At 35.9% G+C, this 71,403-nt stretch overlaps 7 protein-coding genes across 8 annotated transcripts; 1 reads left to right on the top strand and 6 right to left on the bottom strand.

Annotated features, from left to right (window-relative positions):
- Positions 1-450: 450 nt before the first annotated feature.
- Positions 451-4,756, bottom strand: LOC116287728 (C-type lectin 37Da). The gene is made up of 5 exons (XM_089038161.1): positions 4,021-4,756; positions 3,338-3,709; positions 2,537-2,677; positions 2,195-2,251; positions 451-1,246 (listed from the first exon to the last, which is right to left on the bottom strand). Exons 1-5 carry the CDS (start codon positions 4,100-4,102, stop codon positions 1,212-1,214), a joined length of 687 nt encoding a protein of 228 aa, XP_088894287.1. The 5' UTR covers positions 4,103-4,756; the 3' UTR covers positions 451-1,211.
- Positions 4,757-5,537: 781 nt separating this feature from the next.
- LOC148906619 (E-selectin-like) lies at positions 5,538-6,747 on the bottom strand. Its single transcript, XM_089038080.1, has 3 exons — positions 6,663-6,747; positions 5,900-6,289; positions 5,538-5,783 (listed from the first exon to the last, which is right to left on the bottom strand). Exons 1-3 carry the CDS (start codon positions 6,745-6,747, stop codon positions 5,620-5,622), a joined length of 639 nt encoding a protein of 212 aa, XP_088894206.1. The 3' UTR covers positions 5,538-5,619.
- Positions 6,748-7,286: 539 nt separating this feature from the next.
- On the bottom strand, positions 7,287-14,533 carry LOC116288494 (uncharacterized). The gene is made up of 7 exons (XM_089037430.1): positions 14,356-14,533; positions 12,846-13,226; positions 9,872-10,048; positions 9,219-9,383; positions 8,950-8,977; positions 8,054-8,547; positions 7,287-7,630 (listed from the first exon to the last, which is right to left on the bottom strand). The coding sequence occupies exons 1-7, from the start codon at positions 14,432-14,434 to the stop codon at positions 7,572-7,574; spliced, it is 1,383 nt and encodes a 460-aa protein (XP_088893556.1). The 5' UTR covers positions 14,435-14,533; the 3' UTR covers positions 7,287-7,571.
- Positions 14,534-17,567: 3,034 nt separating this feature from the next.
- On the bottom strand, positions 17,568-22,700 carry LOC148906620 (secretory phospholipase A2 receptor-like). The gene is made up of 3 exons (XM_089038082.1): positions 22,316-22,700; positions 21,230-21,343; positions 17,568-17,728 (listed from the first exon to the last, which is right to left on the bottom strand). The coding sequence occupies exons 1-3, from the start codon at positions 22,614-22,616 to the stop codon at positions 17,568-17,570; spliced, it is 576 nt and encodes a 191-aa protein (XP_088894208.1). The 5' UTR covers positions 22,617-22,700.
- An 11,702-nt stretch (positions 22,701-34,402) lies between these two features.
- LOC116296171 (uncharacterized) lies at positions 34,403-40,060 on the bottom strand. The gene has a single exon (XM_031704141.2). It carries the CDS (start codon positions 40,058-40,060, stop codon positions 34,403-34,405), a length of 5,658 nt encoding a protein of 1,885 aa, XP_031560001.2.
- A 1,330-nt stretch (positions 40,061-41,390) lies between these two features.
- Positions 41,391-46,109, top strand: LOC116303120 (cysteine repeat modular protein A-like). The gene is made up of 7 exons (XM_089037992.1): positions 41,391-41,407; positions 41,582-41,653; positions 42,045-42,116; positions 42,649-42,824; positions 43,373-43,513; positions 43,648-45,180; positions 45,468-46,109. Exons 4-7 carry the CDS (start codon positions 42,692-42,694, stop codon positions 45,728-45,730), a joined length of 2,070 nt encoding a protein of 689 aa, XP_088894118.1. The 5' UTR covers positions 41,391-41,407; positions 41,582-41,653; positions 42,045-42,116; positions 42,649-42,691; the 3' UTR covers positions 45,731-46,109.
- A 2,875-nt stretch (positions 46,110-48,984) lies between these two features.
- Positions 48,985-52,051, bottom strand: LOC116303114 (L-selectin-like). 2 transcript variants are annotated; one of them, XM_089038178.1, is made up of 7 exons: positions 51,982-52,051; positions 51,684-51,785; positions 51,111-51,482; positions 50,816-50,881; positions 50,594-50,707; positions 50,177-50,317; positions 48,985-49,590 (listed from the first exon to the last, which is right to left on the bottom strand). In XM_089038178.1, exons 2-7 carry the CDS (start codon positions 51,763-51,765, stop codon positions 49,556-49,558), a joined length of 810 nt encoding a protein of 269 aa, XP_088894304.1. In that variant the 5' UTR covers positions 51,766-51,785; positions 51,982-52,051; the 3' UTR covers positions 48,985-49,555. The 2 variants fall into 2 exon arrangements, with proteins under 2 accessions (XP_088894304.1, XP_088894303.1); XM_089038177.1 differs by having other exon boundaries at positions 51,865-52,004.
- Between the last annotated feature and the right edge of the window lie 19,352 nt (positions 52,052-71,403).

Below are 71,403 nucleotides of genomic sequence, written 5' to 3' on the forward strand. Positions count from 1 at the left end.
CTTAGGCCTAGGGCAAATGTCAAACTTTCCATGCACAGAACTCATTAAAAACAATGAGTTCAGGTGATAATGAGGCGGCATTCTTTGATGTAATTAAGTTCGGTGCATGGAAAGTTCGACGTTTGCCCTAGGCCTTAAGAATCAATATCTTCAAAGTGAGCTTAAAAGCTTAACGTTAAGGTTCGTTGCCACACTTTTTAAATAAAAATCCTCTAATAAAACGATATATGGGAAGATGCGGCTCTCAATTACAAAAACATGGTTGTCAGTATCGACGCAAGCAGACGTAACTTCAAGTTTACTATGAAAAGAAGAGACCCACTGACGCAATCTCAAGAAAGAAAGATTTTTTGCGTTGGTTTGTGCTTGTATTTATGCTCGCACCGCAAGTAGTAATAGTGAGAACTAAGCTTTAGTCCTTCTTCTAAATATGACATTTAAGTGGTAACTTTATTGTGAAAAACTCTTTAAAATGAGTTTATTTACCTAGATTTGTTACCTTCATTCTTTAGGCGGCTTTTATCAAGATGAGCTAGGTTATACAGGCAAGTTTCATTATGGCTATGGTTGCAAACAATGTCCTCCTGGTTCCTATGTAAAGCCTGAGCTTGCTCCTGGAAAATCGGAATCAGACTGCCAAACTTGTCCACAAGGTAACAGTCTTCAAAAACCTTCAATTACCAAGTTTACAAAATTATCTGATCTCTTGCATAGCTGCAAATGATTGCGCGATTTTAATTGCGATTATTCATAATATGTAATCTAGAATTTTTACTATTTCATTAGGCACTTACTCCAAAGACTTTGCTAAATTCCGTGCATGTAAATGTATGGACGGCTACTATCGTTTGGATCGATTTGGACCTTGTACGATCTGCACTAAGGGATATATATGCTCAAACGAAAGCATCACCCTAGATTTAGGTTTCTACTGGCTTTGGGAAAGCAAAGGAAATATGAAAGACTATGAAATCTTCACAAAAGATCTGAGCATTTCCAGTTCAAGTTATAAGATTCGAAAATTTCAGCACTCAATACCTAGTACCCATGCCTGCCTTATCGAGGGATCGTGTCTGGGTGGATATCTCTCAAAATGCGGTGACGGTTATACAGGACCTCTGTGTGCAGTATGTGATACAGGATACTATAACATGATTGCAAAATGTCAGAAGTACTCTTCTCTTCCTTGGATCATCGCACAGATGGTCTTCTTAATTCTTGTGGTTGTCTTCTTCATCCTGTTCATCTTATGGGGAAAAAAGAAGCAAGCAGTTCAGTCAAGTCGTACACTCACTGACATTTTTCTTGCAAGACTTAAAATCATTATTGGGTTCTATCAGATTTCTTCGTCTACTTTTGATTCGCTTTCCTATATCAATTGGCCAGGGTCGATTCGCACCCTGAAGTATGCTAAACTTCTTCTACTGAATCTCCTACAGATTGCTCCTCTGAACTTGTTTAGATTAAATTTATGCTAATTAATGAACATTGAACATTGATTGTGTGACTTATGTCACGTGGACTTTTATCACGTGTTATGATAACATTGATTTATGTAAATGAGTATCAAGTCACAGTTTTTTTGGTTTCACAAATGTATGACACGTATTTTGCTAACCTGGACTATCAAGACGTTATTGCTAACCTGTACTTTACATGATTGGAATTTTATGGAAGTGTAAGAAGTATGTCTTTATATAGTCGCCACAGAAGTAAGTTGTGTGATTTTTATGATTCATTATACACGATTGTAATCGTAAATATTAAGCTATGTGATCTGCATGTTTTAGATCGAATACACTACATTACTACACAATAAACAAGTGCTATACGGTTTGTGGTGACTCTGGTAACTTCTTCGCGGTACAGAACTGCATCGACAGTACCTTAAAGTCAGACGCTTATGAGACAGACAGTTCTTCACAGGGGACAACATTAACTTGATCAGTCCATGCAACAATATTTTATATAACAAAAAAGGGAGGGTGGAAATAAAAAGTCAAGTGGGCTTTTTATCACGCGGCCCCCATCGCATGTTTGCTTAAGAAAAGGATCGTCTTCGACCCGGGGCATCGCCTTGGGTCCATTACAAAAATGTTTTAGATGGAATGCTCAATTAGGCTTGATAGTTTTCATTTTGCGTGAAATTGAACATGATTTCCACGACGACTGGATTGTGCACATGTTTACTTACGTATTGATGCATTTCTTGAAGTCCATTCCGTTAAGGGCTCAGGAGTGGCCGGTGGATCTGGAGAGGGCGAAAAAAAAAAGCAGTAAAGGTCGATTGTATCATAAAAGTTTATCTAACTTAACTTAATATTTCCTGTGCGCAAATTGACTCAGTCAATTGATTCGTTTACGAATAAAACCTGATCCCAATAACATATATGGTTGTTAACCGGCTAACAAGGTTAAATATTGCAAACATTTTTAATGGCAGGACCTACAGGCAAGACCGGTCCTCCTTTGCTAATGGTCGTCTTGTATACGTATATGCCAACCTGATAGGACATCTATAAGCAAATATACGTACCAGCGTGTGACATAGATAGCGAGGTCAACTCATTAGACATAGTAGTTTTGATGTTGGTGCGACGAGAGCGGGTCACAGTAGGTCGTTGGGTTGTTGTTACAGTTGGACAGAATTTTAAAACACCTTGCGTATGGTTGACGTCTGTTGAAAAACAAGTCAACAAATTATGTCTTAATGAGTCGTTGTTCAATACCCGTCTATGGCAACTATAGGTTGAGTACTCAAGGTTGCCCTATATTGTCTTTGCTTCTTCCCTCTTGGCAAAACGTTCGCTCTATTAAAATATCTTTTTTAAAACTGTAATCACTGAATAAAGTTATGTTTCACAGCTAGTGTGCCTCTCAGAACGATCATTATAACCATTAAATCGGTAGGCATTAACGTTGCACTTGAGCCACAATGTTCAGCGATTAGTTTCCAAAAATAGAGATAAGCTGTGATGATGTGGAGTCTGAGACAGAACTAACAATATATCTAGTCTTACAATTTCCAAAGTTTACTTAAGTATGCCATTAAAATGCGAAGAATCATAGTGGATCTGAATCAACAAGGAATTACAGTAAGAAACATCTCGAATATTCTAAAAAGATAAACAGACTAAGATATAGCAAAACCGATTCAGGACAACTGTCATATAGCCTCCTTCGCAGCCGTTCTTAGGGTCGTCACGCAGGAAACGTTGCGTGACGACCCTAAGAACGGCTGCGAAGGAGGCTAACTGTCATATGTCATCAGTGAAAAATCATCTTTCAAAGAATAAAAATCTATAATATTAGTAATCTACACTGCCAACCAACTCACCGTTTTTGTATTCGCATATAAACATTCTGTAAATATTACAGTTAAGATCGTTGAATAGTCCATGAGTTCCCGGTGGCCAGTCTTTTGTCATAATAACGCAATATCCATGGCTGTCTCCGCTTGGTTCGTTTGGCTGCCATTTATCAATAGTCAAGCTATAACCACTAATCCACTTCCAAGATCCCGTTCTAGTTTTTGTTAAACCAATATGCCATTCATTATTTCCTTTATTTTGACTTTGTATTGTCTTATTGATGAATTGGTATTCTTTAACTGTTTCCATAGACAATAAATCGCCTCCATTTGCTTGACATCGTAATCGGGCTGTTCGCCAATTCGTGGCTATGTCGTGAAGAGTATAGAAGGAACAGTCTGGAAATATATATACAATTTATTTGTAGACTAAATATTCTACAAGTATTGCAAGCAGATAAGAACAAATAACGCTCATTTTTATGTCTTTTTTTCGCATACAAGAAATGGTACGTTTTTCGTGATATTCACAAATCAAACGCTGAACAAAAGAGATGCAACGTGCAAGACTTTTTTTATGTTGCAGCAAACTCTAGAGATTTACTGAATTTCTATGTATTCAAGCTTAATTTTTGATGCGAATAAAATATCCTTGGGGAACCGATTAAATGATTGTACAGTATTATAAGTTCTGTCAAACGTGCACTTACCGCTTGCATATGATGTCTTCCATAACATCCTGAACGCCATTAGCATCACAACAAACTGTACTCGAACCACAAATAATCCCATTCTGTGCAACCTAAATATCTATATATCTGTTCTTTTACAATCTAGAATCTCAAATAAATAATTTACTTTATACAAGAACATTAACTGATATCATCCTTTTGGCTGGTGATAGTGTCTCGGGTTGTAGACCTACTTTGCATGTTCAGATTCCCTCAATGGCACATTTGTCTTATGATTTCTAAATCATTGAAAAGTTAATTGATATTATGCAGTCACGCATGGTGTATGGTTACATGATTATGTCAGTCGGCAATGAAACGTAAATCATTCAGTAGAAGTTTGAGGTTAAGGCCCACATACCTTGAATATCTAGCTCTCTATATCAGGCCTCTCCCTTTAGTAAAACTTCAAAGGAGTGGTGGAACAACATATCAATTAAAAAATCAAAATTCATTTGCATGTTCGTATACCATAATTAAACAGCTGTTAATTTGTAGTTAGGGAAATAAGATTCTAATGTCCAGCTTAAGTATCGTAAAGTAACGGCGTAATCTTGGACTAAAAACTCATCAATAATGCAGATCCAAGATTTACTATGGTCTTGGAATGGCCCAACTACCCTCTACGTTGTTTTTGTACAATATACGTATCTTAGAATGCATAATATATAAATCGTTGAAATACTTTGTAAGAAATCGCGCAAATTTGCACTGATTCAGTAGAAAGTTCAATAGGCCTCAGTAAACCGTAGACCTACAAAACTTTGTACTGATTTTTACGATTTTGTTACGGTTAATTTTTTCACGAACATATGGTATATGCACTCTAGCAACTTGTTTGCTATACTTTCTAAAAGAACATCTTATTTTTCTAAATTTACCACAAGAACCAACTTTATTCATGGACCACTTTTCCAATGCATTTTCTGCCAAGTATCAGAATTTTGTTGTCCAGCTTACCTTATGCAAAGGTTAACAAATGGGTACAACCAAATGATCAATTGATTAAAATACTCTTGCCTACCTTTATCAACTGGACTCAGTCACATTGAAGGCACATTGAGCATGCTCAGTGTGCATGGAGAGGTCAGTGGGAAAGGAAGGGAGTAGTGGAGATAAACATTTTCTACTCTTTTCTACTACGTGTTGTACTTCTTCCTGGCCAGACTTGCAACTATCGATATTTACTACCTTGATTACACTATCCTATTTAACTTCTTATGAAACTGACCTATAAAATTTCCATTGCCATTTCCATTGGGGTTTTTAAGCTTCAGTTTTTGTAATAACTGCGATTTTATGTTGTTGGTAACATTCAATGATGAAATGGTTAAGCCTGCACAATGACTAAAATCACGCCACACGAGTACGAGAACAGCAGCTGCAGCAAAAACAAATACAATACAATAAAAAAACAAAAACGAAAAGAACAAAAACAAGAAAACAAACAAAAACAAACAAGCAAACAAACAAAAACAACAACAACAACAACAACAACACACCATCCACCTCAGTATAAGACAGCAACAGCCCCGCCGAAAGTAATCCAGAGTGTTGTTGGAATTGACACTTGCAATTTTATAACCTACCGAAATGAAATGGTGTAGTCTCTGCTATCCCTCGATGGACATTAGTAAATATTGTTTCAGTTGACAGGATTTTATCCCTTTGCTTTGGGGTTGGTCCAGGTCCTACTTCATAACAGAAACCACTTGGATAAGAGCCATTGCAGCTGGATATACCTTATAAATGAAAAAATGTTAGTCAGGAGAAGGACAAGGGCAAGGGCAAGGGCAAGGACAAGGACAAGGAGGAAAGGCTTGAGAAAATGGTACGAATATCCCACGCTGTAGCTTACCTCTTTCAGCTTTGTATTCACATATTGACATAAGTTGTTCATTTGAACATGTTATTTCTTTGAACAGCCCAAATGTTCCTTTAGGATAATTTTTCGACATAGCAGCGCACCTTCCAAACCCATCAGGCTCTTCTATAGATCCTCCTCTCTGCCATTTATCTATTGTTAGACTTTGGTTGTTGATCCAGGTCCATGTTTGCCCCACCTTCTCTAACCCAATATGCCATTCGTTTGGCGGGAAATCAATTTGTTGAACCTTGGAATTGATAAACGCCCACTTTTTCTCTGTTTCCGTAGATATGAGGTTTCCTCCCTCTGTCTTGCATATCTCCTCACTTTCTTTCCACTTTAGTTTAATAAAGTTGAGTTTGTAGCAGAAACAATATTGCTCTAATGATCGTGAAGAATAAGCAAACAAAATTATCGAAACAGATGTTTAAAGAGTTTGCTTGCAAGCTTGACCTCGGGAAAAATATTAAGACGATCGTTTTTAAGACTACTTTGTTAGAAACCCTGTGCAACAATAATAAATAATGAAGTATATGACACGAGATAAATGCAGGAAGATCACAAGGAAACGTACTGCGAGACTGACATCACATACAACAGCATTTGATACATCGCATCAACTTAGATTTAATATTTTCTTCGTACAAAGTATAAGGCAACCAGTACTAGAACATGTATAATTATTATATTTCAATAATATTATCAAGTAATTCAATAAAAAATATCGAGAAAATAAATATTGGGTTGTACTTACCCAAAGCCACTGTGCATGTTGAAAGATGAAATTCCTTGTACAGCAGTAGATAATAAAAAGCAAATCTTAAAAAGAATTTTTCCATTATGGTAATTTTTGGGAATCTTTTTTTGGAATATACCATGCACATTTACTGCCAATTCAAAGAGTTTCCAAAGTCGACCTTTATTTGATCTCCAGAACCTTCCACACAAAGTAAGGAAACCCTATAGGATGTCTACAACTAACGGAGGCTTTATATACTAAAATAGTGATAGTCTGTTGATTGAAATAAATTGCATTGTATAATTCTTCATGCGTCAGTAATACCAAGTTGTTTCATTTTCTAAAGTTTGTATTTTGTGGTTTCGTCTAAGTTCTGCGGTTCCTTTTCGCCCATACATATTTATGATGTGCATAACCTCGTTCCCAAGCACTATAACTTATCTATATTTCTATATCTTCATGTATTTCATTAGTGCCATGCGGTCCACATATTCTCATATTTTTGATGTATCAGTAAAGCGGTTTAGTATTAGCTACAACAAGATGTTGTCCATATTGTATAATTCTGCATGCGTCAGTAATGATACCAAGTTGTTTCATTTCAGTAAAGTATCGCGTATCTTTTACGACTCCTTTTTTTTTTTTTTTTTGGCAATATGTAGTTTTATGATATATCAATAACGCGGTTTACATTAGCTCACGACAAGATGTTATCCGTAAAGTCATTGTATGATTTCATTGTTACATATACCGTGTGTTAAAGTTTTTATTCCTTCACTTTCCATCGTGCACTGCTCTTCTCTACTCTAGATTTTAAAATCACTGAAACTAAATTTTTTTATTCTGAATAAGTCGTAAACATTGACGTAACATGACGTAACACTTTTTAAAAATCGATATCACATTAGTACGTAGAATATAGAATCAGCAGAGTTTGTTTGTTGTTATTACATACTGCAGTGAGGTTAGGTGGAGAAGTTGATCTGAAACGAATAGAAGATACTACGTGTAACTAAACACCATTCTAGCTGCCCTTAGGGTAGGTCCTATAGACCCTTCCATTCTCGATTGGTATTACGCCCGACAAACTAAGTACGGGTAGATGTAGCCCAAGCAATTGTTTTGTAAACAGTACTATCATACAGTTTGTGAGGAAATGTAAGACCAATCTAAACAATTTTTTAGCAAACTCTTAAAGTGGCTACTCTAGCTTTCTCTCTGTCAGGTTAGATCGAGGTTTAAGCCATTAGTGATGAAAAATGCCTAGTATTACTTAATCTGTGCATGTCTCATGCGTTCATCACTAAATATTGACGTGATGGAAAATACCCAATAATCAATGACTAACCTGACACGAGAGCAAAGCAGGTACCCCTACACCACGTGATGCTCAGGCGTAAACTAACCTTTGGTTTTTGCACTTTTGTCAACCTGTGCGTACACAGGGTCGATCTCCACTTGTTTATTCGCTGATTTTTTTTTCTTGGACTTGTCAACCGTGGCATAGATAGCATTAGTCACTGTTAGCTGTCCATCTGGGTCTATTTTAGAACCACCATCTACTGGCTGCTGGGTAGCACTATTGGGAGCATTTTCATACTGTGTATCATCAACATCATCTTCTCCAGTGTCTTTGTTATCAACGGATTGACATACTTGCCCCTCGTATTTTTCAGTAGCTTCATATGGTCCAGGATATGCTGGTACAGGGAGAGTACATGGTGACATGTAATCGTGTATCTCAGCATAGGTTGTTGTTTCAGGATTTTCAAAACGTGCATGGTCATCTTTTATATCAGCATATATAACGGCATCGGTCTCGGTTATTTGCTCGGGCATGGACGAGCTCCCTTCATTGATATTTATGCATCTAATGCTGGCCATCTCTGACGGTTGTCGTCTGTTAAAATTGTATTATATATACTTATTTCAATAAAGTTAGTCAACAAAAACCTAGAAAGCTATGATCGCTGAGAATCATGGGAAATATTTTATATCCAACAAGTAAAGCTTTTGACACAAACTGCAGTAGTTGAGCATGCTCGGAGGAGGTGAACTTGTAACTGGTAGAAGATCTCAAGTCCATCAACAGTTATCAAGCTGTTAAGACATTTAAAATGTATCTACCCATAATCCTTGTCGGTCTCAGCTTTGTAGCTTTTCAGGTGACTAACTTTATTGAAACAAGTGTATATACTGATTAAAACACCGATAGACAACTATTTGGGAAAAAGTTGAAATGAAGAATTGCTGCATGTAAGCAAACGAACTAAGAATCAATCCATATAATACTAGTACTTACTGGCTAACTTCGTCTCGTTCAGAAGTTCCTGGAATATTAAATAATATGTATGTATTCTTTAATTATATGACAAACATTAAAATCATGATGAACACACGACACACATGACACACATGACACACACACACGCACACGCACACACACACACACGCACACACACACACACAACACACACACACAGAGGCAAAGCAAAACAACCAACCAAACGACCAAACGAACACAATACAACAGACTGACAAACTATTTGAAACCAGAATTGCCTGTCATACCTGTTTTTCTTTTCCAAACGCATATAACAAGAAGTAAGCAAATGAAACTAGTCAATAGAATTCCCACAAGAACTACCACAAGAGTGATGGGAAATGGTTTTAACTTATTCTTATCATTGTGCGTCGTATATTTATATGCTGGTGTCGTCGAGCCAGAAAAGTTTCCTGGAAGTGATAAAATACAAATGTGGCTTAAAAAATTCACAAACTTCCTTGGTCCTAGTTCATTTGGTATTTGTCAACAAAGTAATTGATCTGGAGTTCAAATGCAACCGCCACTACATGTTTTCTGATTGACCAATATAATGATATCAAAACAAACAAGCAAACGAAAAAACAAACAAACAAACAAACGAAAGAACAGACAGACAGACAGACGGACAAACAGACAGACAGACAGACAGACAAACAAACAAACAAACAAACAAACAGACGGACAAACAGACAAAACGACAAACAAACAAACAAACAAACAAGAACAAACACGCAAACATACAAACAAAGAAACAAACAAAAAAACAAAGAAGCAAACAAACAAAAGTATAAACAAGAATAAACAAGAGAAAAACACACAAATATACTCTAAAAAACAAGCAAAAAACAGACAGAAAAACAATAACCATTGCACTGAAATAATTTCAAACACTGCTCACTTTTATCATTTGGCGTAGATATTGCACTTGCTGTCTGTGTTTTGTAAGTAGCTGTCGCTCCAAATTGAGTAGGTTGTGTTGTGGAGGCAGCCGATTGTGTAGGTTTTGCAGGAGTGGGTCCAATATTTGTTTCGTTACAGCGAGGAGGATAATAACCGTCCTTGCAACTTGGATTCCCTTTTGAGGCAAACAGTGATATTGACATAGATTGACCGCGGGCTCCTCGAGCATAAACTGTATGATAGCACATGTATCATATACTGCATGATAACTATACACATCATCATACTCAAGTCTATAATTTATCAGTAGGCTGTAAAGTGATCATAATGATAAGACATCTTGGTATAGCTATCGTCTCTTGTTGTGACAAGTAACAAAACTGGTTTTGAATTTGAGTTTGGGGTTCACCCAAGAAACAAGTCAAAGATGCTTTCTTCCACATTTAAAAAATCCTGTGTATTAGGCTGGATTCATGAACCTGGACCCAATAAATTCCCCCTTCCGCGCCTGTTGACCAGGCCTTTATTTATTTGAGCATTAGAAAGTTAGTAAAATATCAATATTTTGCCGAGAAACTTGTAAGCCTGGGGCCGGGCTCATAAGGGGGTGGAACGTGTAATATAACTATGCTCTAAACTTGTAAGAGGGTTGAAACGTGTAACCCTATAAAAACTATGATCCAGAATATACAGATATGCAAATAAGGAGTTTGATATTTTAAATAAATTTTGATACCGTATTTGGAATTAAGTTTGGTTTAAAGATGCACTCTAGTCTGACACTTTTCAACTCCCATATGAGTTTCTGCTACTCAAGCTGTAACTTAAATTAATTTTTTCATTAATTTTGATTTAACGGTTCTCGAAACATTAGTAGTATAGTCCGCACCGCACGATCCGTATTTTTGCGGTGGATTTACTAATTTTGCGGTGGATTCGAGTATATTTGCGGAGGATTTAATTATGTTCTAATACGTCACGCATTGTGTGTATCATATGCGGTGGATTTAATTATTTTTATTACTTATTACCATAAAATGACGGGTAGGTATGGTGAAGTTGCCATGACGACCAATTGACACCATGAGTTTATTGTTTGACAAGTTTGGACAAGTCTTTTGTTTACCAATCCAATTTATAGAGCGCGGGGATTTTGAATTTTTAACTCCAAAAACTCAACCAACCAACCAAGCAGGCAAGACCTAAAAATTTACTTTTGAGAAACGCAATGGCTACGTTATTCCAGTTAGGCTCTCGAGGATATTACGCTACCGGCAATGAATTCAAAAGACTAATGAAAATAAATGTTTTTTGAAACAATATTATGTGTTGAGCAAATTCATGATAACATCCTTCCATAATTCTTTTAAAAGCAAACACCAAAGTTCAGCAATCAACCAAGTGTAAATCTTCCAAACTCATCAAACTCAAGAAATACTTCGAGTATTTGCTGACTTTTGTATCCAACACAATGCACTTAATGACTCATAAACGATAAACAATAAGACCTACTAAGTTCTTCCTAATTATGCAAAAATCAGCTGAAAATGATTAGTTCTGTTATCTTGTTCTTTATTATATAAACAGCAATCGTTCTATTTCATACTGGACCATAGTACAATGATTCTGAGTTCCCTTGACATTCAAGCGTATTAATGCTGTCATATCTCTTTCCGTCAATCGTTTTTGTCACGTGATAAATAAGACACGGCATCAAAACAATTTTATGAATGCACAAATCTACAGGAAGCCCATACCCGATTTAGTTATTGAAAAACACAGGAAGCCCATGGCCAATTCGTATTTCCACAGGCAGCCCATCCGATTTAGTTATTGAAAACACAGGAAGCCCATGGCCGAGACCATTTGAAATACCAAAATTAATAACTGATGAATTAAAAATTTTATATTTGCTTATTTTTTCTATGATTGAGAGTCGATGAGAGGTCGATGAGAAGTCGATGTAAGATTACCTCATCTCCTCCTGCTATCAGGCTATCAATAGCTTAGCTTCTTGGCTATCAATAGCTATTAACCCCTCCTCCTCCTCCTCCTCCTCCTCCTCCTCCTCCTCCTCCTCCTCCTCCTCCTCCTCCTCCTCCTCCTCCTCCTCCTCTTCCTCCTCCTCCTCCTCCTCTCCTCCTCCTCCTCTGGATGAAATAATAAACTAGAACTATGAGTGAATGAAATTTTATAGCGTGTAGCCGGGTAGCTAAGCTATCGTTAGCCGGATACTTTGATAGCTAATAGTTCGAGGTTATTATTTCATCCAGAGGAGGAGGAGAGGAGGAGGAGGAGGAAGAGGAGGAGGAGGAGAGGAGGAGGGGGAAAATATCAATGTATCAATGTATCAAATATCAAAATATCAGCCAAATATCACGTAGCCATTGCGTTTCTCAAAAGTAAATTTTTAGGTCTTGCCGGCTTGGTTGGTTGGTTGAGTTTTTGGAGTTAAAAATTCAAAATCCCCGCGCTCTATAAATTGGATTGGTAAACAAAAGACTTGTCCAAACTTGTCAAACAATAAACTCATGGTGTCAATTGGTCGTCATGGCAACTTCACCATACCTACCCGTCATTTTATGGTAATAAGTAATAAAAATAATTAAATCCACCGCATATGATACACACAATGCGTGACGTATTAGAACATAATTAAATCCTCCGCAAATATACTCGAATCCACCGCAAAATTAGTAAATCCACCGCAAAAATACGGATCGTGCGGTGCGGACTATACTACTAACATTAGATTAAGAAAATCAGATTTCTTGATGTGGTGGCCTCTAGAAGTTTAGTGATCATAATAATAATATTCCACTGTAATTTGGGGTTTGCTCGTTTCATTAGAAACCTGCACACAAAAAAACAAAACAAAACAAACAAAACAAAAAAAAAAAACGTTTGCAGTTCGAATATTAATTGCTTAACTGATTATCTTTATTGACAAGAGCATGTAACTGGTCACGTACCTTTCCTGTACTCACACACATACATATATCGTTGTGAACAAGGGAGGTCTTTAAACAGTCCTTGTGTTCCGGCTGGATAGTTCTTAGCCATGGCCACACATTCCCCATCATCGTTTGGTTCATATATATTTTTCGTCTCATCTCTTTGCCACTTGTTTATTGAAAGTTTTTGGTCGTTCGCCCATTTCCATTCTCCTTCTTCCTTTATCAGGCCAATGCACCATTCATTAAGATACTTATCGATCCCTTGAATCTTTGAATTAACGAATTTCCATTTCTCTTCTGTTTCCATGGTTACCAAGTCACCTCCATCTTTTCTGCACTCACCTCGGCTCTCTCTGCAACCTAATATACGTGTATTAAATGTGTAGCAGAAGCAATCTGTGAAATATAATAAAATGAAAGAGTAAAAACGTTAGTAACGATTAAGAATTTTGTATTTCATCTACGCTTTTTGAAATGACGTCTTTGGTCTTTTGCTTTTGGACTGACCGCACCGAACTGACAATGCGCCGTAACTCTCTCGATTTGGGGAGGAACGCCCTTTTCTGGAAATAGACAGGATGTTTTGTTTATAATGGAAAGGTGGTTTAAGAGTCATTGAGGTAATGTTACATCGGAAGAATTTAAAGTTATATCTATATTTAATGTGTTACAGCTCACATTAATTATATACGAGTTGCACCACTGTTTTTATTGCTACGCGCTCATAGAGACCTTAAGACTTGTAAAATATTTTTTCTTTGGGATTCTATTCATTGGAGATTTCATTCAAAACATTGTCTGTAAAATCAACTCATCCACGTGGAAGAAACACTTTGAAGGCACGACACCAAAAAGTGAAGTTATTTACACTGAGTTTTTGCAAATCTTAAGGTTGCTAATAGTCTCGACATGGACATGAGAATCGGGAAATAGACTACCGTCAATGAATTTTAAATTAATCACTCGTTAGAGTAGTTTAAGTGGCTGTCGACTAGAAAGTATTTTACTCCTTCGACAACCACACACACTTTCTCTTATTCTTTTTTTTATTTTTTATTTTCAATTGTAAATCATTGGCTCTTATAATTTCCATAATTATATCCTTGTAATAATTCTTTTATTTCTATTAATGTGTGTTAATAAATAAAAAGTTCAAGTTCAAGTAGTTTGCCATGTACCTTCTTACGGCCCTATGTCCCTTTATGTACTCTAATGTTTGATTTTATTTACGATAGTGCATATTGGTTGCCGATTTCTAAGTCACGACTATTATCTTAAAGGAAAGTATAAGGAGCTGGAATATGTTTTACCTTTCTTTAGGATGTAAAAACATGTACTAAACCGAGTAAATAATACGAAAACTAATGTCAACATGTTAAATAGGGTATCACTTTTTTGATGCGAAACATCTATGTTAGTAAGCCCATACCGAATTTGAAATCATATTGATCTCTAACACAACGCCAGTGCGCAATAAACATCATAATTGACAGATAGCGTTGACAATTTTGAAGTATCTACTTACCTGTCGAACTAGAGGTAAGCCACAATATCCTAAAAAACATCAAAATCTGGAAAGACAGTTTTAGTAAAACGAATGCCATATCTCCTGGACTTGGATGGTGAGAACACCACAATGAAACAATAAGACAGGTTCTTCTTTTCTTTTCTTGTTGAAGCAATCTGCTGATAAGAATGGATTATGGGATTTTGCTTCGAAACAAACCTTTCGCTCTCGATTTTATGTTTTTTTATTTTCGAATAAGCTTTGAAAAGCAATCTGTGAATTACGAAATATCCTAAAAATATTCCTTTATTGTAGTTGATGATACAAAAGGAGGAAGTTTCTTTGAGTAAAAATTGTCGCATGAGAGTGGGGATCTTAGTGTGTGTGGTAATAGTGTGTTGTCGTTGATCGATGGTCCTAGTGCCCTTGACCATATTAACTCTGGACGGTTGAATATTACTGACGTAAGGAGCATCGCGCGGTCGCGTTGTGTCAAGTACGGAACGGCCGTTAAAGAAGTAACGCTCATAGGCTATTCAAACCGTTTGACCTTTGGAATGAAAACGTCTGCATTACAACAGCGAATGAAGGAACACGGACACAAGATAAGTAAACAAGTATAACGTTGATTTAATTCAAATAATCGAAAGGAAAAAAAAACTATAGAAATCCAACCACATTCGGTGTCCTAGTGCCCTTGGTAAGGATAACAGTGGTTTCCATAGCCAATCACTACCCAGGGAATTTCTCGACGGTATACATGTTTCTTTTCTGCCTATCTATCACTTTTTATGTGGAAATAAATTATTAGATGCTTTGCAAATCTACACGGTGTCTCGCGCTAAGTTACAAAAGTAGCTTTTGCTTATAGCGATATTCACCGCTGTTTAAAATCATTGACGTCAGGAATCTTTTCTCAGTCAAATTTGCCAAGCATTAAAATTAATTAAAGATCTCTTTGTTTCTGTAGCCAATAGCTCTCTGGTTGGCACATTAATATCAATAGGCGACGTCAGCGCAAAACTTAGCTATTTTCGTTTTACTTCTAAATTATGAAACAGCACTGTCTCCATGCATAACTAGAGACATATATGGAAAACACGACAATAAAATTTTGTTTCTTAAGTTGAAACCACTTTCGATCCAATGTATTGTGGTTATTGATCACCATTGTATATTATAATCATTTCATTCAATGATAGGTACTCTAGCAACTTCTTTGCTCTACTTACCACAAGAACTACCTTTATCCATAGAGCCATTTTCTACAATGCAAAGGATAGGAAATTATTTTCCAGCTTAATTTTGCAAAGGTTAATGGGTACCGTCAACGCTCCAGTTTCGAGTTCTCTATTTCTCAGGGTTAACCTCGATTTAGTGTAGAATATTCATGTGTTTCATTGAAGGTCCGTGGAATTTCAAAGTGTATTGTTGAAGTTGTGCAAATATTACTTAACCTTTGGTTATTTTTGAATATTCTGACGTCGAAATGAGGCTAACCCTGTGAATATACGAGTCTGTAATCAAAAAAACATAAATGTATTTAAAAAAATGTTAAATGGTCTTTTGCATGATTTAGATACTTTTGCCTACCTTTATGAACTGGACTCCGTAACAATGCAGTCATGACATCACCAAAATTGAGCATGGAATGCATAAAGAGGTGGAAAAGGAAAGAGTAGTGGAGATTTTCTACTACGCTTTTTGACCAGCCTGCTACTACTTTCTTTATGATGCCTACTACTGTATTGATAAATTACACTAAATACCTTTTTAACTGACACCGTAAAATTTCTATCACACTGACCGGCTTTTATGAATGATTTTATTTGAGATCATGATGAAATATTAGGGTATTGAGTTTCACTGTTTTAGTTTTAGTATAAAGCCTGGTTCTCACTAGAGACCAAGTCCAAGCGTAATAGGATGGAAGATTCCGATTTTCTTGCCTTGGCTCGCGCTTGCGCTTGTGCTTATGCTTACTTCAGCTTGTGTCGCTAGTGAGAACAAGGCTTAATCAACACCGTAATGACAGTGACAACGCTCATAGCACTAAACAACAGCGGTAACAACGGCAGCAACTACAACAACAAAAGTAACAACAACATCAGCAACATCGACTGTAACAACTTACGACTGCCTCGTGTAAAGGAATTCAGAATGCTGTTGGGATAAATTACCCTAATAAAACAAACAAAATTAAAACACATTGCTTACTCGATTGATTTGCTCTCTGTTTCTTGGTGGTTTGGATAGGTTCTGCAGGAGTGGGCCCCAGATTTGTTTCGTTACAGCGAGGAGGATAATTACCGTCCTTGCATCTTGGATTCCCTTGGAGGCAAACAGTAGTAATGACATAGATGAACCGGCTCTTCGAGTATGTAGCATAAACTACATGATAACAGAACATACTCAAGTCCGTATAATTTATCAGTAAGCTGAAAGTGATCAATATAATGACAAGACTAATTGGTATAGCTATCGTCTCTTGTTGTGACAACAAAACCTGGAAGTTTGAATTTAGAGTTCACCCAAAAAACGAGTCAAAGATGCTTTTTTTCACATTTAAGAAATCCTGTGTATTAGTCTGGATTCATGAACCTGGACCCAATAAAATCTCCCCCTTCCGCTTGAGCATTAAAAAAAATTAGTAAAATATCAATATTGTGGGAAACTTATGAGGGGGTTGAAACGTGTAACACTATAACTATGCTCTGGAATATTCAGATAAGCAAATTGCTAATTTTGATATTTAAAATAAATTTTGATACAGCATTTGGAATTAATTTTTGGTTTCGAGATGGCGTCTACTCTCATACTTTTGTACTCCCATATGAGTTTCTGCTACTCAAGCTCGAAACATTAGATTAAGACAATACTTTCTTGATGTGGTGACCTCTTAACGTTTAGTGATTATAATAATAATAATATTCCACACAATTTGGTGTTCTGCACAAATAAACGTTTGCAACGAATATATATTGGTTATCAGATTACGTACCTTTCCTGTACTCACACACATACATTAATGACCGTGAACAAGGGAGGTCTTTAAACAGTCCTTGTGTTCCGGCTGGATAGTTCTTAGCCATAGCCACACATTTCTCTTTAAGATCGCGACCATTTGGTTCATATATACTTCTCTTCTCATCTCTTTGCCACTTGTTTATTGAAAGTATTTGGTCGTTCACCCATTTCCATTGTCCTCCTTCCTTTATCAGGCCAATGCACTATTCATTTGGATACCTATTGATTCCTTGAATCTTTGAATTAATGAATTTCCATTTCTCTTCTGTTTCCATGGTTACCAAGTCACCTCCATCTTTTCTGCACTCACCTCGACTATCTCTGCAACCTAATCTATGTGTATTGAATGTGTAGCAGAAGCAATCTGTGAAATATAATAAAATGAAAGAGTAAAAACGTTAGTAACGATTAAGAATTTTGTGTTTCATCTACGCTTTTTGAAATGACGTCTTTGGTCTTTTGTTTTCGGACTGACCACACCGAAAACAATGCGCCGTGACTCTCTCGATTTGGGGAGGAACGCCCTTTTCTGGAAATAGACAGGATGTTTTGTTTATAATGGAAAGGTGGTTTAAGAGTCATTGAGGTAATGTTACATCGGAAGAATTTAAAGTTATATCTATATTTATTGTGTTACAGCTCACATTAATTATATACTAGTTGCACCACTGCTTTCATTGCTACGCGCTCATAGAGACCTTAAGACTTGTAAAATATTTTTTCTTTGGGATTCTATTCATTGGAGATTTCATTCAAAACATTGTCTGTCAAGTCAACTCATCCACGTGGAAGAAACACTTTGAAGGCACGACACCACAAAAGTGAAGTTATTTACACTGAGTTTTTGCAAATCTTAAGGTTGCTAATAGTCTCGACATGGACATGAGAATCGGGAAATAGACTACCGTCAATGAATTTTAAATTAATCACTCGTTAGAGTAGTTTGCCATGTACCTTCTTACGGCCCTATGTACCTTTATGTACTCTAATGTTTGATTTTATTTACGATAGTGCATATTGGTTGCCGATTTCTAAGTCACGACTATTATCTTAAAGGGAAGTATAAGAAGTGGAATATGTTTTACCTTTCTTTAGGATGTAAAAACACTATGTACTAAAACTGAGTAAATAATACGAAAACTAATGTCAACATATTAAATAGGGTATCAAATGCACGGCTTTTTTGATGTGAAACATCTATGTTAGTAAGCCCATACCGAATTTGAAATCATATTGATCTCTAACACAACGTGAGTGCGCAATAAACATCATAATTGACAGATAGCGTTGACAATTTTGAAATATCTACTTACCTGTCGTACTAGAGGTAAGCCACAATATCCTAAAAAACATCAAAATCTGGAAATACAGTTTTAGTAAAACGAATGCCATATCTCCTGGACTTGGATGGTGAGAACACCACAAGGAAACAATAAGACAGGTTCTTAGTTTTCTTTTCTTGTTGAAGCAATTTGCTGATAAGTGAGAATGGATTATGGGATTTTGCTTCGAAACAAACCTTTCGCTTACAATGTTATGTTTTCTATTTTCGATTAAGCTTTGAAAAGCAATCGGTGAAAAACAAGGTTTTATTATTATATATTTATTATAATTGTTATATTTTAACTGAAGGAGGAATCACAACACTACAGGTTACTAAACCGGCAGCAGTTGTACTTCCGCTTGGCCATTCTTTCGTAGTAGTTGTCCGAGAAAAGAGGGATCAATCATGAAGTTCACCACGCTAGGAAATTAGAATTGGCAGCAATCATGGCTTCAGTTTGCGATGTATTAATCAAAGCTTACGCAAAGAGGGACAAAGAAAATAGAGGGACCTACATGCCAACTACTGAGATCATTTAAAACCCTAAAGTAGTCGAACTTAGTTATCACAGAAAGAAAAATCATTAAAAATACACGAGACATATCCTTCAGCCTTGAACAGTGATTGAATATTGATTTGGAGGCTTCCTTAAGCACATAAATGTTATTGATATTAAGGGTAACAGTGGTCTCCATAGCCAATCACTACCCAGGGAATTTCTCGACGGTATAAATGTTTCTTTTCTGCCTATCTATCACTTATTATTTGGAAATAAATTATTAGATGCTTTGCAAATCTACATGGTGTCTCGCGCTAAGTTGCAAAAGTTGCTCTCGCTCATAGCGATATTCACCGCTGTTTACAATCACTGACGTCAGGGATCTAATTCTCAATCAAATTTGCCAAGCATTAAAACTAATTAAAGATCTCTTTGTTTCTGTAGCCAATAGCTCTCTGGTTGGCACATTAATATCAATAGGCGACGACAGCGCAAAACTTAGCTATTTTCGTTTTACTTCTAAATTATGAAACAGCACTGTCTCCATGCATAAATAGAGACATATATGGAAAACACGATAATAGAATTTTGATTCTTAAGTTGAAACCACTTTCGATCCAATGTATTGTTATTGATAACCAATGTATATTATAATCATTTGAGTCAATGATAGGTACTATAGCAACTTCTTTGCTCTACTTACCATAAGAACCCCCTTTATCCATAGAGCCATTTTCTACAATGCAAAGGATAGGAAATTATTTTCCAGCTTAATTTTGCAAAGGTTAGGGATGAGGGCAAAACAATTGCCATCTCACTGGACCCGATTTAGGGGGAGGGGTGGCGTTACCCGATACCCACCACCTCTGGAAGTGAAATCTTAGATTTTGTCCCTAAATATCTCCAAAACTAAAAGCCAAATTACAGGAATGAATGGACTGTCTGTCTGCATGTATGCTAAAAAACATATTTGTGTGTAGAAATTGCCACTACAGACCCCCAGTATCGAGCATTTGAACAGGTCTCTGAGGGGGGAGGGGGTATGTACCGGTACCCACCACCTTAATTCATAAAATCGGGTCCCTATTTTGGACCATTGTTTTGACCTCGTCCCTTAATGGGTACCATCAACGCTCCAGTTTCGAGTTCTCTATTTCTCAGGGTTAGCCTCGACTTTGTGTAGATTATTTACGCGTTTCATTGAAGGTCCGTAGAATTTCAACGTGTTTATATGGTTGAAGTTGTGCATTTATTACTTAACCGTAGGTCAGTTTTGAATATTCTGACGTCGAAATGAGGCTAACCCTGTGAATATATGAGTCTGTAATCAAAAAAAAAAAAAAACATAAATGTATTTTGAAAATTTTTTAAATGGTTCTTTGTATGATTTAGATACTTTTGCCTACCTTTATGAACTGGACTCCGTAACAATGCAGTCATAACATCACCAAAATTGAGCATGGAATGTATAAAGAGGTGGAAAAGGAAAGAGTAGTGGAGATTTTTTACTACACTTTTATGGCCAGCCTGCTACTACTTTCTTTATGACGCCTACTCTTGATAAATTGCACTAAATACCTTTTTAAACTGACACCGTAAAATTTCTATCACACTGGCCGGCGGGTTTTAATGAATGATTGTATTTGAGATCATGATGAAATATTAGGGTATTGAGTTTCACTGTTTTAGTTTTAGTATAAAGCCTGATTCTCACTAGAGACAAGTCCAAGCGCAAGAGGATGGAAGATTCCGTTTTTCCTGCGTTAGCTTGCGCTTGTGCTTATGCTTACTTCAGCTTGCATCGCTAGTGATAATAAGGCTTAACCAACACCGCAATGACAGTGACAACACTCATAGCACTAAACAATGACAACAACAAAACAACAGCAATGACAACTACGACAACAAAAGTAACAACAACATCAGCAACATCGACTGCAACAACTTACGACTTAGCTAAACTGCCCCGTGTAAAGGAATTCAGAATGTTGTTGGTATAAGGTATCCTAATAAAACAAACAAAATTAAAACACATTGCTTACTTGATTGATTTGTTCTCTGTTTCTTGGTGATTTGGGTAGGTTCTGTAGGAGTGGACTCCAGGTTTGTTTCGTTACAGCGAGGTGGATAATAACCGTCCTTGCATCTTGGATTCCCTTGGAGGTAAACAGTAGTAATGACATAGATGAACCGGCTCTTCGATTATGTATCATAAACTACATGATAACAGAACATACTCAAGTCCGTATAATTTATCAGTAGGTGTAAAGTGATCAACATAATGACAAGACTACTTGGTATAGCTATCGTCTTTTGTTGTGACGACATAACCTGGAAGTTTAAGTTTGGAGTTCACCCAAGAAACGAGTCAAAGATGCTTTTTTTACATTTATGAAATCCTGTGTATTAGGATGGATCATGGATTCATGGACCTGGACCCAATAAAATCTCCCCCTTCCACGCCTGTTGACAAGGCCTTTATTTATTTGAGCATTAGAAAATCAGTAAAATATCAATATTGTGAGAAACTTATCAGGGGGTTGAAACGTGTAACACTATAACTATGCTCCAGAATATACACATATGCACATTAGGAGTTTTGATACCAATTATATGAGTTTGGATTCAAGATGGCTTCCACTCTCATCAACTCCCATATGAGTTTCTGCTACTGAAGCTGCAACTTTTACATTAGAGAGTTTTAGATTTACGTTCACGGCAAACGTGAAACGTCAGTTGACCAGTAAAAAATTCTTTTAAATTACTGAAAAAGAATCGCAAAAAAAAGTCCAAGTAGTAGAAAAACAAAAGAGTAATTGCGCTTGGTGAGAAGGTTTGTAAAAGGTAAAGTAAAATACACGAAAACTATGAAAACGTGGTCACGTTTGCCGTTTGCGGGGAGAAAAAAAAGTCAATCTAAAACTCTCTATTATTTTGACTTAACGGTTCTCGATACATTAGATTAATATAATATTTTCTAAGTTTAGTGATAAGAATGATATTAATCCACTATAATTTGGGGTTTGCTTGTTTCATTAGAAACATGCACAAAAAAAACGTTTGCAATTCGAATATATATTGGTTATCAGATTATCTTTATGGGCAGGTGCATGTTACTGGTCACGTACCTTTCCTGTACTCACACACATACATTAATGGGTGTAAACAATTGAGGTCTTTAAACAGTCCTTGTGTTCCGGGTGGATAGTTCTTAGCCATAACCACACATTTCTCTTTACCATCGCGACCATTTGGTTCATATATATTTCTCTTCTCATCTCTTTGCCACTTGTTCATTGAAAGCATTTGGTCGTTCACCCATTTCCATTCTCCTCCTTCCTTTTTCAGGCCAATGTACCATTCATTGGGATACTTATTGATCCCTTGAATCTTTGACTTAATGAATTTCCATTTCTCTTCTGTTTCCATGGTTACCAAGTCACCTCCATCTTTTCTGCACTCACCTCGGCCCTCTCTCCAACCTAATATACGTGTATTGAATTTGTAGCAGAAGCAATCTGTGAAATATAATAAATTGAAAGGCAAGAACGTTAGTAACAATTACGAATTTTACCACTTTACAACATGCAGTGGTAAAGGTATATAAAAAAAGAAACTGAAATATGTTTTACCTTTCTTTAGAATGTAAAAACATACTAACAGTAAATAATACGAAAACTTATTTTCGACCTATTAAATAGGGTATCAATCAATCAAATGCACTTTCTTGATGTAAATAATCGATGTTAGTAAGCCCATACCGGATTTAAAATCATATTTATTCCTAATACGACCTGCGCACTGAACAAACAATTTGAAGCATCTACATACCCGTCGTACAAGTGGTAAGCCATAATATCCTGAAAAATATCAAAATTTGGAAAGATAGTGTTGATAACACAAAAGCCATGTTTGCTTTGGATGGTGAACGCTAACAAGAAAAGGATAAAACAGGTCCTTTTCTTGGCCAAACAATATTGAAGTACTCTTGGTGCAAAGGACCTCTCTCTCTGTGGATCACCTAAGGTACTTGTTTGATGTTGAAGCAATTTGCTGATAGGAATGGATCATGGGATTTAGCTCCGAAACAAATCTTCCGCTCTCAATTTTGGTTTTCTATTTTCGTTTAAGCTTTAAAATGCACGCATTAAAAACAAGATTTTAACTGGTTGAAATCACGACACTATAAACCAGCCGTTTAATTTTTTTTGGCTTGGTAACTTTTTATAATTATTGACCGAGAGAGGTGAGATAAATAATGAAAGTTACTCTGGAAAATTAGACACGCAAGCAATTTACCCGGACAGCTACCAAGGAAAGTAGAGGGACCTGCGCACACCATAATCTGAGGCGGATCCAGAGGAGGGTTGCAGTGGGTACGCACCCGCCCCCTTCCTCCCCCCCCCCCCCCCCTCCCCCCCCTCCCCCCCAGATAAGGTAATATCTACTGCGTTATTGGGACTGGAATTTGTGAACATCCTGATCATAAATGGTGAGCCAATTAATTACTGAAATAAGGCTTTCACGTAGTTCCTAAAGGTGAATTTAATTGTAACCTTAAGTGGAAAAAACCCTCCATAATATCAAGGAACCGCAACAGAGTAGGATAAACACCATTATAAATTATACACGGCACATATCCTCAGTTCTGCAACATTGATTGAATACTGAGACTTGACCGCAAGCAGAGAATAGTTATTGATGTTGTTGTCAGTAAGAATAACGGTGATAAGCATTGTTACTCACTGCCCAAGGGTTTTGTCTTGGTAAAATATACCTTTTTCTTTCCTTCTTTGTAAAGAAAATATTAAATAATTTGCGAATAAACATGAGCAAGAGTACCTAATTAATTTTCTTTTAGTTATTATCGTTTTAGCACAGGCACATGTATAGATTACATGAAACCGCGTGACTGATCAATGGTTCCTTTGATGCGTTCCGTCAGATGCCTTAATATATTCTTTGAAGCCTTTACTTAACAAAACTGACGCATGTTTGAAATAATTTAGATAGACGAAGAAAGACAAAATGATGCAACGCAATGTACGCGGCGCTATTTCGTTATGCGCTTATATATAATAATATACAAAATACTCAGTTTTCATCGCTCTGAATCTTTGAAACTGTCGAATGGCTATTGCAGACCCCTTCAAATGCTTGTCTACCAAGCATTGTCTATAATTAGATGGGAATCTATGAGAAAAATCGCAAAGACTTGTATTGCACGTTTTCTCATAACAAATAATAATTTTAGAATCGGTTTACTTAGTAAGATGCAGATCTTAACCACGATTACCGAAGGGGAAAAAATTAAAGTTAATTCATAATAAAATTTTAAAGATTTGGAAAAATTTAAAGTTTCAACTGAATGAACAAATTTAACAAGAAATTCATCAGCACCAGATGTCTCCAAAGTTTTTACTATTCTTGAAAGTTTTAATGTCATAATGGCAGATGGGCATGGTTGGACGTCTATTTGATTGATTGTGTAAACATGATCTCACACAACTAGTAACGTTTGGCATTGACCACTTGTAAGTACAAATAATTCAGACAAACCGAGGTGGCGGACGTGAACATCACGAATCGTGTATGCGCATAAAACGTCAAGTGAAAATACTTATGAACTATCAATCTCTATAAGTATAGGACTGAGGTAACTTTAAAACTCTTTTTCCTACTTTGTTTAAATGACAATTCATTTCTGTATTGAACTTATATATGTATATATGAGGAATTCTTTTAAATATTAAATCATAAAATTTGAACGGTGTTATGAAATATTATTTAAAATCCTTGTTTAAAATCCATGTTAAAAATCCATGTTTGAAATTCATGTTTAATATCGATGTTTGTTTTTAGTTTTAAAAATATGATCTTAGGCTTAAAACGCTTTTTCTACAATGATTTTCGACGGGATTTCTAAAACAGACTGTGCCTTCTGTACTTGTGTATCATTTTTACAGATGCATTAATAGACAACCAAAGATTTAACATCAAAAATGAAGAAAGTCAACAAAAAAGTTCTCTTACTGCTTTCCGCTGTAATTTTTCTGGAGCGAGGTTTCTTCACCCAAGGTATATTATTATTATTTGGAAAACTTTTGATTTATATTTTTAAAGTTTATTTTCATCCAAGATGCCAAAACTATTCTAACAGAATAACTCCTGGGGTTCTTACGTCACCCTCGTGAAAAAAAGTCAGTTTTATTGTGTTAGATCCACAGGCAGTCGTACTACTTGTGCAAATATTTAAAAAAAATCCATTTCGACAACCTGAAATTTTTTTGAAGAGTTGTTATTAATACGCTTCCACCTGGCGTTTGTATTTGACATTTTCATTATTGCTATGCACGCAAATAAGTAATCTGATATATAAATCGAGTACGTTATGCCTTAGAGAAAATAATTAAGAAATACTGTACTTTTTTACTGCATGCAATTTTGAGATCGAATTCGTGTAGTATAGTACGAGTAATATCAAAAGACTATATCGTGCAATCACGCAGCCCCCAACTGAAGATACTTTTACATGACGTTTTTTTCCCGTCAAAGCTGCATGTGATCTAAAAACCTATATACAATAATACACAATATGGCTGCACCTTGACTAAAAAAAGGGCAATTTATGAGGATATTCTATTTCTTCTATTTTGGGAAAATAAACACTCTGTTATTCCCTCAAAGTAGTTATGTGGATTCCTTAAAATTGCACGGCTAGAATGGACCTTTTCTGAGATAACAAACTGGTTTATTGTGATTTAGCTTCAGTACATCTTTTGTTCATCATGCCGCCTTATACGGTGTTGTTTGTACTAAAACTAGACCATAATGTACCTATTGCTTTTTGAACTCAGAAAATGCCTACGGCGCCTTGCCCTGACTTTCATATTCACAGAAGTTATTTGAGGGAATACAAATAATCAATTTTTTCCCCTTTTTCATCTGGCCTCATGATTTCCCATTTCAGACCACGTGTCATTTGGAAGGTATATCATCTCCCAATGTCTTCCAAATATTCATATAATATTCAGAATAATATTCCGCAATAAACATTTTCAGATCGGGCAAGAAATTTTTCCCATTTCAGACCAAGTGTCTTTCACTTCACAGCACGATTCTTATTGGGTCACACAGGGAGGTAAGAGAGAGAGGGAGAGAGAGAGAGAGAGAGAGAGAGAGAGAGATCCATCTCACACCTCCCAGGATCACAACAATAGTCATTTGTCTTTTTGAATGTCATTAGTTCAAGAGAAAAAACAATTTTGAGTTTAAAGCAAGACGCACGTTTCGAGCAGTTTCTACTTTCATCGTCAGTTAAAAGTACTAAGTTCTACATACAGAGTGGCGAAATCAATGTATATATATAGAAATGTATATATTACTTATTATTTTTGTATAACAGAAATAGAGAACAAAAGAAATTTTTATCTGTAATCAAAAAATGGTACTCAAGGGAATGGCACTTGGTGGTCTGAATTGGGGATAATATTATATATTATTATTATATATTTCTTACTTTTGTAAATTATAAAACAAAAGAACAAAAAAACATACTTCTAACTCATATCAATCTTTAATTTTTAAGCATGCCCAGCCAGGTGCACATGTGAGCGGTTTACTGTGAAGTGCAGTAAAATATCATCAATTCCATGTAGATTCCCAACTAATACATACACGTTGTAAGCATCACGTTATATGCTGTATTCTAGACACTCAAAATAGTTGCTTTACTAAAAATAAACTAATATAGATTCACGAAAAAAATTATAGTGAAGTTATGACAATTTAAGAGGATAAGATGAAGAAAGGAACGAATGAAAAAAATAGCTTACATGAATGCGTATACTTGTTAGATGAATATGGAGAGCTATGTTCACAAGCTAGGCGAATAGAAGAATAGTCTCGCAGGAGACTGAGCCCAATGATCTCAAAAACTAGGCGGCTAGTCAAAAGTTTGAAACCTATGTTTTCTTTTACCAGAGACATGTCAGATAACAACATAACCAAACTTTCAAAGGGGGTATTTTATGATGAACTTCAATTTTTAAACACGCTGTAAGTTCAGATGTATCGAAATAATAATAATAATAATAATAATAATAATAATAATAATAATAATAATAATAATAATAAACAAAAAACAAAAAATAAAAAGATTGACTCGGTGCGTCTCGTTCATAGAACCAAAGTCTTTTAAAAACTCAAACTAAGAGAACACATAGTTTCGCCTCGTGTTGTTAAGCTTGCTTCACTCTTGCTCTATGCACAGATCTATATTATATTTCAATGGTCAACACGAGCGCGTGCGCATTTTATATTGGAAATCTAGGGTACACTTGCCTCTCACTCGGCTTGCACTCGAGTCTGGAATTTCGGGTTTGATTCCTGGACTTAAATTCGTTAGAATCTGCCTGGATCCAATATTTCTTGCAGCCTTCTACTGTTTTTTTCCCTTTGCAAAAACTGACATAATAAATTCGATTTGTGAGTTAGTCGTGACTAGAGATTGATCAGCTTGAGGTAGTATTGCTCAGACTACAAATAAAGAAACATCTTCGAATAGGCATTGCTTCAATATATGCTCATAAATGATTACATCATATCAATTTGCCGACTTTGAATTTTTGTTTAAGAAAATTGGCAAGAAATCAAATAAGTGAGATTGAGCCTGGGGCATTCAAGGTGTTACGCTACCTCTATGAGCTGTAAGTGGCCATGGGAATTTTACTTTGACCTATTTTCAGAAACGAGGGTAGATTGGGTACTAACTCGTCACACGTAAGCAGTACCATCATTATTCATTATTATTAGAATTATGAGATTTTCATTATATTTACTATTGTTTTGTTTTAAATTATCTTTTTACGATGCATAACAAATTCCTAGATCCGCTCCTGTTCCAATTTTAGACTTGTCAGTCTTTTTATTAAAACAATTAAAAAAAATCCCATTACGCCAACAATAAAAAAATATTTGTTGAATCACAATCATCATATTCATCTTAATGCTTATATTTTAGGGACCTATCAAAGAACAATATTTATCAGATTGAAAATGAAACTCTCACAAATTTGCGATTTCTTCAAAAACTGTGAGTGTTATTGAAATATTAATTTATTGTTAGCATAGGAAAAAGGACAATTTCATGTACAGTTTGTAATTTATAATATGAAGTAAAATCTTCAACCCTTTTTAGCTTGATTGTAATCTTTTCCCATTTCATTAATATATTGAGTGTATAAATAAAAAAACCGAACTGAAGGCAACACTCTTGAAAAATGGAATCCTTATAGGAACCTTTCTGGAAATAGCATCGCTTCGATCCACAACGCTTTGAAAGGACTTTCTTCATTGAGGACTCTGTATGTTAATAGCCTACCTCCTATATATTATTCGCTTGTCACGCACAAGCGTTTCAATGTGAGGGTTGGTATAATGCTCAGTGATAAGCGACTGAGAACAAATAAATTTAATTTAGCACGTTGCCTCGTACTGAAACCTTTTGTGGGTGACAAGCGAAACATATCTTGGAAAGAGCTTTTTTTCTTTCGAGAAAAAACATAGTTTGTCAGTTTGTAATAAATATATGCTCTCGTGTTTTCTTTGCAGAGATCTTTCTCAGAATGCAATCAGAAGCATCACACCCATTAACATCAAGGATCTGTCTTCTCTTATATATCTGTAATTAAGTCGAGTCATGTTAGACGAGTTGTTGCAAATAAGAAACGAGTTGCTGCAAATATCAAATAAGAGAGAGAGAGAGAGAGAGAAGAAAGAAAGAAAGAAAAAAGGGAACAGTTTTTCTACAAGTTTTGCATGCGTAGCACAATATACTAAAAACATATAAGGGACTACAATCCAGTAAGAAACAATTTATAATTATCAAATTAATTAAAGGCATCTCATCGTGTTATATACTTTTATATACCACGGTTAGTGTCATCAAACCAATTTATTCATGCAGTAATTATGTAGGTCATAGTAGAATTATTCAATATTTTTCATCATTCACATCTCATCGTGTTATATACTTTTATATACCACGGTTAGTGTCATCAAACCAATCTATTCATGCAGTAATTAAGTAGGTCATAGTAGAATTCTTCAATAATTTGTTGTTGATCGTTTTTAAAGCTATTTGCAAAAGAATAGAATCCAAGAGATAATACCAGGAGTTTTTAAAGGAGCGCAAGTTTATTCACTGTAAGTGGAAATCAAAATGTTTTGCGTTCTTTAATTCTTATACTGAACCAGGTATGCTTCACAAATTGTCATTTCATATAAATGTCATTTCTTATAAATTTTCTCTTTGTATTTATATCATGATAGTTTATAGTTTTTCTCATATTTCTTTGTATGTATGAAGTATATATTTGATCAGTATTATTTGTATAGATTTATGCAACACAAGGCCCTTCTGAATACCAACTTTTAGCTGATGGAGGGTTCCATAACCATAACCGTAGCGTGCGCAACGAGAATGACATGGCTCTGGGATGGAGAGAGATGTTCTTCATTTTTGGACTAAGTTGATCATACTGACACAAGTTTAATTTTACGGAAATATATTTGAAAAATTGCCTTTATTCTATGTTTTTTTAGGATACTAAGAGAAAACGATTTGAAAATCCTTGAGGAAGGGACCTTCAACGAAAGCAAGATCCAATATGCTTTGTAAATACATATAGCTACAATTGTTCGATCTTTTCTTTTAATTGTGCTTTCATTTCGTTTTTGATGCACCACAAATATCTATGCAATTTCAGAGATCTCTCATTCAATCAAATCACTACAATACAGCATCATGCATTTATTGGGATCACTCGAGGACCAATAGAAATGTAAGTGTTGTTTTTCAAGTGTATTATATTATCAAAAAAAGTGTTGTGTGTGGCCCTCGTTTCATGGAAAAAAATTAAAAAAAAAAAAAAAAAAAAAAAAAAAAAATTGAAAAAGAGCGTCATACGAATAAGCATTACGAGTATAAGCATAAAGTTGACTGAATGTTTTGTTGTATAACCAAATCTAAATGGTTTAACTAACCGTGAAGTAGTATCCGCCCTTGCGCACGTCGTTCTTTGACTTATACTATTCTCATAATGAAATACAAATTTGATTAAGAAGGAAAATCCTTGAAGCATTTTGATAGCAGTAGTGAGATAACGTCATCATCAAACCAAAAGCAGCTCTAATCACATATAATTTGTACGTCATTAAAATCATTGAGCCTGAGGGCTAAGTTAATTGGGAAGTTCTCTGGTTAGCCCCCAGCCTTTGTGTTTCTAATTATTGTGCATGTTATGGAAAGAAGTTACGAGGATGAATTGAATTAATAAAGAAAAAACATGAAAAATATCAAGTAGTGTTACTTAGTGTTTTAGATTGGAAGGAGATATGATGATAGATATGATGGCGAGTTAATATATTCTTTACATCAGTTTTAGCAGAAGAAATCAACCATTTATATTCATTTCAATATTCAATTCAAGGCATCTATCATATAATAGTTTGTTGGTTATCATGCCGGGGACGTTCGATGGACTCAATACTATTGAGCGTCTGTGAGTAGCTGTCAAACCCATCACTCTTTCCGCATCTTTATTCTTATGTTTTTTATTTTATTATTTAATTTCTCAGTTACTTTTTTTACTTCATTATTTTAGTGAATTTTTTTTACATTTTTTACATTTTCCTTTTTATTGATTCTAATAACAGATACCTCCAAAGAAACAAAATTGAATCGATTTCGCAGAAAGCACTGAGTGTCTTGAAAAATTTATATTATTTGTGAGTGGAAATATACCTTTATAGTTAGAGCGTACTAATTTCCTATTTTAAAATACATAATCAAATAGGCCACGTTGGATATATTAAGATTTTAGCATGATCCTGAGGCTCTCCGTAATAAGATATTTAAAACTGCCTCAAAAGTACCAGTAGATAAAATTCTGTAGTTTCTATTATAACGTTAGGTGATCTGAACCGCATTTCTACCAAAATATTATTGTTATTATTGGCAAAAGGTAACGTCGTATATGTACCATATCAAGCTTTACTCTATATGTTAGTGTCGAAGATGAAGTAGAGAAAGCTCACTCCATATATGGTATGATCAATTCCATATTTGGATTGTGCGGAAGAGCGGCAAACAAAAAGACCGTCGTTTTATAACGAATTCGACGTGAACATTTTTGAAAAAGAAAAGAAAAGAAAAAAAGACAAGTAAAAAAAGAAAAACTTTGGAAAATCGAGGAAGGATACGGGGACGATGCTAACTCGTGGGTCTGCCTCGCAGACAACAGACACAGGGAAATACGACACTCAATGTTTGATATGCATAATGTACGTAATGTAAGGAATAATACTTTTCTTATTGTGCTATTCACTTCTTTAGAGAGTTATCTGACAACCGCATAAAATTGGTCCATCAACGTATGCTACTGGGCCTGAAGTCACTCAATACAATGTAAGGATCTTACACGGATCCCAAAAACGTAGTCTCCTTCACAGTTCCCTGCGCCATCTTGATAGGTAAACGTGCGTTTGCATCGAAGCGAGGACGGCAGTGACCTGGCAATGATAGAGACCTTTTTTTAACACTTTGAACAATTATTCACGTCTCTATCATTGCAAGGTCATCGATCGTCTCGCTTTCATGCACAGGTACGGTTACCTTCCAAGATGGCGCAGGGAACTGTGAAGGAGACTAGTTCTGAATCATACAAATATACATTAAAATTAACACTGTTACATTAAACAGTCAAAAAATCACGCCTATTATAGTTGATTACTGCAGTCATACAATCTTTTTAATCAAAATTTAAAGTTAGTTATTTACACCAATTTCAGTATTTGTTTTGATGCAAAACCGCAAATAACTGAACTTCATTATCTCTTTTTGATTAACTAAACCAGTGTGCGTTACTCATTGATTTCAGTATACTAATACCATACGCTTAAATCGAGACAAACTGAAAAAGATTTTTCACAAACTGAGCAACACGATATTTTTTTCCTTTTTCTTTCGCTATGTTAACTAACACTGACGCGCGTCTTTCCTTATACCAATATTTTGGGATAATTGCACATCACCCATGTTGTTTGAATATCATTTTCTTTCAGAAAACTGTCGAATAACCTTGTTGAGTTAGTTCATCCTGGGGCGTTTCAAGATCTGAAGAAGTTATATAGAGTGTAAGTAGGAGTAAAGTTTTTGCAAAATTTAGGTTGGATAAGTGTTTCTTGAAGTAAAATTTCAGATACCATTAGTTTTACCGGAATTTTTTTTCAAATAAAGAAAACGAGTTTTGAACACTTGTTTCGAAGCTCGATAACTTGGTTCAAAATCGGCGTATAAATTATCTAATCAAAGAATGGCGTTGGCGCCTATTAAATGCTGCTAATGACTGATATTCGTTTAATTACCGTTGTTTTAGGTATTTAGATGGCAATAACTTAACACATCTCGACTCCGTGAATTTTAAAGACAGCGTAAACCTAAATACTGTGTTAGTATAAGAATATATGTCTTATGGATGTTGAGGGTGGGAGACTCGTGTAAAACTATGGGGGATGATTGTGACATTCTAGATCTCGATTTCAATATTCTAAAAGACCTTAAATCGCTAATATTTAGCTAGCTAAAAGATAGTCCATTGTCTATCGTTTTCTATTGTGTTTCTTATATGCTTTTTATTAGAGTGTAAACCATATAATCCGTGCAATAGCACAAAAACTAAATAGCACTAAGCACATCTATTTCTTTTGTTTTCAATTGTTTCATTGATGCTATTTTGTACTAATTGTTTAGTATTATTTCACGGATATATGGATTGTACTCTCGTAAATAGTGCTATCTGCATGGTTCTGCTTCATGGATACAGTTTTTGAGCTCTACGACGAACCGATACTCTTAGAAGGTACTCGTCCCCAACTTTCCCACTCTTCTCATTCAAGGGCGCTGGTCCCGGATCCTGTTACAGGTTAACCGTTAGCAAATTATGATATAAAAAATAAGCTCGCGCGGTGTGTTATTCAATCCTTGAACATTGGCCGGAATATGACCGAAAGTTTGGCATCATTTTCAATAAATCTTTTGTAAAAAAATTCAGAAATACTTTTCAATGCGGTTTTTTTGAAAAGGACCAAAATGCAAGTCATCAATTCATCATAAATCTGTCCCGTCTTTTTCTTTCGTCTGATATAAAATCACTTGTAGTGCTCTTCACCATAATCGCCTCAGGAGTTTGCCTAAGGATTTGGTCAGTCAAAACAAATATCTTTGGTTTTTGTAAGTTAAAATGATTAATTGTAAATCACTGATTTTGTGTGATAATATTTGCGTCATATACTATGCTTATTGACAGTGTAATTTCGCCTTTTATAATTCAAGAACGTTGCAGTATAATGACCTGAGTGATACCACAGATATGACGAATATCTCTTCCTTATATAACCTGTAAGTTTAAAAACTACAGCTGTAAGAGATAGGGGGCATCCGTACATTTTACTGCATATTAGAACTGAGCGTTTTAAAAGAAGTTTTATTAATAGATCTCTTTTTAATAGTAATTGTTTTTATGAAATGTAATTGATTTGTTTCTATAAGTATTATTTTGTCTTTATTATATTATCTATTAAAATCATCAACGTATGTTCTTTGAAAATAAAGTTTCTATTCTATTCTATTAAGTTAAGAGGTATTTATAATGAAAATAAATACATGCCGTAAAAATCTAGGTACGTTATAAACTCCCTGGTTATGTAATAGAGTCTATTTACCACAGAGAGAAAAAAAAAAAAAAAATTACAAATATAATAAATCATTAAATAATATTGGTAAAAGTCACCCAGGGTAGTGCGAACTAATCCGCTGAGCGACTGTAATATTTACAAAGCAACATTTAACAGTCGTTGGCAAAAAAGCCAGCTGGTGTACGAAAGCATGTACACACTTTTATTTATAAGCCTCCCACCTTCAATTACAAGCGTACCTCACATCAAAAGCACGAGGCGTATCCAAGTGGTTTTAACGCGTAATTAAACACGATCTGCAAGATTATTTTGCTTTCGTATTTGTTGTGGAACTGACGACAGAAAACGCCTTTTACAACTCAACAACTTTACTTGAGACGTTGACTTCATTACAAACATGTCAGCACGAAATTCGATTCCTTAAGGGGTTACAATTTATTCCCCACCCGGGGAGGGTACTAATATCCTAGTCTCTTGGGGCTTCGTACCACTCGTCCTCCTTTCGTAACGTATTGGGCTGTAACATCTTCCCCACCTTGTCCACTCTGGGGGACAATATCAGATTCACTCTCACTTGAATTACGAGATTGTTCGCAAGCCGTTTCCCCACCATTCGGAGAAAAGTCCCTTTCCTTGTACTCCTGTTGAAGACTTGATTCAACTTCTAGCTTGTGTAAACGCTGTACTGGTCTGTGTATAATGTTCTTCTCTGTTCGCACTGTCGCAGTTCTAACGAGACCATCTCGTCCGGGATGTACTTTTTCCACTCTTCCTAATGGCCACTTTAGACGACTAACGTTATCTTCAGAGACTAGCACTATGTCTCCCACTTGCACGGGGGGCTCTGTAGTCTTCCACTTGACTCTTGTCGTTAAATTATGCAGATACTCCTTCTCCCAACGCTTCCAGTAATGATTAAGCAATCTCTGTAAGTACAAATATCTTGTGACTGTTCCTTTTGTTGAACTCTCGAGGTCGTCTTTCGTAGGGCTTGGCAAACTTTCAAGTGCTCTTCCAATGGTTAGATGAGCGGGAGTGATTGGCGATAGATCTCTATGGTCATCACTTACTGCTGTCAATGGCCTGGAATTGATAACTGCCTCTACTTTTATAAGCAGGGTGTTAAGTTCACTGAAGCTAAGAAGTGCTTTACCCAAAACCTTGCGAAGTGGCTCCTTAACAGCTCTGCACATCCTTTCCCACCAACCACCTCTCCATGGCGAACGTTCAGTGATATATTTCCATGTTATTCCTTTGGACGACAATTCTGACTGAATACGGTCTTGGTCGAGCTTGCTCCACGTAGCGTTACTCTTCCTTGCAGGATTACCATAGAACTTTTGGATCTCCTTGCTTGCAGCCTTAAATGTCTTTGCATTATCCGACCATATCGTACTGCATAAACCTCGTCGGCTTGTCATACGGCTCAGCGCTTGTAAAAAATCGTCTGTTGTGAGACTGTTCGTCAATTCCAAATGGACCATACGCGAAGACGCACATGTAAACACGCACACGTAGGCTTTCTTGGTGCTTGTACCTTCCTTCACATACAATGGGCCTGCGAAGTCAATGCCGACATTTGTGAACGAGGGCGAGCATTGAACTCTCTCTTTGGGTAGTGGCCCCATCTTCTGTCCACAAGGTCCCACTCTAAGTTTCTGACAAGCAACACACTTTCTAATGATACCTTTCACCTCTCTTCTCCCTTGAGTGATCCAAACTTTGTTTCGTAAAGTCGACAGAACAGTATCGGGCCCAGCATGCAACAGCTGGACGTGTAAATCTCTTACTAGTCTTTGTACAACGATATGTCCATGAGGTAAGATAATCTGATGCTTGTTCTCTTCAGGAAGGTCCGCAAACTGCAGTCGTCCTCCTACTCGTAAGACTTGATTCTTTTCGTCGTAGTATGGGTCAAGTCGAAGGAGACGGCTGCTACTTGTCAGCTGTTTGCCTTCTTTCAGTGTCTTGTAGTCTTCTGAATACACTTCCCTTTGAACAGTTCTATAGCAATACATCTCTGCTTGTTTCAACTCCTCGCTAGACAGTTCAGTCACAGTAGAAACAGTTTTTGCTTTGAACAATCTTACAGCCTTAAGAACGTAGGCTGTAACACGAATCAACTTCAACCACGTACTATAAAGGTTTGGATCCACTATCAGTACAGGTTTTGTTAGGACAGATGTACACGAATGTGTCGCTCTTCTCTCTTTCTTGCAGTCATCGGGTTCCTCTTTGGAAAAACTCTGAGCTGGATGCTCCTCTACAGGCGAGGTTAACCACTTGGGCCCGTTCCACCACAGTTCACTAGATTCAAGGTCACCGCACGATAAACCACGTGTCAACAAGTCTGCCGGGTTCTCCTTACTGGGACAGTACTTCCAGTTCTCGGGGTCCCATGTTGACTGTATCTCTAAGACACGATTGGCAACGAAAGGCTTCCAGCTAGAACTCGGTCCTCTTATCCAATGTAGTGTTACCATGCTATCAGTCCAACATACAACACGGTTGGTCTTCATATCAAGTGATTCTACAACAAACTTCAACAGTCTAGCGTTAACTACTGCAGCTAAGAGTTCGAGTCTTGGTAGTGAAACTGTTTTAATAGGTGCGACTCTTGTCCTTGACATAACAAGATGTGCTGTTGCCTGCTCAGACTCATCCTTTACTACCATGTACACAGCAGCTCCATATGCCTTTGGGGAAGCATCCCCAAATCCATGCAATTCAACAGTTGATCTCGAGTTAAGGCCTTCGCCGAAACATCGAGGTATGGCGATGTTCGTAACTTGCTGTAGCTCGGTTTTCCATGAGGACCACTGGCTTTCAGTGTCTGAGTCTAGAGATTCATCCCATTCTAATCCTTTTCTCCACAGTTCCTGGAAGAGGATCTTAACTCTCACTGTGAACGGTGATATCAATCCAAGAGGATCGAAAATCCTTGAAGCATGGCTAAGCAAAGTTCTTTTCGTAGTGGGGGTGCGAGATGTGGCCACTTCCTTTGGGGGAATGAATCTGAAGCAATCTGACTTTAAGTCCCATGACACGCCAAGTGCTTTGAGGGACTCTTCTGATGCAAGGTCTACCATTGGCAACGGTGCTCTGTGTTCAGGCTGAATGTTGTCCATCACTTGTTGAGAATTGCTTGCCCACTTTGTGAGATTAAAACCACCACTCTTCATGATTTCAGTTAGTTCTTGAGTCAATGTTAGTGCAGCATCATCTGTTTCTGCACCTGTCAAGCAATCATCTACGTACATGTTTTCTAAAAGTTCCTTGGCAGCTCTTGGAACAGTTTCGAGATAGCCCGTAACGTGCGCATGAATTGTTGCGATAGCAAGGAACGGACTACAGTTCACGCCGAACGTAAGTCTATTCATTCTATAGACACGTGGTAATTCATCGGAGTTAAGCTCTCTCCACAAGTAACGATGCACGTCTTGATCTGGTTTTGCAAGTTTGATCTGCAGGAACATCTTTTCTACATCTGCGAGCAGACCAATCTTGTGAGTACGAAAGCGGGTAAGAACTGATGCTAGATTTGGTTGTAAGGCAGGACCAGGAAGTATGCAGTCGTTCAGAGATACGCCTTGTTCGTCCTTCGCCGAGGCGTCGAACACGATTCTACATTTGGTTGTTGTTTTATCATTACGAAATACAGCGTGATGCGGTAAGTATCTAACGTTCGTGGACTGTTTCTCTTCGACGGGAACTTCCTCTGCGAATCCTTTCTCCGTATATTGGTCGATCGCATCAATGTAAGCCTTTGCCTTTACTGGGTCACGTTTCAGTCTTCTTTCAACTCCTTCCAATCGCTGCAGAGCTTGTTTGTAGTTGTCAGTCAGATTTGCATGGCTCGGTTTCCATGATAGCCGCACTTCGTAGTTGGATCCATCAAACTTTAATTCGCGATTAAAGTCTTCAACTGCACATTCTTCTTCCTTGGAACGAACGGCACTCTCCTCCTTAGAAATTCCAATTGCTTCCAGCTCCCAGAATCTTTTCAAAGTCTGAGTAATTTCAGTGTTCTCTAAGACTGCTATCATAGAAGTAGTATTTTTGCTTGTCCCCTCTATTGGGCCTGTAAGCACCCAACCGAAAACTGACTCCACAGCTGTTGGCGAGTTTAGTGAATTTCCTCTTTCACAATTTCCAGTTACAAAGCTATAGTAGAAGTCGGCACCAATCAGCACATCTATCTCCACAGAATCACGTGGATAAGAATCTGCAAAGTTCAAGTTTTTCAGATGAACGTTCTCATGAAGATTCAAGTTTACAGGACCCAGTGGATTGCAGATCTTTGGGATCGTAAGAGCCTCCATCGTAACAGCTTCCGACGAATTTCCGTTGACCGCAGAGAGAGAAAACTTTACTCGTTGTAGTCTCTTTGCTTCACTTGTCTCACCACCCAACGTTGTGACACTTACTGACTCTGTTGGACCTTTAAGGCCGACTGCTTCTGCAATGGTCTTACGAACGTAAGATCGCTGACTTCCAGAATCTAGGAGTACACGTGCTACTAAACTTTGATCATTTGCATACAACTTGGCAATCGCTGTAGGTAACAAAGTTTCTGTTGGCTTCTTGAAGTCAGTTGTAGCAAATCCATTTAATGTAGCACCTGTAGGTGTCTGTGTTGAAGTACGTTGCTCGTGAAGTAAGTTATGATGACGTCGACCACAATCAGCTACAGAACATTTAGGCTGACGACACACCTTGGAGAAATGTTTAGCATGAGAAGGCTTCAAACAGTTATAGCACAGCTTGTTTGACTTGACTAGCTTCCATCTTTCCTCGACCGATTTTTTCTTAAACTCTGGACAGTCCCCTGACTCATGATTAGATTTGCAGAATACACAGCAAGGTGTTACACTGGTTGCGTCACTAAACAGGGTAGATGCTGTGGTTAATCTGTCTTGTTTGATGTTTGCAGCAGGTTTTCGTTCAACTTTAATTTTACCTTGACCGTAGGTACCTGAAGTAGAAGTTGATTGCTGGTTTCTTTCACCAGCTTCCTTTGAGACAAGTTGTCGGTTTAGGAACTTGAAGAATAATTCGAGATCAATCTCTTCATCTTTAATGTCTGCGAGCTCTAACTCCCATTTTTCTAGAAGCTGATGCGGAAGTTTACACTCAAACATTGGTAACAAGATACAAGCATGTGCCATTGGTTGTTCACCTAGAGCCTCTAGGGCCCTAGTCCTGTTCTTTAATGTGTCATGCAGGTCACGTAAGGCGCGTGCAGACATACTCGTCGTTGATTCCAAGTTGATAACTGACTTTATAAGCGATGAAATTACAATTCGTTTTCTACCATACCTGTGCTTTAATGCTTCTACTGCGGGCACATAATTCGCTCCAGTGACTTCGAATCCATCAACGGTTTGCAATGCATTAGCTTTCAGTACTGAGCGTAGATAAGTGAATTTCTGTATGTCCGGTAAGTCGTCGTTGTTATGTACAGCGGCTTCAAACTGATCCCAGAAGTTCTGGAATTTCAACAAATCACCACCGTACGTAGGTAATTCTAATTTGGGTAATTTTAGGTTTTGGCGGGTTTCTTTAGACGATACACTTTCAGCTGATTTACAAATTGCTGTTTCGATATACTCTTGAGCGATATCGATAGCTCTGTCTATTGCATTCAAAATTTCGTTGCAATTACGAAGTTCAACATCATCTTCAGCAGTGAGGGATACGAACTGCTCTCTTAAATCGAGACATGAAATACGACACTCATTCAATCTTTGCAATCTCATTTGCATTTTGATCTTATTTGTTGAACTTTTACTTAATTCGGTGACAGCAAGGGTTAGAGATTCGACATCTCCTTGCAATATCTTCAATTTACGTTTAAGTTGCTCGATTTCTTCTAAATGTGGCTCAACTTTCGTTAGAGCGGCGTTTTGTTTATTTTCTTTATGTGTCGGCAAAGAGTCTGCATCATTAATGTCGAGTGTTTTGTGTTGATACGATTTCAGAGAAAATTCATGTGTTTCTAACCTTTGGATTAAAGTTTTCTTCTTTCCACTCGTCGACAAACCCTTTGATTGCAAAATGGCACGGAGTTTTTCAACAGACATGCGACTAAAATAATCTTCTTCTTGATCGGCCATCATGGCGGCGAACACGTGTGACGACTGATGAATGTTGACCTTGGAATTTCGAACTTTAGTCAACCCACAGCTTTCAATCGCTTTACGAATTACTTCCTTTTAGTTTTACGATGCAAAATCCGGCTCGAAGGACCAAATGTTGTGGAACTGACGACAGAAAACGCCTTTTACAACTCAACAACTTTACTTGAGACGTTGACTTCATTACAAACATGTCAGCACGAAATTCGATTCCTTAAGGGGTTACAATTTATTCCCCACCCGGGGAGGGTACTAATATCCTAGTCTCTTGGGGCTTCGTACCACTCGTCCTCCTTTCGTAACGTATTGGGCTGTAACAGTATTTATTGTACGGTCGCTCCAAAATCGTATTAATTATTCATGAGTTTTTAAAGTTGTACAAATAGTGACTATTTGTCAAAGGTGTCAAAGTAAATTTAAAAAAAAAGCAATGGTCATATAGTATTATTATGTATTATGCTTACTATTTCCAAGAGCCAAGTAAAATGACTCTAATAATAGGGATTGCAAATATTCAATAGATGAATTTAGTAATCGAAAATAATCAATATTTCCTTTTCTGGCAGGTTTTTGTCCAGCAACAAGATTAATAAACTGTCCAACATAAATTTCAGAAACAAAAGACTTTTAACGCTGGTGTAAGCAGTAAAAGGAGTATCAATAATAATGATGATGATAATGATGAGGATGATGATGATGTATGTTGATGATGGAGATGGTGATGATGTATGATGTTGATGATGCATGATAATGATGATGATAATGATGAGGATGTGGATGATGATGATGTATGTTGATGATGATGATGTATGATGCTGATGATGCATGATGATGATGAATGTTGATTATGATGTTGATAGCTGATGATGACGATAATGATAATGGTAATGTTGATGACTATGATGATGCCGGTTGATGATAATAAGATTTTCAGAAGAGTAAAACCCAGTTTAGCTCACGCCAACCTCTAGGCCTTCTGTTATACTGAATCATGCTAGATGATCTGGCTATGTAAGTTAATAATGTAATCTGGCTGCTTCATGTTCGAGTCCCCCTACTCTGCATGGATAAGTCTGTTCCTATTTCTACTCGCAGGACGAAGTCTTAAACATCCAAATTATGCATTAGTATTCATTTTTTATAATTTTAATATAATATTTAGATTTTAATTGATTGTTTGCACATTAAGCTAACGTTACTGTACACACTAAAAAAATTTTTTTTTCTAAAGCGATCTTTACTTTTTAGATTTCTAGACAAAAACAACTTCATTCATATAACCAATTACATGTTCTCCAATGGAGGGACAAATACCATTCTTTTTATGTGAGTAAAGAAAATAAAAAATATGGCCTTGGTCTTGATAATTTACAATATGTCACGTTCAACCTCATCCACAAATTGTTTATGCTTTAAAGACTACTAAACATTTTTGTTGTGTTTTTAGTGGATAAACTTATTAGATGCCTCAAAACAATTTCGATATGTTGATATCTTTAGAACTTTAGCGGGTAATCCAATCAACGTAATTGAAGAAGAAGCATTCCACGGGCTACAAAACCTCAGATTTGTGTAAGAATTTAAATATAATATATTGTGAACCATATTAAAGATTTATACGATCCACATGGCATGCTGGCCACCGCAAAAAAATGTCCGTTAAACCAGCTTTTTTACGCAATTCTTGCAATATTCCTGATAATGACGACTTGACCCCTATATAGGTAGAAAATAGTATAACACTACTTGTATACTGCCAGTAACCATTTAAACTGAATTAATCACTTTATGGGTAACCTAGTACACAATCTTTACTAAAATTAATATTTTTTCTTCATTTACACTGTATAGAAATATATACTTTAGCAATGTAACAATAAAGTAGTTTATTATTATTATTATTATTATTATTATTATTATTTATTATTATTATTGACAATATTATTTCATGTATCTCTTTTAGCAATCTGTTCGACACGCAAATAGCAGTTCCACTTAAGATTTGGCCAGCAAAGACTCAAGTTGCGTATCTAGTGTATGTAATAATGTGATGGACTATTGAAAAGAGTTCAAAAAAGTTAATACTGTTCAGGTTTTCGCAAAATGATGACACATTGAAAAATATTTTAACGGATTACACTCGTCAAAGAAAACATGACTTGACGTTTCGGCTATGCTAATAGCCTTCTTCAGAGGTATGATAAAAGTGAATAGGGAACTGTGGAATTGAAGTGAGGACAATAACGTGGATGGCGAGGCACTTGATTGGCGCTAAGTGGTTTTATTCTTCTCTGGCAGCGGTATCCTGATAATGACGTTATAAATACCAGTACCTTGCTATCATTGTTTTACAGTTGATTGAAGCAACATGAACAAACTAAAATTTTAAGCCAAAATGTGCCTAAAAACTCATTCAGCATCTTTTTCAAATCATGCCACATCCACTAACCAATCAGCAATCAAATTATTTTTACACTAGCTAGCAAACTGATAGGACCAAAAATCATAGTGATTCATGGACTACCCTTAACGGTCACGTGTCATATATTATTCCAAATCCTTTTTAGTCCTCAGACTACAGATGCAAGCATTGTATTAACCGACCTTTTCATGCCTTCGAGCGATTTTATGGACACAGCTGGATACATTTGCGAAGAGTTTGACTTTATAACCAGCTGCAAGACATGCAGGAGAGGAAGCTTCAAGGCAGAGAACGAAAAAAAGTGCTACGCGTGTCCTCCAGGTAATTGAATTTTCCAAATCGGATTGACAAGAATCAATATATTGAAAATGTGGTAAAGTATAGTATCACAAACCGAATAGCTAGTATAGTATTATAACCGGAACGTCCTTCAATAGAGTATTATTTCCAATCAGCGTCAACTCATTTAATATTTCTTAAGAATCAATATCTTCAAAGTCAGCCTAAAAGCTTAACGTTAAGGTTCGTTGCCACACTTTTTGAATAAAAATCGTCTGATAAAACGATATACGGGAAGATGCAGCTCTCAAAAGCGTGGTTGTCAGTATCGACGCAATCAGACATAACTGCAAGCTAGTACTTGTTCTTACTATGAAAAGATGAGACGTTAACGCAATTCTCAAAGGAAAGAAAGATTATTTGTTTGCGTTGGTTTGTGCTTGTATTTATCCTCGCACCGCAAGTAGTAATAATGAGAACTAAGCTTTAGTCCTTCTTCTAAATATGACATTTAAGTGGTAACTTTATTGTGAAAAACTCTTTAAAATGAGTTTATTTACCTAGATTTGTTACTTTCATCTATTCTTTAGGCGGCTTTTATCAAGATGAACTAGGTTATACAGGCAAGTTTCATTATGGCTATGGTTGCAAACAATGTCCTTCTGGTTCCTATGTCAAGCCTGAGCTAGCTCCTGGAAAATCGGAATCAGACTGCCAAACTTGTCCACAAGGTAACATGTCTTCAAAAAACTTCAATTACCAAATTTACAAAATTATTTGATCTCTCGTATAGCTGCAAATGATTGCGCGGTTTTTATTGCGATTATTCTTAATATTTAATCTAGAATTTTTACTATTTCATTAGGCACTTACTCCAAAGACTTTGCTAAATTCCGTGCATGTAAATGTATGGACGGCTACTATCGTTTGGATCGATTTGGACCTTGTACGATCTGCACTAAGGGATATAAATGCTCGAACGAAAGCATCACCCTAGATTTAGGTTTCTACTGGCTTTGGGAAAGCAAAGGAAATATGAAAGACTATGAAATCTTCACAAAAGATCTGAGCATTTCCAGTGCAAGTTATAAGATTCGAAAATTTCAGCACTCAATACCAAGTACCCATGCCTGCCCCATCGAGGGATCGTGTCTGGGTGGATATCTCTCAAAATGCGGTGACGGTTATACAGGACCTCTGTGTGCAGTATGTGATAAGGGATACTATAACATGATGGCAAAATGTCAGACGTGCCCTTCTCTTCCTTGGATCATCGCACAAATGGTCTTCTTAGTTGTTGTGCTTGTCTTCTTCATCCTGTTTATCTTATGGGAAAAAAAGAAGCAAGCAGTTCAGTCAAGTCGTACACTCACCGACATTTTTCTTGCAAGACTTAAAATCATTATTGGGTTTTACCAGATTTCTTCTTCTACTTTTGATTCATTTTCCTACATCAAATGGCCCGGGTCGATTCGCACCCTGATGAAGTATGCCAAACTTCTTCAACTGAATCTCATACAGATTGCTCCTCTGAACTGCATCGACAGTAACTTAAAGTCAGACGCTTATGCAAATTTCCTATTCAGCATTGGTATCAGTGCAATGCTTGTGTTTATTGGAGTGCTGATAAGATATTCAATAAAAAGCTATGTGAAAAACAAAAGCAGTATAAACAATGAAGACAAGAGAGTCAAAGAGATTGAATACAAACAGAAGTCCTATCGATGCCTGATCCTGCTCCTCTTCATCACATTCCCTTCAACGTGTACTCATATTCTACAGATGTTGCCTGCTGCTTGCCACAAAATCTGCTCTCACCAAGACATCAACTGCAACTCGTATCTCAAGGCAGATTACTCGGTGCAGTGCAACACACCAAAACATGACATCTATGGCACATTGAGTACAATAGCAATAGTCTACTGCATTGGATTCCCCCTAACCTTGTTCTTTATTCTAAGACGTGCCCAAAGACAAGGGAAGCTTGGTGATGCTGGTACAAATGATAACGGTTCCATACTACATGGTATTCGATTCCTCTATGAAAATTATTCACCAATGTGTTGGTTCTGGGAGATCTTGGAATTGGCCCGTAAAATATTTTTTAGCTCCCTGCTGATATTGATGAATGCTGAGAGCCGCACGAGTTTGGGCCTGACCTCAATGTTCTCTGGAATGTACTCTGTACTGTTTGCCCTTTACAAGCCTATTGAAGATACGTTTGAGTACTGGCTGCAAATGGCTTCGCTGTTTGCAAGTTCTGTCAACTTTACAGTTGGTATGCTGATGAAGGTCCCTTCAGAAGAAACATCGTCTGGAGTCGGCGAGCAAACCGATGATTTGATGGTTACGGTAATACTTGTTGTTGCAAATGTGGCTGTTGTGGCTATAATAACAGGTACGTTTTTCAGTATATCCCATTTTTCATTGTTTCTTGTATAAATAACTACTGCTGCTGGTTGTTGTATCCCCTGCCATCTTGATGAAAAAAAAGCTTTTATCATGAATGTCGTTTGTTATGTCAACAAACATGGTGCCCATTTTTAATATAATTTTGTCCCTACGAGGTCAAGAATGATGCTTGTAAAACACATATTCGTCCTTTTCACAATCCCCATAATCGCCCTTTCACATTCCTCAAATATTTAAGTACTAAATTCAGTATTTTCATTATTTTTTTCGCAGTTAAATACCTGTCAAGCATTATCACAGCTGTCGTGACATGGAAAAACGAGCCAAGGTGCAATGTCTCGTGTTGTCTAGAGATTCTTCAGCTGGCGAGTAACGCACAGGGAGAAGTAGGAGGCGTGTGCACTGAGCCAAAGATCAATGAAAGCCTCATTGGTGGTGCTGGGGGTCAACCAACCCTAGATGGAGTCTCAACCAACATTCAAACAATAAATGAAAATGACGAAGGAAATTATGACGATAACGGGGAAAAAGGGTAGTGTGCTCTTGCACAGCCTCATGTATGCATATGTTAATCGCAAACTTTTACTGCAGCAACATGATTATATGATAAATATTGAAACATCCCCAATCAGCTTTTTATTAAACTTAAAGATGCTGTCTTCCATAGAGAAATACTATAGTGCTCCGCCCAGTTTGTCAGTTTACTGTATCCCTGACACAATGAAAACTCAGATGACCCTGTTGGTGTTGTGCAGTTCTGCCTTAAAAATTCAAACGATACATTTTTCGAAGCCATGCTATGTAAAAATAATGCCAAAATCACTGCAATCTATGGAAGCAATAATGCCATAAGTGCCATAAAGTTTAAAATACAAATTACAAAATAACGAAGCACAAACAAACAAAAACCAAAACCAAAAAATAACTAACTAATCGCTTAAAATAAATAGTACATATGTGCAGTATTGCTATCTAGCTATCATTAGTCTATTCTATTCTAATTTGAATGTCAAAGCATTTTGCTGAAATCATATCAATTTAAAAAAACACGTTCGATTACATTACTTGCAACAAATGTGTGCATTTCTGTTTTCTTTTTCCAACTTTGGTTGCAAGAGTCGTAAGTCGACTTTTACTTTTGTAAAAGTCGAGTTACACCAATAATGTTAGTTCTTTTTATTTTATGCCGGAAAGAATATATGAATCAATTTTTCATTCGCAGACTGAGTTATATCTTACCTGCTTCCAACATATGCATCTTAGGAGAACAACACGTGGGCCACATTTTATATCATGCCCTACATCAACGGTATTATATATAGGTGTGAAATATAGTTTATTACTGACCATCTACTTGTAGCTAGTAATATTTACCATATTTCGAGAAGTCACACCACGTTATATTTGAAAAACGGCACATCGGTCGTTCTAACAAATGGAAGAAAAAAGAAACAACATAGAAATTAGACCGAGAGTTAAATAGAACACACGAAGCCCGCCTTATCTTATACTTGCATGTTATATTGCATGTTGCAAATCAAGCTTAAAATTTATTATATTCAAATATAAATGTCAGCACAGAAGAAAATATGCCGAAAGAGTAATAATAATAATAATAATAGTTTATTTATCCACATAACGCCTAGGAGCATTTCACATACTCGTTTAAAATGCGCACGTGCACTAATCTATTAAGAAATAACCTAAATTAAAGTGATATAAAATATAATATATATATGTATATATGCAATAAATATAAAATATGAAATGATAAATATCTATTTACAATGGGAAGTTAATAAAGGAAAAAAAAAAAAAAAAAAAAAAAAAAATCCAATATATGATAAATAAAAATTTATCTAACGATATATAAAAGGTATGAAGTCTAATTTACGTATGATATTCTTAAAGCTATTTACGTTAACAGCATTTCTCGCATTAGATGGTAAATTGTTCCAAAGATGACTAGCTATGGATACAAAAGAATTAAGACGCCATTTACTGTTAAATGAATATTGCTCAAGTTTAGTACCAGAGCCTCTTAAATTATACTTAACTGTACGAAATTTGAAAAAGTCATTAATATATCTAGGGCCATTCCCTTTGATGCATTTAAAAAGTAAGACTAAAACTTGGAAATATCTCCTATGTTCTACGGTACGCATATTAATTGATTTAAGAATGCTGTCATAAGAATTAGATTTAGATAGGCCTAATAAAGTTCTAAGAATATAATAATTGGCTTCTTCTAATTTTTTTGAGAGTGACTTAGATATTCCCACCAGCACAGGGCTACAATACTCAAGATGAGGCAAAATAAAAGCCCTATATAATTGAATCATAACATGCGCTGGAACTAAACGTCTTATTCTACGTAAAGCGTTTGTCTTAGCATAAGCCTTATTAAGCTGGACATTTAAATGTTCCTCAAAAGTTAATTTTGAGTCAATGGTAACGCCAAGTATCTTTAAAGAGTCCTTGATTTTCACAGGATTATCACCCAATAGAAGATTGTACTTGTAAGTGTTCGTTCCGATGACGAGAGCTTGAGTCTTTACAGTGTTGATTGACAGATGGTTACTAGTAACCCACTCCTTGATGGAGTTAAGTTCCTTGTTGATAGTATAGTTTAGTACCATAGGAGAGTAGTCAGCATAGTATTCAGTAGTGTCATCAGCATACATACGTAGAGATACTGTAGAGATGAAGTCATTCAAGTCATTCACAAAGATGTTGAACAGAAGCGGTCCAAGTAAGGATCCTTGAGGTACTCCAGCTGTTATTGGTTGCCACTCAGAAAATACGTTGTCAACCCGAACTCTTTGGCGGCGACCAAGGAGATAGGCTTTCATAAGAAGAATTGCATCTGTGTTAAAGCCGTAGGCTTTAAGCTTTGCAATAAGCAAATTATGGTTGATGGAATCAAAGGCTTTGCTGAGATCTACTGCTATGGTAACAATTCCTTTCCTATCATCTAAACTTGCACGCCAATCATCAATTATTTTAATTAGAGCTGTACAACAGGAATGTCCCTTTAAAAATCCAGACAAGTTGTTAGAAAAATGAGGAGAAATAGCAGTATATATCTGATCATATAAAACTTTCTCGTAGATTTTGGAAATGGTCGATAAAATGGAAATTGGACGATAGTTAGTTTTATCAGTTTCGTCCGATCTTTTATGAATCGGTGTCACATTACTAGATTTCCATTCCAGAGGACATGACTGACTGCAAATGAAACAATTGATGAGACGTGTAATTTCGCAAGATAAAATTGTTGACGAGAACTTGAGGACTTTAGGAGATATCTTGTCAATACCAACTGAGTAACGTGCAGACAAAGTTGGGGAAAATTCCATATTGTTGTTATTGTTCCATCACCACCATTCATCGTGACTGGTGTTTCTTCTCTGAACTTTTAAATTTATTAATTCCCTCCCTATCTTCTCAGTTCTGTATCAGCGCTTCTCAATCACATGCGTGAAATCGTACAATTTGCCAACGTGACGAAGTAGGTTTTGGTGGCACCGAATTTCTGAAGCTATTTTGATTTCAAGTGCCGTTTGAAATACACTTACTTAATTCCTGCAAATTTGTAATTATAAAATTGCTCACCTGCAACGCCAATGATATGTGAAAATGCATTATCGTTTTTTCACTATTTCAGTAGATTGTAGGATTTTATAGCTGTTCAATTATGTTATCTTTTTTGTTTTCTTGATGTATGTGCCAAGAGCAATGAGGGTTTTCCAAGAGTGATAAGTGTATTGATATAGACACACCAACAATGTTGTTTATAATGAAAGCAAGAATATACTTCCCCCACTCGAGGTTTATATAATGTCATATATACATTCATTCTGTCATTGCTGCCAAAATCATATCATGGGTATGCTGTTATTAATTAAGCTACAGTAGTCGTAGCATGGAAAATGTACCTTTTTTTGACTTGGGTATATTTTCTCTGGCTCTTTAAGCCCTTTGACTGATCAAGCAGTCACTAATAATGCATCATAACGAATCATAATACCTTGAGTTCGAAAGCATGAAAAGGAAAAATGGCATTTTCCAAAACATTTTGGGCATGACATAAGTAATCAATCAAAAGTGTTTTTAAGTAAAATAAACCTTTTTTGGCCAGTCAGTAAAAGCCACGTAATTCTGTACTCCTAAAGATTCTAAAGACGAATTTGTGTTCTAGTGGGACATTCAAAGAAAATAAAGCTATAGTACTGACATTTATAATTCTAATATAAGTTTATGTTTTGTGCTTTTTTCCTATGATGACAGCATACTCCGCTGGCTGGTAGGGAGCGGGTTTCACTGCTTATTGCGGTGCACCTTGGTTAAAGTCTGCTAGTTCAGCATACGTTGTTTGGTGTGGCTCTTGCCTCTCCTGGAATCAAAATATCGAAAATATGCTGATGAAATATAAATGCGATAACTGCGGTCAAACCGGTCTTCGCCGGATAATCATGCATAATTTTCAACGGCTTATTGTTGTTACCGACTGATTTCCGAAAAACCAAATTTCAGCGTGCGGCTTGTAAATACCACCGAGTTCAAAGAGTATCGAAAATCGCAGTAAATTTAAATAGTACATTTTGTATTTACCAGTAGATACCTAAGATTTTTATGGTCAGTTAAAAAAAAGTTTTTAAAAAAAAATTCATATCGTATTATCTTTACTTCCAACTTCAGCAAACACCACGCCTTCAGCCCGAGCCTTGGTTTTCTTTGCGGATTTATTCTCTGATCCTAACTTCACTTATGCTGATTCATAAAATACATTTTAAATGACGTTATTGGCCGCCATTTTGGTTTGGCTTAATATGCTATATCTTTTGTTATTTCAATCTTTATTTCTCTTCGGGGAAAACTTGCTAAACCAGAATTATTATATATTACTGTATGTTTCCGAGTGTGCATTGCATTTTTAAAATACAATCCCTCGTTCCCTTGGATTTTCAAAGTATTCTCACCTCTGTTCCTCCGTTTCCAACAACACACAAATACAAGGACACAAACAGACACAGCCAACACAGCTCCAAGAGCAACAGTCACAGTTACCAAAGGGAATGCCTTTGAACCTGTACTTTTGGACTGAGGATCATTTATATTCCCTATAAATACAAATGATTTCGTGATCGTTTATGGCTTGTCGTCCTCCTAATGGGAGTTATGAATATTAAAAAGGCCATGGCCGCCATATTTGAGTAGAAATTACGAGAGAGAAAAGAGTCTTTTGATAAAGATAACCAACTCATGGTGGATATAACCATCAAATATCAGACATAATATCAGTCATAATAAGCCAGAAACAAAAGAAAAAAACAACTGTCAAGTTAAACTGACCCCATGATATACGTAGCGGTTTAAACGTTCAATCACGCGTGTACCTTCTGGTTTTGTGGTGTGGATGAAAGCTTTCGTCTGTTGCCCCTTTTCAGTTGAAGAATAAATTACAGCTGTTGATTTTTTATCCCTTGTTGTACTAGGTGCTGTAGTTGTTTCTATTTAAAAAAAATAAAGATATACATATACACTATTGTCAAGTAGTTTCAAACAGACATTATTTTGTTTATAGTCCGCTCTATAGACATCCATGCTATATTCAGTACCTTTTGTGGTTGGAAGGTTTGGCGGCAAAAAACACCATTTATTGTTGATAGACGAACATGACTGAACTGCAATGTAAAAGAGGATATTTAAAAGATAGCGTATCTAGGTTCACAATTTTTTTTATTTGTTTTGAATTTGCGAGTGAAGGAAATGATAAGTAATATGCAGTCCCCTAACAAAAATCACGCCTTTCCCAATAAAAATCATATGTCAAGCAGGATCGAAAGGAACTGGGGTTTCGAAGGAAAAGAAAAACAACGAAAAGATATTGTGGAAACTTTACCAACCATTTACCTTCATTGTATTCACATATAAACATGTTTAGCGTTCTACAGTCAATGTCATCAAATAATCCCCATCCTTGATAGTGTTTTATCATTTTAACACAATGATCTCCACTTCTAGCTGGTTCGCCTGGCAGCCATTTATCAATGGTCACGTCATGCCCACTATTCCACTTCCAGTAGTTTCCTAATATTCTCTTCAAACCAATAAACCACTCGTTTTTTCCTACATCTAGACTTTGTATCGTCTTGTTGATAAACTGGTATTCCTCTTCTGTTTCCATGGATACCAAGGTACCGCCATTCTTATGACAAATCTTATTGCTTTTTTCCCAATTCTTTGGTATTTTGTGGAATGAATAGCAGGAGCAGTAATCGGTTTCTATAAAAAGAAACGTACTCCTCACTGTTGATATTTTTATATAACGTGTAAAAAGATGAATATTTTAAATACTGTTTTGAAACAAATAAAAAACATTTTGAATGTCAATGTTAGATGCTTTTGTTTTTTTCTTTCGAATTCTTGTCATTTGAAATCTAGAAGTGTTCACTGGGTTTAAGCGGTTTTCGCAACCGTACTTACCAATAGCAAAGAAACTCTCCGACTGGAATATAACAAGAAGTAATGCAATAGCCGTAATCCTGATAGGTGTTTGATGCTCCATTTTGGTTGAATCATATGACCCTAAAATAACAATGCAATAGCTGTAATAATGATAGGTGAACGCTCCATTTTTATATTTTCCTGTTTCATGGCTACTTACAGATGAATGCTAATTAATTGACCCTAAAATAACCAGGTAGCAATGCAATAGTTTAGTGTAATACTGATAGGTTTACAATCTTCCTTCATGAAACGATAAAAATGTTTGGAAATTCACCTTCTTCGAACTAAGTAAGGAACTGCAACAGCAGACATTATAAATAATGCATATGCATGACACATATCCTTCTGAAATAACACATATCCTTCTGAAATAACATTGATTGAATATTGAGACTCGACGTCAAGCAGAGAATAGTTATTGATAGGCTACATCACGTGATGGCAGCCATGACAGGAGGCAAGAACAATTGAATCTGGTCTTATCTGATTTACATAAGAAAGAATTCAGTTTCCCAGGGAAAAAAGACTGTATTGTTGTGGCTCCTGCCATCACGTGATGGTGCGAAGCCTCTATTACAAGAATATGTTTTGGAAGGTGACTTTCAAGCACACAAGAAAAACTCTCACTAGCAAAGTTCTTTTTTTAGAATATGCAGGTTAACTGTTAAAGTAATTTCATGTATTTTGTAACCATGAGGGACAGCGCCTTTGAATTTAATTACTGGGTTGCCTAAATGCTATAAATTAATGATTTACAGACCTGAATGAAGACAAGTTGAATAACTATTCTAAAAGTAATTCACAAATTTACCCGTGTAAATAAATAGTTTTAAGCTTGTGCGTGTAATGTCGAACTGTGACAAGGTCAAGATGAGGAGTAACGTAACAGCGCATAACGCAATGCTTTTAGCTGGACCCGGGCAAGAAGTCGAGCTAGACATTACTTTACGAGTTAATTAAAGTCGTTATATACATTTTGCTAAATACGATATATTTTGTTAAGCCCTTGCATAGTTGTACAACTTCGAGCCTTTGCACACGACAGGCAACCCAGTTTACGCTCTGAAGAAATTCCGAAATTGAAGAAAGCATACAAGTTCGCAAAGACATTTTCATAAATTAACTTAGTTCTGACCCTCTTCTACCTCGTACGTAAAAGTTTCGTTCTCCACTTTCTTATTAAACTGTTTTTTCTATGTAACGTGCTCTTAAAGAAATTGGGCACTGAAATAATTTAATCAAGTGCATGTATACTTTTCAGTTTTCGCAATTCGACGCAGAGTAGTCTAGAAGATCAACTTAACTGCGGGTAGTCAACAGATGTACTTTCAATTTAAAGAGTGAAAAAATAAATAAATAGATAAAAGAAAAAAAACAAAAAACAACTTGTGTTCACGGTTCGAGTGTCTTCACCGCAAGCAAATATACAGTACGACGATCCATACACCGAATCGAAACCATTGGGCGACCAACTTGAATTACTGTTGTTCTGAATTGACTAGCCTCGTTTTCACATGGAAGCATAAAAGGGTTTTCACATGTGTGAAAATCTAGTCAGTCCTGCACAACATTACTTATTCAAATTGGCAGCCATATTTCAATTCGGTGTATAAAAGCCTTTTTGGCCTTTTACTGAAAAGTTCTAAATTTAACGACATTTTGCAATTTTCTCAGTATCTATTGATTACGGTGTTCTCTTCTTGTACGTCGTATATCTATACTCTATGCTTCACTTCAAAACTTACATCAGGTGTTCATTTAATATCATACACTCAACACATTGTGCATATGCCACGTACTGCGCTGCACCAATTGACTTTTCTAAAGTATTGAAAACATTCAATTAAACTTGATTGCTAGTTTTAGAGGATTGAGTATCCTTTGTTCGTTATTCCTCCATCCGCATAACCAAGCATGCCAAATTCCAGTCAGTTCGATCTGTGGGTAAGCCGTGCCATAACCTAGATCAATCCAGTTGTTATTTCAGGTTTTGATCAAAATGAGTGGCAATAAAAAGGTCCTTGAGTCATAACAGCTGTTCATGGGAGGAGTTATAATAATGGAAAATTTTGTATGTCATATTTTTACTTCAAAAAGTCATGATAATTAGTAAGTATTATACAACTGAAATATTAGACTTGCCTAAAGTCGAACTCTCTTGTCTCCCGAGGAGCTTTTTTTCCTATTCAACCGAAGCAAGAATTTAGTTGAAAGTCTACTGAAATATGAAAGGTGATGGTTTTAGTAACTATAGTTAATGTGTCAATGTGTAGAATGATACGAGATGAAAATTAGTTTGCCATGGAACCCGTCTTTGAGACCATACATTATCTTCACTCTGTCTACTTCTTGGTTAGGAGCACTCGATCTTATTAGCTTTTTTGTTTTATATTTTATTTCGTTATTTATTCAAAAAACGATTTAAAGATTCAAAGGCCACGATTCTGGAAATCGCATGCATTGCCTTCCAAGGTCATTTAGCAGCAATATTTTTCGGATGTTGAGTTATATAAAAGAACGAAAAAGCTTTAATTTTCAATTTGGCGTTTGTGGTAAATTCTAGTCGGAGTCTTGTAATTATATTCGAAGGTCTAACTTGTTTTTGACGAAGGGTTATGAATCGGCCACTGGAGATAAAATGTGCACTTATTAACATATTATATTATATATATCGTTTTAGATTAAACTAAAAAAGCAAGCATGAATAGGATCAGAGCTCTGCTACTTCTCTTTGTAATCATATCTACGTGGAGAACATCTTCGTTTCAAGGTATAAAGAATTTTTCTAATGTTAATATTTTTTATATGCTCCACTTTCGCAAACCTATGATACTCAAATATATCTAAAATAATATATCTATGAAGATATCAGTAGTTTGATATCCAAATATAAAAGTAAAACAGTAAAAAAAGAGAATAATTAAGATAGGAGGTTGAAAAATTAAACTAAATTTCAAACATTTTCCGGATTTTGTCCGAAGTGATTTTTCATTAATGAACGGTTGAAATTAACTTAAGACTGACTCAGTGACTATAAGTATTTCACAGATATAAGCTGGTAAAGTGTGCATTTCTATTGAAGATAGTTTCATATTGGGACCGAGTTTTTTTGATTGGTTCCCCCTACCCCCCCCCCCCCCCCCCCCCCCCCCTAAAGAAAGCAAGGAATGATAGGCAATGGGAAAGTAGCGGAAAGAATAAGGTAGGGGATGCCTGAATGAAAATATATGGAATCGAAACAAAGCATTTTGTAGAATTTTTGAAAAAAAGACGGGCAAAGACTGGGGGGCTGAATATTTCATGAATGTCGACTTAGATGTTTATAGATACATTTATATCTTTTATATTTATGAATTTCTTTATATTTCGTTATATTGATTCATATTAATGAATATCCTAGTTTGTAAATATGTTTATTTACATATTAATTTGTTTATTAATTTATTAAATATTGTTTCTTGTTTTTCTTCTTCGTTACTTTTAAGCTTCCCCCAAAAATTGCGAATGCGACTATTCCTCTTTGTTTGTCAGCGTTAAATGCAATTTCCTAACATCGATTCCTGAAACTCTTCCTACTTCTGTTGAATATCTGTAAGCAGTTTTCGTTCTTTCAACATTCCCCCCCCCCCCCCCCCCCTGATTTATTACTGGGATACCTGTGGCAATCCAGTTGTAACCTTAGTTTTTTTTCAGTTTCTTCCGGAAAAAAAAAAAAAAAAAAGGAAAAGTTGCGCAATAGTATCCAGGGCCGGGTTGTTCAAAGCTGGATTAGCGCTAATCCAGGATTAACTCAATAGGTCTTATCAAGAGTTAACCCAGGATTAGCACTAATCGGGCTTTGAACAACTGGGCCCAGGGGTCTTGAGGATCTTACCCAAGAGACCTTTGAGGACTTCTGCTATAGGGTTCCCGTATATTGTCCCATCAATTAGCATGTACCAGGTGTCAATCAATATCACCATGTTGTCAAGTGATAAAGAGAGGGCGGGCTACTCATCGCTTGACCGGAATTATTGTCTGCGCATGCTTTATTTTGTTTACTTCGCCTTAATTCAAGACAGCCGAACAAGAAATATTAGATTAATCGCAAACATGAAATTCTAGGGCAGAATTTCTAAGAATTTTCGGACACGGTCAATATCTTAAGTAGCCATGGTTTGATTCAGCTATTTAAAACGTTATTAAATGTTTTGGCTCTAAAGACTACGACAAATAAAGAGATATATAGAAGTTTATTCATTCGGACTTTAGTTTTTGTTATTAACATTAATTGTAAAATGCCGATGCATTTAGACCTTGAGATTAACTTCTAGTGACTCATTAAATGATAATTTTTCTTTAAAATCTAAATTGATTTACAAGCATATGTTCATGAAATTAGAAAATTATAAAGTGTAAAGCAATTTGGGGATAGAAGACGCTTGGCTCCTGGTAGAGTGAAAATTTTTTCTTCTTCTTCAATTTACTATGAATTTTTATTCGTATTCATTATTATATCAACAGGATTATCATGTCTAGTAACTTACCACACCTTGGATCTGGTGCATTTAAAAACTTACAAGCGTTATTAATATTGTACGTAATCAATAATCATCAAAATCATTACTGATTTTATTCTTAATTATAACCATTTGAAAAATCACTGATGAATTCTGTGACCTGATTGGCTCTCCTTCAGCAGTGTGATTTATTCACAAATCGCACCATTTTGAGTTTTAAATGCCCAATGCCAATGTTTTGAAGAACCAATAAAATTACATAAAAACTAAATTGAGCAATCAGATGACGGAAAAAAGAAAAAGAAAAGCTTGAGGGAAACAACAAGGCGAAAGACAGTTTGTTTGACTAAATTTTACATGAAAATTGAAGAAATTGAGAACTTTAATTTTGAGAAGTTTTTTATGATGATGAAGTCCTTCTCAGAGCTACAGAAAACACTTAATAAGAACGACTGTACATTTTTTGTTATATAATACAAGCCTGACTACAAGCACAAGAAAAAATAAAAAATAAATAAATAACAAGCATTGAAAATCTGGCCTACGCGGTCATGCAATTTTGTGAAACACTTTTTTGATTTCAGACCAAACTGCACTCCACTTAGTTCAATTAATTACCATAATTAATTTTTGGGATCACCATTTTCATTTTCACCATTTAATGGCATATAGCTAGTACGCAAAATACACCGAACTCTATCCCAAAAGTAAAATTAAAACAATCATCGCTTTTTCCCTCATAATAACACCTAAAGAGGTCTTGATGGTAACCAGATAAAACATGTTGATGGTGAAGCGTTCGAAAAGTGTGACAATATTGCAAATCTGTAAGTTTTTTAATCATTTATCCATTTATCTCGGAAATGTTTGTCCAGGAATCTAGGTCGAATGAGTTTTTATGTCGCAAAACTAAAGCGGTATAAATTCAAAAAAACTCACAACAATAGTTTTACAATTATCTTACATTGTTTTGCCGGAGATGATTAATTTAATTGGCTATATGCTATCGTGCTTTTATATGAAGGAAAAAATGCACCATTCTCAGAATTCTCTTGGATGAGAGGCTAACAAGAAAACATTTAGTATTATTGAAAAATTTTCTTCAAGGGCAGATCCTGGTTTTTTGAGATGATTTCAATAATTTCTTTTTAGAGATTTTTCAAACAATATGATAACTGACATTCAACCCAGGACATTCATGGAGCTTAGGGCACTAGTGCGTCTGTAAGCAACTCTGATCATCTTAATGAATCTTTCTTGGTGTTACAAGATGCATTGTATTCTGGGTTAAAGTTTTTGTATTTCAGGGTATAGAGCAGGTGCACGTTACGTCATTGCCGCCATCTTGGTTGACGATAACAAAGCATTCCTCATTTATAGCTTTTCTTGTTGGATCGACCAAGATGCATATGGCGGCTATTTCATTATTATTCGTATCTCAAGGGATTTGGAGTCACATGGCTGCACACACTCTATTGTTTAGCTCCAAAGTCATTGTTTTCGGCTTTATTTTTTTTTGTCTTCATCGCTCAAATTATTAATTATCTTAGTGAAAAATTATCTTCAAGTGCAGGAGATCCTGGTTTTAGAAGATCTACATAATTTCTTTTTACTCTCTTTTACTCCGACTAAGGACTAGCTTCCGAAACGTCAGTAAGTTTTTTCAAGTTTTCACGGTGTCAAATTTACCCTTTATTTATCATTAATTTCTTTTTAGAGATTTTTCAAACAATATGATAACTGACATTCAACCCAGGACATTCATGGAGCTTAAGGCACTACAATATCTGTAAGCAACTCTGATGTCATTATTATACCTTAAGTCCAGGAAGCCAGGTTGGCTTGTATCTTCAATCACTACTGAAGAACTTATTAATACCGAGATACCTGACAGAAAATTCGAAACAGCTGCTAACAGTTACGTTTCAAAAGGCTTTTTATTCATAACTTTCCACATAACGAGAAAATCAGTGAACATTTTCATATATACATTCTTTATAACGGCCACACAGATATAGAGTCTGGGCTTCCTGGGTTTTTGCTCCGCAAAAATGTTTCAGTTTATGCTTCACTTGTTACATTGGCTATATTATCTTGCTAATATATAACGGAAAAAATGCACCCTGCTAGAAATTATCTTGGATGAGAGACTAATTAACAAGAAAACATTTAGTATTATTGAAAAATTATCTTCAAGGGCAGAAGATCCTGGTTTGATAAAATACATTTCTATTTTTCAGATTTCTAGCCGGAAATCGAATTTCGAATATTCGAAGCGACATGTTTTTTGGATTAAAATCATTAAAAGAACTGTAAGAGCTTCAAGGCTTGGAAAAAACAGAAACTCATAAATAAGGGGGTTGAAACATGTGATACTATAACCATGCTCCGGAACATTCATATATGCAAATTTATGGGTTTTGATACCATATTTCGAATTTTATGCTTGATTCAAGATGGCAGCTTCTATCACATTTCAAACTTTTCGCTGAATTTCATGTTTTTCAGAAAAAAATTTAACTAAAGCTTTCAATCAAGAAATTCGGATCTCTCTTTAATTTAGTTTTGTCCCTAATTTTTAAAGCAAGAGGATATGATATATTGGAATAAAATTCTCAAAACAAAAAAAAAAAACAAAAAAAAAAACAAAAAAAAACAACCTTTCGTCCCCCTTATGAGTTTCTGAAAGAACACAATCTCATTCTCGGAGAAAAAATAGTTCAACATATTAAGCCTAGTAATTAAATAATTTGAAAGAATAGTAAGTAGCGCAACGTTATGGTTTGTAATTCGAGATATCTTTGCTTAAGAACATAAATTAGATCTCGAATAATGACTTCCCTAAAATATTATTACTTTGTTTAACAGCTGCACGCAAAAAAATCGCATTGTACTACTCAAACAAAGAATCTCATTCTCAATAGAATAGCACGTTGTCTGAAATGGGAAAACATTACGACAAAAAGTTTTTTTAAGGAATATATGCAAAGTAATGGTGTTTTTTTTTTCGTATTCCATAGGGACTTGTCACATAACGAGTTATCTGGTTACATAGCGACTGAGAAAATAACAGATTTGCAATCATTACAAGTTTTGTAAGTAGCTAATAAACATAATCCAGCGCAAAGCATGCATGGATTGTTTGGCCGGGCATATAGACCAATATAAATGGCTTGACCTCGTATAGCACTGGATTACGAAAGACTTTCCTGTTTCGGGAAAGGTGGTCTAAGGTTGTTGAGAAATTGCATACCAATTTTTAATATTATTATATTAATTAATTAATTTTTTAAATATTTATTTTCTAATTATACAAAGAAATCTCTCGTCGAATCATTTGAAAGGGATCAAAAATGGTGCACTTTCTGGCCTAATATCGTTGAAAAAACTGTAATTATCAGTTGGTGAATTATTTGCTAATTTTAATCAGTAACCGATATTGATACTATACTAAGGGAAGTTCGACACATAGAAAAAGCACTACTTGGTTTGACTTACTTAACGTTTTACTTTAAAACCCACTGTTAAAATGTATGTCCATATGTATCCCGCGTAAGAAAATAAGAGGAAGAAAGACACGTTTCTTGTGTTAAAACTCAAGGCTGAGAATATTACTGTTTTTTTAGTTTTAGTTGTATTTGTGGTTTTAAAATCTAATGTTTTAGAATTACTTTTGGATAAATTTTATTTTTAAAGAGACTTGTCAAAGAATAAAATAGCAGAAGTTCAACCAGAACTATTCAAAAATTTGTCATCATTGCAGAACTTGTGAGTACTAATTTAACATTCTTAAAGGGAAGAAACTGAAACGAAAGCCGAAGAAATAGGTCAAAAGAAGCAAAGAAAAAAAAAAAAAAAAAAAAAAAAAACAGAGCAAAGAGAGAGAGAGAGAGAGAGAGAGAGAGAGAGAGAGAGAGAGAGAGAGAGAGAGAAACAAAGCCAGCATGGAACATAGAACGAAATAAAGAAGAAGGAAGAAGCAGGAATTAAATTGAAATGAAATGATCGAAGTGTGACTGCCATTTTATTGAACATATATAATGACCGACAAGATTGGAAATTAAGGAAGCTCTACTCAAACTGATAATCAATTTTGTTTCCTTTTTTTTATTTGTGTAATCAAAATATCATATTTTCTCAAGGTTGCTCAACGAAAATGAATTAGTTGCATTAAAAAATTTTGGATTATCAAGATTTCAACGCATACAGTTTGTGTAAGTCAATCAAACTAAACATTTTTTCACTCTAACGAATGGGAAACTTTTCTCTAAAATAATATCTTTTTTTTAAACCAGGAATCTTAGCGGCAATAGAATAAGTAAACTTGGATCGAAAGGAATCTTCAATAACACTGTTCAACCCTTATCCCTGTACGCTTTTAATGACTTGTAATGCTACTCATAAGGAACGAACATACGTGCAAACTTCTATGATGCGAGCCATGTCACTCGACGCAATTTGTTGCAAGCGCTGTTGCTAAGTAAGTAGAAAATGATCTACACTTACTGAAGTAAGATCATTTTCTACTTCAGCAACATGGCTGGCATCGAGTGACATGGCTCGCATTATCGATCAGTAACGGTCTGTAAGCGGATTGCGCGCAATGTTGCACAATGTGACCGCGCCTTTACTGGTATCGTTATTGCTATTTCTGCCTATGAGTGCAGTGTTGCATTTACTATATACAACTATAACTATGGTTATGGCTAATGTTTTGAGTGCTATTGCTATACGTTACTGGTGCTAATACTTCTTCTACTGATGCTACGCGAATTGAAATTTTATTGCTGTTGCTATATAGTTGATCAGTGCTGCTACTACTACTGTTTTGTATCGATATTGATATTTATATCTATAATATATTGCCATGGCTAATATTGATTTGAGAGCTATTTCAGTGGTATACGTTCCGCTGCTATTGCTGTTCAGTTATTATCAGTGATGCTACGGCTATCACTAGTCCTATCTTAAATTCATAACTGCTATAGCTGATGCTACTAGTATAGACCCGTTGCATGTGATCATGACTTCAAATAAACTCAATTAAAAGAATTTCAATCTCACGGAAATCTATTGGTATGTCCTCCAAATTGAGCTATATTTCGACGTGCTGCAAGTAGTCTATTGCTATTATTTCTGTCACGAGAGCGTTGAAAGTATATCAATAATAATTTTCTAACATATCCTAAAACAACGTACTTCATTTCTTTCAGGGATTTCTCAAGGAATGCTATCGAAAGTATTTCATACGATAACCTGAAAGAAGTGTCGTCTCTTTTGGTTTTGTAAGATTTAGTTACCATTGCTGAAGTAGGGGCAGATCTAGGGGAGAGTGCAGGGGAGGGGCGACCCCTTCTCCCAAGATCAGCAGATATCTATTGCATTATTGGCGTTTGAGTTTGTAAGCAACAAGTGCACCCCTCCTAAAACGAAAACCCTGGATAATGCCAACTCCCCCCCCCCCCCCCCCCCCCCCCCCGAAAAAATCCTGGATCCGCCCCATGGAATATTAACAATAGACTCATTATTTCTAATAGAAATCTTGGATATAATAAAATTACAGAACTTGAGGTTGGCATCTTCAATGCAACTAAGAACCTAGTTATTCTGTAAGTGTAACCCTTCGCTAAAACGAAAACCCTGGATGGTGCCCACTCCCCCCCCGAAAAAATTCTGGATCCGCCCCATGGAATATTAACAATAGACTCATTATTTCTAATAGAAATCTTGGATATAACAAAATTACAGAACTTCAAGTTGGCATCTTCAATGCAACTAAGAACCTAGTTAATCTGTAAGTTTAATGGCTAAAACTGAATGTACACAGGTTTGGAAATTATTAAGTCCTTCAAATGTTATTGAAGTCAGGGCACGGCTTAACTATCGCTCGAGTTGGAATTCAGCTTGTTTCGTGCGGGAGGTGGCCCTGCATGAAATATCGGATTCAAATTTGCAAATACATCAAATGTCATTAATACATTAATACGATATTAATAACATTTAATATAAAGAGAGATGTATATTTTTTACGTTTTTTGTATCGATAGGAATTTGGGAGGAAATTACATTAAAGTTATTGAGCCTTTTCATTTTCAACCACTGACGAAACTTGTATATTTGTAAGTTATCAGCAAAGACTCTAAGATTCCTTACGTTCTGCGCTTACGCCATTGTACTAGGCCATTGGTTTTCGTTTTCGTTATGATATCAATATTTCCTTACAATAAATACATTTTTTAAAATAAATAGCAAATGAATTATATCTAGCTGTTAGGTTTACAATATGCATGTCAATGTACAGTAGTTGCTTTATTTTTAAGAACACTTTCCGGAAATCGCATAAAGGTCGTCCCTAGGAATGCCTTCAGTGGACTACGAGCATTGAAAACTCTGTAAGCTGTGAACATGAATCGAAAGTAAATTGAAATAGTCAAACAATCTCTGTATGATTTACTTACAAATCTTGAGGTTGTAATAGCACAAATTACCAATTTAAGTTATACCCCTAACGGAAAATATTTTCAAGATTTGGCATTTACATAACGATTGCTAGATAACATCGCGAGACACGTGATTAATGGCTGCCATTTTGGATATCAAAATCTTTAGGAACGTCAGTTTCATTCCCTGTTTTTGCTCAGATCATCAATCTGCGTTCAAAACCAAATATGATTGACGATTATCACACTATAGGCAGACCACAATTTCTGGGTAGATATAGTACATACCATATATCCGTAAAAAACTTTGTAAAAAATTAAACAAATTTGCACAAATTGGTAAGTTTACGAGACCTCAGTTGACCGTAGATCTACAAAACTTTAGACTAATTTGTAAAATTTGCACAATTTTGCTAGTTACTTTTTTCACAGCATATGCACGAAATCAGGAACCGTCATTTATCAAAAGTCATTAGGTAAATTAATTTTCCTTTTTTGCAGATATTTTACTGGTAGTCGTATTCAGAGAATAACACCTGGGGCATTTAACGAATACCCATACTATTCACAACTGAAGGAAATGTAAGTATCGATTTCATTTGATTTGATTTTCTTCTTCTTTTATAATTATTATTTTTGTAATAGGTACGAGACTAAGGTCAAAAGTCAAACTCAACATGAGTCGAACCTAATGATATAAAAGAACACCGCCTCAATATCCATTGTTTTCAATTCGAACGGCTCATATGAAATTCGATGTGGGCCAGATTGCAAACAAGCCTAAGTGCTTTATCTGTTATAACCTTGCAAAACAAGTTTTTTTTGGAATACCTATGGTAGCCCAGTCTTAAAAAAACTTGTTTTACGTTCTGATTCCTGCGCGACAAAATGGAAAAGTTGCGCAATTATACACCGTTCTCATAATGGCTGACAAGGTGCACGAATACGAGGTCAACCAGTCATTAGTTTACAATAGAAGAAATAAAAACACATGAAATGCGTTCATAGAAGGAAAGTAAGGAAAAGTATAGAAATTGACTTTTTGTTTTGACCTGAATTCGCGCTATCCACCTTTATTTTGTATGAGCAGCCTTGCTCAGCCTTGCAAGATGACTGGATGGCCTCGTTTTTCTGCGCTTGTCAGCCATTATGAGAATGGTGTATACTACCGAGGAATCTTCAGGACCTTACCCAAGAGACATTTGCGGGCTTGTGCTATAGGATTCCCGTGTAATGTCCGCTTTATTAACATGTACCAGCTGTCAATCTGTATCACCATGTTTCCAAGTGATTTAGCAGGGGGCAGAGCAAAATGATCACGTACCCGAACTTAATGTCAAAGCGTGCTCTATTTTGTCGAACTTCAGATAGATCTCGTATTTAATATTCAACTTTTAGGTAACTTGTAAATGAGAACTCTTTTAATAGAAAATGTTCATTTATTTTCAAAATATCGATTAACAAAGTCAATTATAAAAAGTCAAGTCTTGGGCAAAGATTTGCTTGTCTTATTTAGTAACATTTCTGGCCGAAGTAAAAAGCAAAACGCAAGTCGATCTCTTTAGAACGGTACGTGCCCACAGACCCTTTACGAAAGGTATGCTAAATTCTTTTCTGATCTTATGTCATAAACTTCATATCGAAAATGGTTTTCACTGTACATTAGTAGCACTAGCGCTGTCTTTCGAAACTTAACATCTCTTGTTCCGCTTCGCCTTTAGATTCTTAGAGACCAGTAACTGTCCTAACCAGGTATTCCAGTCTACATGACCCCAGAGTCTCGATATCGTTAAAAGGCAAAAGCTGATCTTCTTTTAAATGTATAAAATTTGCAAGATATTATTTAAAAGGTAATAAAATAATCATTTGCTGACATTTGTCCTTAGCAAACTCGAAGACAACAATATAACTGTTCTAGAAGAGAAAACGTTCGACAAATGTAAAATCGCCATCGTCTTGTAAGTAAAGTCGTGAAATCTTTCATGCATCGGAGTTGAAAATCAAGTCAAGATACAATTTTAACTCGTGGATACTCGAAGCGTAGAAAGGAGTTACTGTGATGGGTCTAAAATTAAATAATATTATAAATAGCAATATAGTGCGCTAACTTACATTTCATCACCCAAAAAACTACCCGAATCCTCCATTTTTTTTTCACATTCTCGCACAGCTTGAATCCTGTAGAATGCCAGCCACAATGGCCGATTTGATCACGTGAACTCTTAGTGCAAGTCGCCTATTCAGAGGAGGATATCCACGAGTTAGCCATGCGTCAGTTTGATTAGTTATTCGCCATTTGAAACAAAAAATACCGATGTATTATATAGCCTTGCTATAAGTTTTGCTTGATTTATTTTTGAATTAGGTATCTCTCTAGAAGTCAAATTACTGCCATCGAACCAGGAGCATTCTCTGGAATGTTATTTCTAAAAACCCTGTAATAAGACAACAGCTTATTATTATACTTTTTGTTATTAAATGATAAATTTATATTTGATTCCATTCATCAATTTTATAGATAATTCCACAATAACTGATTCTTGCTATTCAATTTAGAGAGTATTATGTAGAAATAATCATGAAGACGAAAAATTTAACCGAAAAAGAAACACGCCACGTTTGATGACGTCAAGAACTGGCGAGGCGCTGGCAAAAATATGAAATGTTGAAATCATTTAAAATATTTTTTTCATATTATTTGGTTATCATATATCTTATTTAAAGGCAATATCAATATTTGCTTTACTTACATTCCTTTTTTTACTTATTTTGAAAGGCATCTCGAAAGGAACAAACTCGAAGTTCTTGTCAGAGGAGCCTTTATAGGATTATACTCCCTGATAACCTTGTAAGTTTTTTTGTCCCCAGAAAGGAGTAGTTTTTAACTATTTATTATAATCTTATTTTGGTTTATTTTGTTAATAATAGAGCAAATGCAAATGACTGTGAAAAGCTCAGTGCCTTAAGCGTACCGTGCCGTGGCGAGTTTGCCTAATGGTCGTGGGTCGTGGGTACGAAGTCGTGGGTCGTGGGTATGAAGTCGTGGGTCGTGGGTATGAAGTCGTGGGTCGTGGGTATGAAGTCGTGGGTTCCAATTTTTTTTCCAAATTTATCATTTCTTCACTATACTTCCAAATCGAGATGTGTGGATTTGTTCCTATAAATTCGGTGCAATTGTGGGTTGTGCAAGGTAGTCTGTGTCTATTTGGCCTTTAAATATGGGCAGAAACTAAAGCACGACTTTTAGGGTGCTTTTCAATGCCTTGGTATTACAAAGGACTATTTGACTTTAAATAGAGAATGCGCAGGATTGAAATCAGCGTATACTTCAAGTATTTAGTTCACTAATATGTTGTTCAACGTCACGCAATTCGGACACAAGGTCTTTAATCAAAAAGGTGTTGACAACTCTCAATTTGTTCAAGTAAACACTTGACGCTGTTTTGGACTGCTGCTTGTCAAGAGCTTTTGCCACTTTAACCAAAACAAAAGACCGACCGAAGACGTCCAAACAGATCTGTTTAGAAGTATACCCGTCTATGAATGGCCTATCGTCTATTAGAATATAGTCATACTCGACCAACTTTAGAGCTCTATACAACATAAAGAAACGAATTAGTATTCCCTGTTTGTCATTGGTAGTTGTTAAAAGCAAATATTTTGAGTTTTGGCTTGATAATAGAAAACGAAAGGAGCATCTTATCAGATATTTCCATAAACTTTACACCAACAATCGGAAGCAAAAATAGACTGTGAAAAGCGATCGAATTAGAAGTGTGTTGAGAATGATTCGAAATTCATAACATTTTTTGTAGTGTCCACACACCGTGAGCCATGCAGAATAAAATATTTCAATCTATGGCATAGCTAGGCTCTTTCCAGTCGCACCCAATACGAAAAGATACTAGATCTCTCGTATACATTAGGACATAAAATTAAAATTTGGTTCCAATAAAACTGAATAAAAGGTTTGAGACTGGTGATGAAGATGAAGATAGAGACACGTGTTGGTGGACATGATTTTTTAAAGAGCTGACTCTATTCGAATTTCTACTTTCCTTATAATTTAGGTATGGACCCGCAAAATCAAGAATAAAACATCGTTTTGATTATACTTACATCAAATCGGTTCTTTTCTAAGAAACTGAATATAACTTCTTTGCCCAACTGATACGCTGCCGCTGCATAAAAGCAGTCCTCATCAACCTTGGAGTCGTAGGTAACGTTAAACCCCGCACTTTCAAGTCGTTTACTCAGGATTTCCATATTAACACAAAGAGAACTACTAAGAAATAGTGAAACAAGCTTTCTCGCAACGAAACACATAGAACGAGGAGAAACGTAATGCCGAACTAAACGCGAATTTGCTGTCCATCGACTTCACACGTTTGCAGCGGCTTGTCGCTCCAGTTTCTAGGTAACATCCGGATAAGTAACATCTCGTTTAAGCGAACAAGTTAGACGACTAGTGGTTTTTGTTTGTTTGTTTTTTTTTTTTCTTCGCTAAATTTATGTTTAAACAGCAAGGCCAATATACTTAAATGAAATGTAAGAAAGTGCTAAAAGGTTTTCCAGGCCACCAATTTTGGTGAATTTTTGTAACACTGTCACGCAAATTAGACACAGACTACCTTGCACAACCCACAATTACACCGAATTTATAGGAACAAAGCCACACGATCTTGTTTTGGAAGTATAGTGATAAATTTAAATTTATAAATGATAAATTTGGAAAAAAATTGGAACCCACGACTTCGTACCCACGACCCACGACTTCATACCCACGACCCACGACTTCATACCCACGACCCACAACTTCGTACCCACGACCCACGACCCACGACCCACGACCCACGACCCATGACCATTAGGCAGACTCTGCCGTGACCGTGAAGTTTTCTAGAATTTTAATTGGCTTTTTATTCCTCGCGCAATTTGCCGGATTGGTCTGACAGTGCCTTGACCTTGCATTGACCATAGGATGGAAAGTAAATTCTCGTGCAATGTTATTGGGCTGGCGTATGCCTTGCCGTGTCACGACCGTGTTCGTGCCGTGAGCTTGGCAGTCATACACGAAAACTGCTCTAATCCTGAACACGTATGCATGTAATGGCGTCCGTGTACACACCACATGATTCTTGGTTAGTTTCAAAGCACAACTATTTTCCTTCATATACGCTTTAAACTTATTCCAATAGCAATTCCATACTTGGTTCTGTCCGTAGCAACAACAGCTGTGGTCTTCTCTTTCAGCGATATGATAAACAATTGAAATATCAACATGAGTATGATGACTTAAATTCCAGTATGTGTTGCATTTTGCAGTGTGCTTACGACAAGTGCTCTGAAGTGAAATAACCTAAAAGTGTACAAAACCATATATTTCAGTTATAGGGATGATTTGCAAACGAAAAAAACCAGCAGTACATTCCACAACAGCATTTTTGTATAACGAATTACGTCATCTCATTTCAGCATTTTGATATTTCAAATGTCTATATCACTGAAAAGAAAATTCCACATACAAAAATACTGCAACCCTACTACTACACTGTTCACATATAAGTGATTTCGAAAAAAAGGCCCTTAATATACACTTTAACTTTTCACATTTCAATGATTCCATCTGTAGAGTTTTAATTACTTATGACTTTTTTCCCCAGACACCTCGAAGGAAATAAAATAAAACTTGTTCGTTCTGGAGTACTTTACGGCTTATATTATGTGACCGAACTGTATGTTTCTTCGTAAATAGGCAAACATCCATCTTTTTCATTTATTTATTTATAGCAGTGAGTCACAGGCAGCGAGTAACGATTGTTGATTTTTCCGAATTCCAGACATTTTGAAGAAAATCCAATCATTAATATTGAACAAGGAGTATTCAATACGACCAGCTATTTAAAAAAAGTGTAAGAAAGAAAATTTAACAGATTTTCGATGGTTTTGCGCGGTATGTCCTCTTATTTACCACGATATGACGTCAACAGTTGGTGAAAAATGATACGTACTCACGAGACGTACGCCAGTGGGTGCATTACTAATGCTGCGTTTAGATGGTACCTGACCAATTTTTTAACCGGTCTCTTTAATTGTATAACAAATATGTTCTATTTACACGGAACCGGATCCAAATTTGCACGGCTAGGCGTACGGATTTGTGTTCGGACAGCTTAGTCCGTGTGAGCGGGACCCCTAAGCGTACGACTTTTTGACCAGTTAATAATTTTTCAGGTACCATAATTTTGACCAATTGTTGAAGTAACATCGTGGTAAATGAGAGGAAATACCACAAAAAAACATCGGAAATTCGGAAAGCAAGCCATTAACAAATCAATTCTGCTGCCTATCAAACATGCAAAGTCCGAGATTTTTGCGACAGCTCAGCAGGAAGCAAATCATGTGCAAGTTAACTGTTCAGGAACAGACTATTATTTGCAGCAAAAACGCGCATGAACAGACCATCATTTGAAGTTGACTATTGGCAGTTACTATCTCGGCCAATGAAAACGACAATAATACGCATGTTATTTTTCGTAACTTATTCAAGGTTTTTCCAAGAAAACAACCTAACAAACTTGTCAACAATTGAGATGTTCAAAGGTGCAAGCGAGATACAATATCTGTAAGGACGGCAACATCTTAATGTTTTTTTTCCAAATCATTTCCGGTGATATGACACCGGAAGAAGTTAAATAAGATAATTTGTATCCGGCAATCGATGAAGGAGTCTAAAACGAAATACGTCCGCAGTAATTTCTTTATCATCCATTAAAACCAAATTCATTTAAATTCAGTATAGTAGTAATAAATTATGCGTTCGGTGTGTATATAATGAAGTAGAGAGAATAAGAGAAAAATATCAAATGCCCTTGGCAGGATTCGAACCCACGTCTTCGGTATTCTAGTCCGATGTGTTAACCACTACACTACAAGGACCAACCACGCTGGTAACGCAGCCAGAATATGAAATGTAGGGTATTCGTGAGGATCCCATTTAAATTCATATAAATGGATAAATACACTGCATCCTCCTCTAGTTTTTGATTGTACACTTAGTGTGTATAGACCCCATATGATTGATTTCCTAGAGAAATTGTTCTGGGGGACACAATATTGGACCGCCTTCTCTTATCAAAAAAAAAAAAAAAAATCCACTTTCCTCTCAGTCCAAAGGCCCGAGAGTGTGATTGCACTATGCTGTCAGACATCATACTTTTGCTCATGCATTTGTCTTGATCAGCGTAAAGAGTGACATATTTGCTCGTGAAATAAAATCCTACTTGATCTCTAATCTAGCTAGAAGCCAATCTCGACTAACATGTACATTAGCTTTATTTATTTTGCTTCAGATATCTTAAAAAATCTAACATTGAAGTAGTTACCCCAGGAGTGTTTAAAGGAGTGAAGATTTATAATTCATTGTAAGTCAACACGATAAGTCTTTTAAAACAACTGCAAAACTGGCTGAACGGGCAGACGGACAAAGTAACAAACAGACAAATAAATTGATGAACAAATGAACTAACAAACAAACGAATAAAAATAAAGAAATAAAAGAAAGAAAGAAAGAAAGAAAGAAAGGCAGGCCGGCCGGAAGGAAGGAAGGAAGGAAGGAAGGAAGGAAGGAAGGAAGGACGGACGGACGGAATTAAAGCATTTTAATTGGGCCTCTATTCATCTCCCAGGGATCTCTCATACAATCAAATCGCTGTAATAGATAATGGAACATTTAGTGGAGCATACGGCATCAAATTTATGTAAGTGTAATTATATTATTTGCATATATTAATTTTGGTTACTTCTTTTTTTAATGACAATTATTTTTAACATTTTTTCAAATAACAATATTTTATAGAGACTTAAAATTCAATAGAATAGCTACATTACAGCAAGGTGCTTTTATTGGGATCTTGCCGCTGATGTACAGATTTGGAAGCATAAAAATGGCCTTTAAGAGTCTGTAAGTCTTACCACAGAGAGTCCACTACAGAAAAAAAATGAAAAATGTGAAATTGGGGAAAAGAGAAGGAAGTGGGAAAAAAAAAACACCCTACCCCCTCTCCCCAAGAAATTAAGATTAAATTAATTCCTCTCTTTCTCTTTTTACTATGAAAGCGATCTCTCAAGCAATAATTTGATGCACATTTCTCAGGGAATGTTTGATGGACTTGTTTATCTAAGAACAATGTAAGCAACTTTATACAGTTATACGTTTTTCTTTACTTAACGATATTTACTCTAAACACTAGCTCCAAAAGCGAAATATTCATCAAAGGGCGCTTAAATTGAAAAACAACAATAAATGGCGTGATAACAAGAAATTTCATAAATAACAAAAAATGAAGGCTTAATAATTCTACAATATTTATTGAACGAAAAAAAGAAAAAAATGGACATATATGTTATTATTATTGAATGAATTTGCATGGTGCGCCTTCTTGTGAACCTTGTTATTTTTGGTCTCCAGAATTCTTTCAAAAAATAAAATCGAAGAAATATCACCGGGAAGTTTTAAAGATCTTAAACCAATTTCCAGTATGTAAGTAGTAAAGCAACTTGTCATTACTTAATAACTTTTTGATTTTGATGATTTATATATATATATTTTTATTCGGTGGTCGATCGATTGTGAGATTTTAAAACATTTTGTTCAGTTTACATATTCTTTACATTACAGTGGACATTTTCAAATTATTTACTCTTAAGCGAGGCTATACTAAATCTGTGCAGATAAGTCTTTAGTCTTAAAACACA

The sequence above is a fragment of the Actinia tenebrosa genome, unplaced genomic scaffold (genome assembly GCF_029948245.1).
Source record: "Actinia tenebrosa isolate PJP-AT-01 unplaced genomic scaffold, QUT_ActTen_1.0 PGA_scaffold5__44_contigs__length_20552954, whole genome shotgun sequence".
Classification (NCBI taxonomy): Eukaryota; Metazoa; Cnidaria; class Anthozoa; order Actiniaria; family Actiniidae; genus Actinia; species Actinia tenebrosa.

Coding starts and splice junctions, on each gene's coding strand:
- LOC116287728 (XM_089038161.1), bottom strand. CDS start 4,102: ATGGGATTATTTGTGGTTCGAGTACAGTTTGTTGTGATGCTAATGGCG. Junction 3,710..4,020: donor GAAGACATCATATGCAAGCG/GTAAGTGCACGT, acceptor ATATATTTCCAG/ACTGTTCCTTCTATACTCTT. Junction 1,247..2,194: donor TTCAAGAAATGCATCAATAC/GTAAGTAAACAT, acceptor TTTCCCCATAAG/ATGAACAGGATGAAGAAGAC.
- LOC148906619 (XM_089038080.1), bottom strand. CDS start 6,747: ATGGAAAAATTCTTTTTAAGATTTGCTTTTTATTATCTACTGCTGTAC. Junction 6,290..6,662: donor AACATGCACAGTGGCTTTGG/GTAAGTACAACC, acceptor CACGATCATTAG/AGCAATATTGTTTCTGCTAC. Junction 5,784..5,899: donor TGAATACAAAGCTGAAAGAG/GTAAGCTACAGC, acceptor TTCATTTATAAG/GTATATCCAGCTGCAATGGC.
- LOC116288494 (XM_089037430.1), bottom strand. CDS start 14,434: ATGGCATTCGTTTTACTAAAACTGTCTTTCCAGATTTTGATGTTTTTT. Junction 13,227..14,355: donor GCTTACCTCTAGTTCGACAG/GTAAGTAGATAC, acceptor TATATTTCACAG/ATTGCTTCTGCTACACATTT. Junction 7,631..8,053: donor CAAAAGTGCAAAAACCAAAG/GTTAGTTTACGC, acceptor TATTCGTTTCAG/ATCAACTTCTCCACCTAACC.
- LOC148906620 (XM_089038082.1), bottom strand. CDS start 22,616: ATGGAAACAGAAGAGAAATGGAAATTCATTAAGTCAAAGATTCAAGGG. Junction 21,344..22,315: donor TGTGTGTGAGTACAGGAAAG/GTACGTGACCAG, acceptor TTTACCTCCAAG/GGAATCCAAGATGCAAGGAC. Junction 17,729..21,229: donor ACAGAGAACAAATCAATCAA/GTAAGCAATGTG, acceptor TATATTTCACAG/ATTGCTTCTGCTACACATTC.
- LOC116296171 (XM_031704141.2), bottom strand. CDS start 40,060: ATGGCCGATCAAGAAGAAGATTATTTTAGTCGCATGTCTGTTGAAAAA.
- LOC116303120 (XM_089037992.1), top strand. CDS start 42,692: ATGCCTTCGAGCGATTTTATGGACACAGCTGGATACATTTGCGAAGAG. Junction 42,825..43,372: donor GTGCTACGCGTGTCCTCCAG/GTAATTGAATTT, acceptor TCTATTCTTTAG/GCGGCTTTTATCAAGATGAA. Junction 45,181..45,467: donor TGTTGTGGCTATAATAACAG/GTACGTTTTTCA, acceptor TTTTTTTCGCAG/TTAAATACCTGTCAAGCATT.
- LOC116303114 (XM_089038178.1), bottom strand. CDS start 51,765: ATGGAGCATCAAACACCTATCAGGATTACGGCTATTGCATTACTTCTT. Junction 51,483..51,683: donor GGAGAGTTTCTTTGCTATTG/GTAAGTACGGTT, acceptor TTCTTTTTATAG/AAACCGATTACTGCTCCTGC. Junction 50,882..51,110: donor TATATGTGAATACAATGAAG/GTAAATGGTTGG, acceptor TTTACATTGCAG/TTCAGTCATGTTCGTCTATC.